A 72089-nucleotide genomic window follows, 5' to 3' on the forward strand; every position below is an offset into this window, starting at 1 on the left:
CACATTAAAATACATGGATAAAGTTGAACTTTTGCTAAAAATAGTTCCCATGACTAATCCTATTAAGTTTTTAAAAAATTGGGCCGTATCTCCCTTGAAGTCAAATTGTTTTTTAACTTCAGAATGACATTAGAAAAAGACTCTAAAGTGCCTTTGCTTAAGTCAAAGTCCCTGGAAGATTACTTTTTCTGTTCTCTTTTTCTTTCATTTTTTAAGCGAGATATGAAAAATGAGGACAGGAGCACGGATCGTTCTTCTAAAGGAGCAATTTACCTATTGAAGAGGTGGGGAGCATCAGTCTCTCCGAGATCATCGCTTGTGATTTACTTTTAAAAAGAGAGGCTCCCTAAGGAGAGAGGAGGTTAAAGAGAGCAGATTAAAACTAACCCTTAGCTCTGCCAGCTCAGTGTCTACAGAAGCTGAGCACAGCCCCAGGGGAAGAGGTGTATAAAGCCCTGCAATATTTTGGGGCCAGAATCACCTACTTTCTTCATTCAGAGGGCTACTTCTGTGAAAACCACCTTGACTACTTGTTGTGATGAGGAAATGGGCAATGGCCAGATGGATTTTGAGAACACAACCGGCACCCCAGCAGGAAAAACGCTCCACTAGCAAAGCTAGCAGCTCCCACTGCACCTTGGCCACACTGGCAGTAAATGTAACTAAGGACTCCTGACAACCACCAGGTCCACGTACAATTTATGAATCCTACTTGAGGCTCATCTGGGTGGTTTTCTATCAGGCTGAAAGCTCCAGTTTTGTGCTGAGGCTTACGCTATCCTTGTTGGTTTGCACTTGCGTACTAGACAGAAATCCCAAGCTATGATAATACCACGGTTGTTTCAGAGCTGGCTGCAAAGGGGGGTGAGATTCCACTTCTAAAGGAAAACCCATCTGCAGCAGGGCACTGAGAGAAAAAGGATGTTTAGCTCCTTCGAAGAATTTGACCTAAATCCAAACAACACTCATACATGGCTGGGAAAGGCAGGTAGGTTTATCTGTTGCACTTTCCCTAGAATTAGGTTAAATACCAAGCGATGGGATTTTAGGAGGCTTTGAAATGTCTTAGCCCTGTTTGCTTTGGTTGCAATGTGTGCTTAAATCTGTGTGTTACAAACCCCGGTGGGGCACGCGTTGCCGTGTGGACGGGTGTGCAAGGCAGTCAGTCGGTGAGCCCGAGCTGGGAGAACATCCCAGCACCATGGTCCACAGGACCCAAACCCAGGAGCCCCAGAAAAATGCATCCAACTGGCAAAAGCTGAGTGGAGTGTTACATGTCTTCAAGGAAAAGATGAAATCCTAAAGGGAAAAAACATGACCCATGCACGTGCTATGAAAGGCATGTATCCTTCTAGCTCAGGCACGAGAAAGGTCAGGATTCAGCTTTAATGAAACCTTTCTCCATCTGAAACACTGGAGAAGGAGGTTGGAGAAGGGAAAGTAGAATGAAAATAAATTAAGAACCCACTTAGCAATAAATCTGCACTTTCTACAGTTTGCTAGTGGATTTTTCTATGAACAGATGAGTGCAGAGCACCAGGGGATGAAGAATGAAGGGGTCACAGGAATTGTCTACTTCCATAAACCTTCAGAGCTCCCAGTTTCAATGCATCCTCCTCCTACCTTCTGCTCAGCGCCAAACAGGGAGCTAATACGAACAGCATAAGCACGCGTTCAAGTTTGCACAGGTAGATGCACACAGGTGTGCCCTTAGGGAAGGGAAAGAACAGAGCAGGTTACGGTAGGAAAACGAGCCCCCAACACATGCTTTTTCTCTCTGTCTCTCGGGCAGCGAGGGTCAGGTACGATCGGGTGGTCCCAGCATGTTACGCACACACCAGGGGACTGTAAAAACTCTCAGCGTCGGTCTACATCTGCTTGCACTGAAGCCATCCCCCCACCCACACTTCAATAGCAGCAGAGTTAGGTCAATACCGAAACACTTGTGAACACGTCGCTCAGCGCATCGCTCCTTCCCACCCCCCCGCATCCTCTCTGGCAGCATTATTTTCCTTTCTGCCCCCAGCTGAGCTTTCATGGCACACTCTGATATTCCTGCAAGGAATAACTCATTCCCCCAGCCCAAACCTGTGCAAGGGGTACCTTCAGTCTTCCCACCACACCGCTGCCAGTCATCCCGACAGTATCTTCTGCCTGGGACCAGCTTCACTGCTGAAACTCTGATTCAAAACTAGCATGTGGCATTTGTTTGTTTTTAAAAGTACAACTTTTGTGTTTGCGCTTATAGTAACGTCTTGTAGCAAGTTACTCACCGAGGAACATTTCCAGTCATTTATTTTCCAGCACAGACTACAGGTTTCCATGGCTATATTCCACAGGAGGGGAAAAAAAAAAAAAAAAAAATTCCAATTTCATGTGTAGTTGAAATACTTCAAAGTCTCAAACACTCAAGCCATCACTAACACATGCAATAATATAAACTGGAATGAATTTTCAGGATGTAGTAGGCTAAAACTCAGCTTTCGGAGCGGCAGGGATGAAGCGCCCTTTGACATCAGCCCTCCCCACCCTCCTCTCCCCACAGCCACTAACTCTTCCTTACTTCGCCTTCTGCTCGTGCCTGGCCCCATTTGATGGCAGCTGGCAATCACGAGTGACACCAGAGCCCACAAAGTCATCCAAGCTAGAGCTCAGTCTGCATTTCCAACCGGTGCACTCCAAGCACCGCAGTGCCGGCTTATATTATAAACCCATGAAGTCAACTCATTAAATGTCCCTCCAAAAGTCTCTCCATTCCTCAGCACCCAGTCTTCAGTCATTCATAAAGCCCATCTTTAACTTCATGGTGCCGTATATACTTCCCTGCCCATTAAGGCAAGCACTGGCACTCAGTTTATCCCAGCACCATCCAAATCCCTCACCTTTAAGAACCACTCTGCAAAGCCGCTGCTCACACACCATGACAATACACTGAGGATCTACACACTACAACAGAATCTATGAAATGCTGTTTGATAAATCATTGTGGAAAGTTTTGTTTGCACTATGGAAGGAGTCTTCTTTTGTACTGAGGGGAAGGAATTCGGAGAGTGAAATCTAAATCTGGAGCTATACTCCTATTTTTCTGCACAGTTTGATACAAGTAAGGAACTTACTGAACTTAGTGAGTTTAACAAAAAAAAAAGAAAAAAAAAGAAAAAAAAGAAAAAAAAGAAAAAATCCACAACAAACCATACTGTTAATAATATGTTAAGCAACAGTCACCGTGCCCACTCTTCTTGACACGCTGCATTACTTAAATCCCAGCCTTTTCACATTCCCAATGCTATAGGTGCCTCTGAAACAGTAGTTCACACATTACCCCTTGCCCTCCTCCCTTCTGTCCCAGCCCTGTACCTCCTTTGAGGGTGTTGCACACAGCCATCAATTCCTCCTCCCTTTTTATCAGCTCACAGAGCCCCTCAAAGATGGGTCAGAACCCCTCACATCCTCCCCCTTCCTCCCACCTTCCCAAATTTCCATTTATATCTAGATCTTTGCAAGCCCAACACGATCTAATGGCCAGGAGAAGGCCTGAGCCCAGATTGTTTAACAATGCCTTGAGGGGCTTATTCACCAAAGTTCGATGCTCTGACGAACAGCTTGCTGCAGCTCTAATGGTAAGGCATATAAAATGCATTGTACATTAAATTTAATGTTGCCTCATTAGTCTTAATTAGATTCCTACATTACACCAGGATTATAGTTTCTTCGTGTTTATGTTTGCTCCTAAAATAAAGTCTACACTAGACAACAGTTTGGTGTACTTTCTAACCTCTGGATAAGTGTGCCCTGAATTGATACCTACCGATATTCTTAACCTTGAAGAAACAAAAATTAGGCAATGCTACAATTGCCCTTCGGACAAAGAGGCTATGTAGAGTCAGACACACAGGAATAAATTTAAAGAGAAAAATATAGTACACAAACATTAGAAATTACTTATCTTGTGTTTTAAAGGGGTGAGCAGTAAAGGGAAAGGAAAGGACTCTCTGTTTCAAAGAATTGGATGACTTTTCTATTTCTAGGGATGCTTTGATAGCTTGTTCTCGTACTTATTAATACCGTCTTCTGGACTAGGGCTTTCACAATTTATTTACTTTCAGCTGTATTTCAAGATGTATTTCAAGATGATGCCACTAATTCAGCTTTGGAGCTTGGCTAGAAGGGGATCTAAGAGTAGCGCGCATCCCGTGATTAGACATAATGACCTACGCCAGGACCGCGGCATGCCAGGGGCTGGCAGTGAATAGAAAGAAGATGACCCGAATCATGCTCTTCACTATTGACAAAAATACCACTCTGACAGGTCCTGGAATGGAGCTGCTGTAGCAAAAACCTTCCTGTCACCCAAGGAAAGAAGCCACATGTCGTGGCATTCCCCCCATCACCCGCACGGTACCTGCTCAGCCTCCTCGTGGTGGTGAGCTGTCCCCCAGTGCCGGCACTGTCCCGCCACGCCTGCTCCGGCTCCCAGCGTTCAGCATCGCCTCCGGTACGGCTCTACCAGCTGCATTTAAAATAACTGGTCTTTTATGACAGGCCTGCCTGAAATGGCATTTATATTTAAAATAAATAACTATGAATCCGTGCAGTCTATTTTATAATAAAAGTGTATTTTAAAAGATAAAACTAAATGGATATTTTTTTTTTCCATAAAACTTATTTTTTTTTAGTAGGAAAAATTCTGGTTACACCAGAACTTTGAGGAATTAGATTTCATTTCAAGACTTTTTTCTCCAAGCTTTTAATAAACTGTTGGAGTACCCCCGCTTTCTTCTTGCAGTTAATTTAACAAGCAATTTTAAAACTGCAAAAAGGTTGAAAAAAAAAAACAGCAAAAATTTTTTTAATGTCAAATTGAAGCTCGATTGCTTTAAATATTGAAAGGATGATAGCTGGTTTATAAAACTTTGTAATTCTTAACATTTTGGCCCAGATCTTACTACGAAATAGCTCAGCCTCTTGAAATTATTTCTCACCCAGCACAGAGTGCGATTCATACATGTTTATCTATTTCTTTCCAACTGACTTATCCGAGCATCCACAGTAATATGGGAGCAAAGAGAAGCCAATTAGTATTATTGCCAGTTAGTGTTCTGCTGATATTCTAAGATCACTTCCTTTCATGTCCCATACCATTAATTTGATAAAATTTAATAAAATTTCATTTGAATTTGCATGTGGCCAGTCTTACTTGTTAATTAGAATTTGAGGATTATTATTAGAAAGACAGTGCAACTCTATGTATTTCATTTGCTTAAGGGCTTAAAAGAAACTCTTTTGTCCCGTTTTGATTTGCCCTTTTCAGAAATGTTTGCAAAAAGCTGAGCGTTCGAGGCGTTCTCACATTGAAATGCATATATTCCAGCGGTCTCACCAGGTACAGTAAAATAACATTATTTCCTCTGAGAGAAAAAAAGCTGACTTAGGCTTTGAAAAATCCTTTCCTTGGCTCAGGAAATGGGGAAATACTAATGAAAATTTTCAAGAACTATCTGGCTTTATAAGTAGATCAAAGTCTAAATATTTGTACCACAGACAATACTGAAACAGTCATTTAAATGACTAAGACAGAGATTTGACAGCGTCCATCCCTAAGCACATTAGAGTGCACATGTACTGACTTTATACAAACTTGAATTTCAACTTTACATCCATCTACACTACAGTAGCACATTTTCCTTAGGACTGACATCTTGGGAAAGGCCTATGAAACCCAAAAAGGAAAAAGGTTTACATTTTCTAAAATCCCCTAATCCTGCCTTTTTGCAGTCTCTCCATAAATTGCTACCTTTTCCTGAGGGGATAAAAAGCTCAGTGGTTTCTTCAGTTCTTTGAGGGCTTTGTCGTATTATATTCACCAGTGAGGAGAGAAGAAAAAAAGGACCAGGTGACTCCTGTGGCAAACTGCAGCTATGGAACAGCTTAGGTCCCAAAGGAACAAACAAAAACCCCAGAAAAGCACAAAAATCCTACAATTCTTCATCATGAATTCAGAGAATACCAAAATCTTTCAGTAAATACGGATGAGGGACATATTAACGGGCTACTAATGGATTCACAGGAGGAAGGAGGACTGGATTCACCAAGCACGTATCTTTAGCAGATAATATAACGCATAATTGCAGAACAGTGCAGAGCACCTGAAGCAAATCTGGGAGGTGGGGCGGGAGGGCAAGTGATAACTGGGTGATGAGTTAGCATTTATGAAAAATAAGATACGGATGTCTAAGAGCAAATCCTCAATTCCTATCTTAAAATTAAGTGTTTCAGAGTCGGTAAAACTTAGCAGAATTGTTAAAGAATTTGGCAAAAGAATTGCTTCTTTTGCCAAAAGGCCCAAGAAAAGTCAGCTTTGTCCCTCATAGGGACTTGCTGCAAGGCAGGACGCAGCCAGGCTGGGTGCACCTACGTCCCCCGACTGTGGCTAATGTGACCTCAAGCTAAAAATAACAGACCTTGTAGGAAGGCTGGGACTTCTTGTTGTCTTTTTGTTGCCTTGCAGCGAGGACAACCAGCCATGCTGGCTTTCAGTGGGAAAGGCTCCCAGCGTGGCTGGAGCTGGATCCATGGGAGAAGGGGAGCACGTGAACCCCAGGCACCTCGTGCTGCAGACCAGACCTCCAGATGTTGGAAGGAGAGCGGCTCCCACTCTGTGAGCGAGGGAGGAGGTGACGAGGGTGGCGATCGTGCCGCTAGGAGCTGCTCTGCGGGGCTGGCAGGAGGTGAGAGGTACGCTGTACTCTGCAAAGAGCTGCAGCGAGTTCCTCTGGAGCAACAGGGAACTTAGCAAAGAGCAGCTACGTGCTAAATCACAGCTTCAAGGCTTCTGCAGGTGAGGAACAGCTGAGCAGTGCTTTGCGCCCTAGAACAGCAAGGGACCTGTGTACTGCACCGTCTTCACTCTGCACCTCTGAACTGGATCACAGCCTTTTTGTTTCACTGGCCACAGGAGGGGGTGATCTATTGCCTTCCTGTTGGGTTTCATCGGAGACATAAGGAAAGCTCTGGGACATCACCCAGAAGTGAACTCATTAATTTATTCTGCCTTTCTAAAGAAGGTTTGAATATTTCCAGGACCAGCCGTCTGCCATGCGTGCACATTAACTGTTCTGGCAAGAGTGCCTCAGCCCAATTTGGTTTGAGTGACAAAAGTTAATTTTATTGATGCGCAGCCTTCTGTGATGCTAGGTAGGAGGTCCGGCGATGCAAATCAAATGGCTTCTCCAAAAATATCACAGTGATTGATAATGAGACAGTGATGCAGATTTTTGACACTTTTGATCCTACCACAAGCAAACGTTAAATTTAGAGAGGAGAATTTTAAAAACTAATGCCACGTCACTTTAAAATTGATCAGCGAAAGATATATATAGTTTAAGGAAGGCTAATGTTATTCAATTGATATTTTTTTTTTTTTTAAACCCATAACAAAACTATAACAAGCAGGATATAATTAAAAAAAGAATGGAGGGGAAAATTGACTTGAAACAAATCCAGGTATAGAAACATATCAAATATGCTAGTAAGGCTTAATTTCACTTTTCATGGAGAGGTCATACACTGCAATTTTATTTCACTTCTGCGTATTACTATATACATATGGATACACATAAACTATTATGTTAGGTGTATAAGGGATGTATCTGGAAGCACTTGAACGAGGAAGATGACTGACACTTACAAGAAAAGCCTTTATTATATGTCTATGTTTTGTTTCATTAATCATGTACGTTCATTAACCAATCATGGTAATTTATTATGTGCGGTTTCAAGACATCTTGCGTTACAATGGTGTCATTTTCACTTTGATCATCTAAAGACCTCGCAAGATGACATTTGCAACCAAAGGACCTGGCTCCTCTGTACGTGCTGCACGAATGTGTCCTAGAGATTCAGAAGTGCTAAAAAAAGGAAAAACCCTGCAGTGCAACATAGTTTGCAGGACACAAGAATTAATTATGTAGCTCAAAGATAACACCACACAAATGAGGTAGAAATATTCAGGTGAAGTGATTTGCACATGATTTTAATGGTGGATAAACACCAAAAGGAGATGCTATTCATTTTGTCATGTAATATTTGATCATTAAGTGTTTTGCTAGGTTGTATCATACTCGATCTACACAACAGCCTGAAAAACACACTCTTTACAAAACAACCGAGAAATGTGCTCAAAAGTCTTGGCTTTCGTCACTACCTGCTATTGCTTTTATATAGTAAGAAGCTAAATATACGTTTTTCAAATGATAGTTGTGGTACCATTACCATAATGCAGTACGTACTTCCCCTTAGTCTAATGGCCACTGCAAGAAATGTTGTGAACCTAAGCATTAGATAGAGTCTGATTTTATGGAACCCAGGTTTACAACTTCTTCACCGTTCATTTCTGCCTTCCGTTGCACCTTTCATAAACCTACTGATTAATATCAAACAGTGAACAACTCTGACAAGCAGGATTACTAATCCAACGTAACTGTTTATAGTGTGAATGAAAAAAGTGCTCCATTTCTAGCCGCTGCACTTAATAATAAATTCCTGTTGTACTTAAATGTTGAAGGGATTACATAACTGTCAAAGTTCCTTTAAATGTTAAGGGTAGTAATCATATTAAAGACATACTATACAGAAGCAAAAGCAAATGTCAGATTAGTTATTATTACCATATTTGCATGGAGTTTTAAAATATAAGGCCAGATTCCTGAACATGTCAAATTTGTGCTCATTGCGGCTGAAGAGTGTAGTGAGGAAAGGGAGCTGCAAACCCCGCCAGTCACGCTGCAGTCATGGGCCATATAAGGGTCAGAAAAAGGAGCTTCACGTGCTGTAGCACAGCCACAGAGCTGTTCTTGATTACACCAGCTGAAACAGTACCACCAGGACAATTGTGCCAGAAAGAGAAGGGGAATACCACGCATTCCTCCTCCCTCTCTCCCTCTTCCGCTGTGCATACTTCGCGCAAGAAAGCCTTTAGATTGGCTCAATACCATCCTAGGACAATTCTGAAGCACCCACTTAAGACATGCTTATGACAACTGCGACCCTCTTAGGTATCCCTAAGACAGTGATAGCCAGGAATCTGGCACAAACAAAATCAAATCCGCAGATGCTTATACACGTGGTCTGTTGATATTTCTCCTCTGACCTATGCTATTGGCTTTAACACTCTATATTAAACACCCAGGAATCAATTAGTGCCTTATTAACAAGCAACATTATGAATCGTCAAACTATCCAGAGAAAATTCTGATCAATTAATTAAACTGTTTATTTAAAAAAAAAAAAACCAAACCACCAACAAAAAACCCCAAGCAACAAAGAAACCCCCAAAAAGCAACAAAGACCTAGATCTCAAATTGCACTCTATATTTACCTCCTTCACTGCAATGGAGTCATTTGCAGGATTAAAACCTGAGCCTGGTGCCTCCCCACACTATGATTATTGGCAAAGAAACAATTCTTTTACTGTCTTCCAGTACTCTTTTAAAGGACCGGGGTTATTCACGCAGAACCACACCCTGCGTCCAGCAAGACAAGAGGAATGCTCGCCCGTGGAAGTTATGTGCACGCAATGAAACTCTTGTTCCCAAGTTAGAAATGGGACCCCATTATTAGCATTCCTGATATTCATAGCACTGCTTACACGTTCCACAGCACCCAGCCAGTAGCCTCGATTAAAAAATGTCCAACCGTGACTTCTATATTATCATTAAATCAGTTATTTTCAGAATTGCTCACCTGCAGAGCCCTGCTGCAGAGCTTGCTTTGGGAGGTAGGGCTCCAGCCACAGTCTCACCTGAGGAATGAATGCCACTGCTGACGGTTGGTGCTCATGTCCTGGAGAAGCATCAGCTCCACAGCTGCACCCAAGTCCCATCCTCCAGCACCCACTGAATGGTGCTTCTTGGAAGTCACCCCCTTACATACTGCCACAGTTGCCAGCTTTGGCTTATAATAAATAGAAGGCAAAGGGGAACAACGTAATTAATTCACTGCACGTTAAGGTCCAGGGATAGTTACAACATATCTGACACCTAAAAATTAAGTATTGTCTAGTAACCTACTGAGCGCTGGGTGGAAAGCAATCTCCCATGGCTCGAGAATCCCCGAGATGTTCAACATTTTCCTCCACAAACTCAAAAATTCAAAACATTTGCCAATAATATACATGTAAGAATAGAGATGTCTCTGGATAGGGTCTGCAGAAGGTCAAATTGCTTTGAAACGTCATCTCTTTTTTTAGGTTAGTTATCGCTATGGCAGTGATAAATATTTTGTAAAAAGTATAAATAAAGCAGCCTGGATGTTGCATACTCAGAATGGGTGTCACTGGAGGACTTTTTTCCTTTCCCCTAAGTGAAATTTCCAGGAAGGATTTTGGCAAAAACGTTAGTGTGGAAAGCACCATGGGAAGCACATTGGCCCTAATGCATCCGACAACCTATGATGGATCAGCCCTGTCACCATGGCTATCATGTCTGGCCCCTCTTCATGTCAAGTTCTTCCTTTCGGGGAATTTTGGGGGAGGCAGAAAACTGGTTGTGCTCTTATTTCTCAACATTCTTTGATCAACTATCAAAACAAACTGCTTTTTCCAAATTGAGTTTTTAGTTAGGGACCCTGTTTTTTAATCTCTGGTTTAGTGTTTCTCCATTAACAGAGAGGGGACCTCGTGGCTTGGCAGATGGTAGCCTTAGACGGTTTTCTGAGGGTTGGGAAGGTTCAAAGAGGGAACCCCACACTCCTTCACTGGATCCTGAGGTCTCTGCGGCCCATTGACATCTACCGTCTAATGCCTGATGACAGGGCAATGAAGACTGCGTGTTTCAGCTGCGTTTCTAACGCTATCAAAGCCCTTTCCCTTGTAACTGAACTGTTCTAATTATGCACATTTCCCTTTGCTGTATTCCTCAAGGTCTTGTCTCACCAAATGATGTAACTCTTGATTACAGCTCTTGTATTCAGCTTGTACAACGAGGCTGAAATACTCCTGAACACCTTGATGACAAGTACATGGGTTTGCCTGGCGAAACAATAACCACGCTAAAGCTCTTTTAACATCCCAGTCTTTGCTGAAAGCACCTGCCTATACTGTCAATTCATCCTCTGCCTCTTGGGTGTCTGACTTAAGCATAAGTATGCAAGTCCTATAAATGAATACATGCCGCTGGGGGTAGCACTTACAGTAGAAGAGTATCGTCTCATGAGTGATAAGGGTGACAGAAGTGCAAAGCAGAGCTGAGTGGATCTGGCACTCACATTGCGAACAACACAGCATTCATACGGGAAGATTTTCCCACAGAATGACATGCAATAATTTATTCTAAGCCCTTCCAACCCGTGTGTGGTTGTTTTTTTGGTTTGGGTTTTCTTTTTCTTTTTTTCTCCTCCCCTGTGAAGTTGCTATCTTCTGCAGCTTTTCTCTAAATAATCATTTAGGAGAAGATGCCACTGCTAAAATGAAGTACCTCGTTTGAAGGAAAACTAACCAGTCCAACCAAGTAAATAATTACTAGTCAACACTGTTCCCACATGACTGCATTCTACAGAAGTCTACCACTGAGGAAAAGAGGGTGGGTTTTTAATACTAAAATGCTGATTGTCTAAGGTAAAAAGTTTTTAAAAGGCCCTATTTTTAATCACAAGTTATAAAACACACAAGCAAAATAAAAATATGCCTCCCAAAGTTTGAAGCAGGAAATGCTGTTTACTCAATGACAACCCTGCTCTGAGCATATCAGCCTCCTAAACGTCAGAGCATGAAAGGCTTCCAGATCCCCCAATGCTCTGTGGCACAGAGGAGCATGAAAAACTCTTATCCTGAGCCAGACTGGTTCCCCAACACGTCTACTGTCATGTCTCCAACACTAGCCACCACCAGATGTTTCAGCAGATGCAAGAGCGGGTGAAATAAAGGTGGCTGTGGGACACTCCTTGTCTTCTGAAGGAGATCAAACATTTTCCAGCCACATATGACCTAAGACCAGATAGATGTGGGCACTGTCCTGTCACCATTTAGAGCCATAAATCACAATGGGACATGCTCCCAGATACTGCTGCCCCGCCCAGCACTCCTGCTGAAAAGGGCAGAATCCAGTGATCCCAGGGTCTGAAGCCATAGCGGAAAAGTCTGGTCACCTATAAACAACTCACTCTCTTCCCCCACCTTTCCCTATCCCCCCATCTAGGTCCTCTCCCTCTTGCTTCAGCTGCATTGTTCAGCTTTTTGGTAAAAATAGCCATAAAGTGAAAAATACGTTACTGAGCTTATCCAATACATAAACTCAATAGACTAAAATTCATATACTTTACAAAGATTTCTACTAGCATTTAAAAATTTCCATTCCATGTAATTACAGAAATTCAAGTAAAAGCAACAAAAACCTGTACCTTTCCCCTGGAAACTCTGCTCAGCCTCAAGCTTATGCATACGCAGCCATGAGACCCGATCCTCTTGCCTCTCCGCTGCCTGTTCTCCAGCTGTTGGCGGTTAGTGCAAAAGAGACAGGGAGACCAATACAGCTCTTCAAAACATTTCTGCTTCTCTCAGTAACTTTCTGCCTTCAGCAATCTGGTCAGAGAGCAACTCTTAAGCATGCACCTTCCTTCAGACTAAAACTCCCAACAACAGAAAACAGCATTAGAAGGCGGGAAGCATTCAGAATTACAATCAGTTCAGTTAAATCTTGGTTTTCCTAGCTAGCAACCTCAAAATATAAGCACAGCCTTCAAAATGCAAGCTTATAATGTCAACTAAAGGTCACAACTTTATTATTTCCAAACTAGCTAAATAAGAGTCTTAAAATGTCCAAATAGAAAAGAAAGAGCAATGATGTCCCACTTTGAACTATCTAACAAGGCTGAAAAGTAGGAAATCCATGTAGTGAATGACCAGCTCTCACCTCGCTGTACCGCAGTGGGAAAGGAGGGAACGACCTGTGTAACTTCTCAGAAAAATACAACGCTACCTACAGTAATCAGTGCATCTGGATTTGGAAGGCGAGATTATCAGAGAGGCAAGAGTCCACCACAGAGATGTGGTGTGGATTTAGCTCACTGCTTCTCCAGGCAACAAACCTCACTGTTCACGACTGTAGTGTTATGAAAATCACATATAAATATAACAAATCAGGACACAAAGATTAAAAAAAAAAACCAACAGATTTAACAAAGAGGAGGAAATACAACAGAAATGGTTTGAGAAACAGCCTGTGAGGAGCTGAACAGGTCTGCTCCATCAAATATCTACAGTGCTCCCAGGGCACCACTGCAGGAGCATGTGAATTATTGCTCTAAGCATATGCAGATCTTTGTGAGACTAGTCTTAATAGATTTCTGTAATACATACATGATTTAAAAACATACTTTCATTTAAAAGTTCCGTTTTGTAAGCACATCAAAAGCTTTGAAAATGTAGATTTATGTCTTTTAATAGTGCATATTAATAATATTGATATAATTATCGCTATTCATATTTGAAGACCCCGGAATACAAATTTTTCAAAGATTACTTGAAATTCAGAATGGGGAGTATAGAGATCCATAATTTAGTAGGTAGAAGTGGGAGTCAAGTTTTCTGGAGCCTAATTTTCCCACTGTTTAAATATTGCAGAGAATCAATGCAAAGCTCTGAAATGAACTTTGGAAAAACTGTTCATTCTCATTACTACACTTATCCGATACACGAACTCAATAGGCTAAAATTCATATACTTTACAAAGATTTGGTGCAGTTTAATAGAACGCTTTGGGATCTTATGATGAAAGGGTGAGCACAAGTAAAAAATAATATAATAAAGATAACACCATTAATTAGAATTATTAAAATTCATACACTAAAACCTATAATCTAAGCAGTAGGGACCAAGTTATTCACGGGTGTTTAAAATACGGATGAACGTTAAGGATATTAATTTGGACAATTGAACCTGGCACACCAAAACTGGCCTTTCTGTTTTGTTCAGTCTTTGGACAACTGATAAGTCCCATAAAATAAGAACAATGAGCTTCTGTGTCTATATACCTTGATTTGTTTTTTAAGATGGTCAGTTAGTACTCAACAGCAAGCGCTCAGTAAAATAAGCCATTTGCTGAGCAACCAGTGATGTGATGGGGAGAGGTTCGGGGTGGTTCTGGTTGTTTATTTTTTGGTATGTAAAAGGTGGGCACCAGCAATCCTGCTCTCACAGGTGGTGGGCTGGGGCACTGCGCAAGCAGATGGATGCCAGTGAGGGCCACAGTCCATGCACATGCCAACCGCTTCATGGTTGATTCCTCAGCTTTCAGACTTTAACCCTTCTTGATAACGCCCTCAAGAGAGAAAAAGCAAGGAGCCTCCACATGCAAACTGTCTAAGCCCTACCTTGACAGCAGAGGTGAACAACTGCTGGGACTGTGCCCTTCTCTATCCCATCCTGCAGTTTCCTTCCAGCTAAACCTCACTCTAACAGGCACAGAGCAAACATACGTATGCAAAGCTCTGCTTAAAGGCAGCAGGATCATCCAGCAACACAAGTGTCCAAACGAAGCTACAACAATGGCCACATCAGCTATCTGCTGCCAGCCTGGGGACTGTGACTAACTTGCACATACATTTGCATAAGTTATATAAAAATGAATGTATAAAGTTATATTTATCTGTACTTGTATCTTCTTTGATATGAGTGGATGTTGCTTGTCCACCCACAGTAAAAACTTACAATATTGTAGGCTTATAAATACAGAAAGGAGGAGAGCAAATTACAACACATTTCTCCTAGGCTACACTTCAAATATTGTTCAGAGGAATGGATTTGTGGACAAAAGCTAGGGCTTATAACACATCAGCAAGTTGGCCATTGATACAGCACCATTTCCATTGCTGTTGGGTTCCCATGAATAAGGAAATTGGTCTGATGAGGTGTGATAAATAACTTCACTTCTTCACCCTCATTTCCCACTGCATCCAAGGTCCTTGGACCAATCCCATCAGTTACAGTTCTCTGCAAGCCCTGTATCTAGCCATATCCCACCCCAAACTGGGCATGAATGTGAGCAATCAGGGTCTGAGCCAGCTCCCGCTGGAAGGTGGTGGGTGTTTTCCCACTGACTTCAAAGAGAGCTGAAGCAGGTCCTCACTGCATAGCAAGGAAGAAGATCATCGAGATTTATAAACATGATTTTCTGTTCATCTTTCTACTTCCTAACTTCATAATCTCGGTTTCCTGGACTAATGCCATGGGTTGCTGTTCTGTAGTTGATTTACAATAAACAGAAGAAAAACTCTGTAAACTTGTGTTTTACTGCCAGTGACACACATTTCAAATTCCTTCTGTATTCTCAGTGAAAAAAAAAAAAGTTACTACAAAGATCTGGAGGAAATACAGTATTTGGCTTAATCCCTAATTGAAGAAGAGTAGATTGTTATGGAGACACAAATTATATTGTACATAATGAATTTCATCAGAATACAAATATAACAATATTGCTTTTTGCCTTTCAACTAGGGAACATCGTATTTCAAACTTGGGAATCATTTAGCTTTCAGATTTCTCAAAGTAGTTGCAAGGAGACTTGGAATTTCAAAGTAATTGCAAGGGTATGTGAAGCTCAAATCCAGCTTAATGACAAAGGGGAAGAGAAAACTAAGAAATCTCAATTAGCGTAACCAGTGATAACTAGATTCCGTTTCTGGGTGAACAGCATCAGATTAGTACAAGGAAACAAAACACTCAATTAGGAAATATCAAGATTCAGTGGAACGAAGGAAAGCATAACCAGGAGATCTCAAGTTCAAGTTGCCATAACCCTTCTGAAACATCGCAGCTCAAAGAGGGCTAAATTGCCTGAGAACAAAACGACAACCTGAACTTTCCTCGTTGGGGCTAGTTTTATTTATCAAAAAACTTTTAGTTTTGCATCAAAATTTGCCCAGTGGGTAAATCTAATATATGTAATTTCAGGAAGAAAAGGAAAAAGTCCTACTGAAAATTCAACTCATCCCTACTTATATTGTGTATATATATAAATATATATATTTGAATGAACATAATTTAGTAAGTAATCTAGTAGGTAACTGTACCGGCACGTAGAGGTATATTTGTAGTAGTTTTTATTCTGTATCCATGCACCAATCTCTGTAAATACAGGATGAACAAGTTGTCTTGAAACTTTTATTGTGTATCCAGTTGAACGAGAACATCTTCTTTGGATAACACAATATAAATTACCTAATTAAGACACATGATATGTGTAATAAACCCACATATATAAAACATGTGCAGCAAACAGTTTTTCAGCCCAAATGTGTCATTGGATTTTTTTTATTTTCAATTTAGGAAAAAAAAAAAGAGTATACCACATGTAGACTAATAGTCTTCCAAATTTCCTTTGTCTTTTTTCTTTCAATTACAAGGGCATTGTCATTACACAAGTCTAAAACAGAGTTCCTCATGCTGGGAGATTTGAGATTTATTTTCAGATTTTAACCAAAAAAAAAAAAGGATGATATGTTCATCTTTAAAAGTTGATACGCATCTATGATGTCATAAACTTATGTATGGCAGCAATATAGATAATTCTGTATCACCATTACTGTTATCGCTGAATAAAAAGTTAGCATGAAACAGAGAAGCGTAGCACATATAATCCCAACAGCACGAAGTCCCAAAGGGTGAGTGTGATCCTTGAGTACATAAAATGGAGGCTCACGTATAGCAGCAGAAAGTTGTTGTGTCTTCTGTGTACAACACTGGGGAAGTCATTGAAAAAAAAAAAAACAAAACAAGAAAAAAAACCCAACCTTCAGTTCTAGCATTCACACAAGAAAAATTATGGCAAAACCCCTGGAACTGACTTAGAGAAAAAAAAAAGAATACTGACATTTTTCAGGACCCATCTTACGGATTTAAACTCCACTTGTTTCATTTACAAAAGGGAAGGGTTTTGATATACGCTTATTCAAGCGTAAAGAAGAAGAATCAAAAGCCAGAGGTTACAAGCTAAGGCTAAAGAAATTTAAATGAAAAATATTTTAAATACTGAAAAAAATAGCATCAGAACAACATATTAAAACTCATTCTTTCCTAAGGAGGAGCATTTCTTGAGCTGAGGCTTTAGGAACTATTTAAGCTGAAGCATAAATTAGAAATATCATGGTGGTTTTACTGAACAAAGCCCTATGGCCTATAGATCAAGAGGTCAGAGTAGTCCCTTCTGACCTTTAAATGTAAGAGCAGCATTTTATTTAGGACTACTATTATTTGTATTCTGTTAGTCCTGAGAGTTCCTAGTCACAATTAGACTCTGCATCATGGAAGATCCTGAGCAGACAGAGAGATTTCATAGCTTTCCCCAAGAGTTTGCAGTCTTAGAGCTCAATTTTGCAACTTGCAGTGAATGCAGTTCCACATAAGTGGGATCATTTTCCCAAATTCGATGATAACGCAATACCGACATTTATTATAATGGTATTTCTTTCATTTTGCCATCACAGTGTTTGGGAGTTTGACTGCATTCCTTGCTAAGTAGCCTATTCTGTTTTGTTCATACGAGACTCCAAATTGCCATTTAAAATTCCCGAGTTTATTAACTTTAAACTCCTGGTGCCAGCTCTTTTATATGGCAAGCCAGAAGGCAGGAAGAGGCCTGTGACTGACACGACACGTACGTGTTCCTGGAGAATACACTGGAGACTTCTCTCTTTGATCTGAACCTCCCTAGTACAGAAAAGCTCATCACGTTGGCCAGGCAGACTCTATTTTCACATTTTAAGGCCTTAAAGATCCCAGAGTTACCCACGGAAAGATTTATTAAACCTCATTTTGGCATACCCAAGCTAATGGGTTGTCCCAGTTTCAAAGTCATCGGTTGAAATAGCCGCATTTTCAAGGTGTCTCCTGTTTGTTTGAGGTCTAGCACTGATGTACATGCCTCTGGCTATCGGTGCCAAGAAATTACGTGTACCGTGTTCAAGCAGCGCAGTTCGTGTCCCCAGAATTGTTATATTTCTGATCGCCACAATAGTTACACTAAAAGCTTGTGCTCCAGACTGGTGGGATTCAGCTTCAATTTTTAGCACACTATTTTCACTGCATCCTACACCCAGCCACAGCTTATCTATCATTTGATTCTGACAGATACATATTTTATATTTTGACAAGCAACCCACTTGACTGCTTTCCTGTGACATCATCTTATCTCTGAATGTACCAACCTGTTAATAACTTCATTTTCTGGTTGAATTTTTCCAAATTAAATTAAGCAGGCGAAACATGTTAAGCTCACCAAGTCCTCTTAACACTTCTGCTGAAGGGCATCTTCTGATAGCTTGATTTTGAAAAGGGCAGCATACAACCTGTTCAGAGAGGGATTTGGTCCAAAATATCAGGTTTCTGGAAGGTGGAAGGTTTCTTCCTCAGCTAAGAAATACAAAAAGGATAAAACACAAAACCAAACAACAAAAATTAAATATTTATCATCTGTTAACTAATATTCTAGAGATTATATCATTATTTAATGGTACTTGAAGGAAACCCTTATGAGATAAAAAGGAGCAATACAATCTAACATAAACTAATTTTCAATTTTTCTTCTGTAGATAGAAAGACGGAAGCTAAATATAGTCCAGTGTTAGTATGAAATAATTTTCTCTCTATCTTGCGACAATAAAGAGTCAGTAGAAGCTTTTCTTTCATGTTAATTAAAACAATTTGGGGGGGGGGGAAATCTTGTTCCTGGATATACTATATAATATTCTTAATTAAATATGGGCACTTTTGTACTTATCTTATTCCATAATTAGCTCTTCCATAGAAGCAATACTGCACTGGACGTGAAATCACAGGACAGTGAGAAAATTTAATTGCGTAACATGGACACAAAATCAGAATATCAGGCTCTTTTCCCAGTTGTGTAGCTCAGAACATTTCTCCCCATTCTGTGCCTCAGTCTGCTGCCATTTAAATTGAAAATGTCGCACCAAGGAGAAGGAAAATCAATACGAAAAACATAGCACAACTTATTTTTTCCAGTTGTGTTACAAGCCAAAACACAGCACACTCAGTTCCTGGAGGTTTCCTGTGTGCTCAGGTTGTTTCAAGAAGAAAGTTGGCATGCACAGAGCCACAAGCATCAATCCTGACCTGCTCGGCTACCGGCGGTCAAGACGAGGTCCAAAGCAGCAGAGGCACGCTGTGCCTGAGGTGAATCAGCATGTCTGGCCATCACCCCATCCCAGGAACCTCCCCAGCGATAGACTTCTGCCCTCCAGACACATCCTGCCTTGGAGAAAACGGCCTTGGCACGTGCCCACCCAAAGCCACAAGGACCATGAGAAGGAGAAAGTCCAACAGCTCGGTGCCAAAAGGCTCCGACCACTTCATTTTCTCTTTGCATCTAAGATCTCTCCTGCTCCAAGAGCATGGATGAGGAGCTCAGAGAAAGGTTGGTGTAATTCCCCTGGAGTTACACCTTTGAAGGCCTGTAAAGAGGCCTGAACTGCATGAAATGCCATCGCATAAATTACCACTACGGTGGGACTTCATTATCATTTGTAGATTGCATTTCCTGATGTATCTGAAAATATCCACTCAGGGCCAAATCCTCACTCTGTTCAATTTGAGTATAACTTTCAGCTCTAACAGGGTGTCAGGCTCCCAACAGGGAGCTTTGAAAGCACAGTGTATCTCGTTGGGCTTTACAGCAGCGATCTTCAAAGATGCCTAGTGGGAGAAAGGCCACCCAGCACCAGAGAAAGCTGCAAGAATGTGCTAGGGGCTGCCAGAGCTCTCCGTGCTCGTGCCTTCCCCTACCCCACTTCTCTCCACTGTGGACATCTGAGCCAACCTTATATTTATTGGAAAACACATTAAGACCAATAACTCAAGAGCCTGAGTTATGATAAGTGCTTTCATTTTCCTTACCATTGGTAAAAAAAATAATAATTTCTGACGATGCTAACAGTGACCTGATCCCATCCATCGTGTTCCTGTAACAACCCTATTTCAAAACATTGCAAGGTTTGCCCAGGAAAGAAGCCCTGACCTGAGGTAGGAGTAGCTTGGGACCAGAGACCAGCTGCAGAAAAGACTGAGCCTTTTAAACAGATCGGTACTACTTGGGAGCTACATACAGCAGCTGAAACACATGCCATTGTATCGGGGAGTGAAAAAACCAATCTGTAACTTCAACTTGTTTAAAACAGATTTAATTAGAACTAATACAAATGCATCTTTCCTACATGGCTGATCTAATCAACACTGGCAGTTTTAATTACAAGCCTATTTAAGGTGAACATATTGCATTACTGTGAAAAAGATGCATTATTTTACGTTGTAGGTGTACCTCCTACTTCTCTATCTGTCACACAAGCAGCGTCTTTAATAGCTGTTAATGTTATGTCTCATTTTCCAAGTTCAATTTTTGAAGTTTCTAAGCACAATCCGCTGGAATCCAACCCAAATCTAATAATTGCAATCTATTTTATTTTTTCCTCACTATTTAGTTTTCACCACAAAGAGAATGACAGGTCTAATATGAGGCTCCTGAAATGTAGTTACATCTAAGCTTCAGCGCTCCAGAGCACATAAAATAAATATATGATCAATGAAATGAAACATGACAAAATGTTTCATATTGATGTTATTTTTCTTTTCAAAACGTCTTTTATGGTTAATGCCCTCAGTCACTTTTTCCATACATTTTCTTTTTTGTAATATATAGCTTTCCTAGTTCTGATTTCAAGTTCAGGGTGCCTGGGGAGAATTGGAAGATTTCTTCAAACCAAGACTGTTCCTTCAGCCTTTCACATGAGAAAATTGTTAGGCGCATTAAAGTATTCCTGACTATGTTGCATTCCTTTGTTCAGAGTGAGTTTTGGGAACACATCCTTTTCTCATTATATTTCCATAAAATATATTTGATCTATTCTATTCTTAGAATACCTCTGATGTGGTCTGTGAATGGAGCACAGTATAAAAATATTTCTTCTTTTTTTTTTTTTATACGAGACAAAATGTTTCCATTTCTTAGACACATAAAAAGTCACTATATAGCACTCCACGAAAGTAAAACTTTACAGAAAGTCTTGGTATAACTCGGCACAGATCACAAAAGGAATCCATCATTGCAGAGTCCAGTTGTAGCTCAGAGCCTCATCAAACGCACACAGATAGTGACAGAAGGAGAAAAAGAAGAGGAGGAGAAGAAAGAGGAGAGGCATAAAGGAGGAATGAGACCTGGATAATACTGCTGGGAAGCAAGTTTATATTTAGCAGCACAGAAAGATGTTAACCATGTGCCTCCTAGAAAAAAAATAAATCTGCCGTAATAGTAGTTGACAATAAAATCACCTTTGGAAAAAGTCTTAATACTTTCAGAGCACAACCCAGGATACCTCCAAATGCAGACAGATGCTTGAAATGTTTACACAGACAGATCACTGCAGCAATTTAGGCATTTTTGCCCCCTTCACTTCCCTATCTTCTGACTGTTGTCTTCTTTAGGACCTTGAGAAAGACCAAGTAGCAGCCGCTCTGAGCGGCTTTTTTCTGCAGCTTAGGCTTGGCTTGGCTGTTTATTGCTACACCCATAAAATTATGGTTTTGATCAATCTCTTCAGAACCCTTTTTCTCTCTGAAGTTTTCCATTCGTCCAAGGAGCACTGCTCCAACCTGACATGTTGGAAACATGAGGACCAAGAATACAGGGTTGCCTCCGGTCCGGATCCACCCCGATCCGGCGGGGAGTGAAACACCCCGACGCACACGGCCAGGGCAGAAATCACCCCTTCCAGCAGCCGAGTGTGCCCCCGATTTTTACTCCAGTAATGTCATCTGATGTGAACCAGGAGCCTGCAGCAGCCCAGCTGCATTGGTTGCTGACCACAAATGACTTAATCCCCAGTATAAACAAGGCCTAACGTTCAAATTCATCTGCCGATTCCCTCGCAGCTTCCTACTCACAGTTCACGGAAGATGACTTCTCCTTGTTCCCACAACTGGATAGTCGGGATCAAAGGCTCGAAGAGAAAGAATATAAAGCCTTTTTTTGGAAAAAAAAAATCCAAAAACAAAAAACCCACCCTCAGGTTGCAAGTGTCTTCGCTTCACCATGTTGTGGTGTTTAAAAAAAAAAATTAAATCACCATAGAAAATTTTTAAAACTTTAAAACAGTAACATGCTTGTGTAGGTACCGGCGGCAGCAGCAGCTGCATGGGATGCAGTTTGTGCCTCTCGCTATCCTCATAAATACATATATTTATTGTTGATTGTTTAACAGACAAACCGGCATTCGCTCCAGATGCTATTTCAACAGCCATGGGAAGGGCTTCAACCGGCTGAGCCAGAAAGCAGGTGAAGTGGGGGGGGAGGGGAGTGGTTTATTGTTTAGTTTTAATTCCCATCAGAACTGAAAAATATTTGAGAAAAAAATCATGTAAACAGAAATGTAAAATCTGTGAAGATCAATGCCTTTTTTTAAATTAATATTTTACTCTAGAGGAGTGAAATATAACTTACAGTCTCAAAATCAGACTGATGGTGTCTGTCTGAGAACCTTCGATGCATCAACAGCACAAAACTGCCTGATCCCCCACAAACTGCAGACTGGAAATGTGGAAATTATTCACGTAGGTGTGTTGGCAGGGTTGTGTCATCTATCCCATAATGCACCTGGTTGCCATCACTTTTACTTTAAAGAGCACTAAAATTCAGCTAATAAAATTTAAAAAGAAAATCATATAAAAAGTGACATATAAGCAGGTTTAACATATGAATAAAAAAGCTTTAGCATGTTCTTTGACACATGAAGCGTACATTCTTTTTTATCAGGCTTTTCCCAATTAAAATAATGAAAAACATGCACTACTTACAAATAAATAAATAAATAAATAAATAAATAAAACCACCACCCCCCAGCCTCACCCGCAGTAATAAATACTGCGTGTGTAACAGGATCATTCTGGCAAAGGAGATTTTTTTCTCCCCCTCTATGAAATTTTCTTGGGTAATATACAACAATGAATTTTCATCACACTGTCCACAGATTTGCACACATAAAGGGACTTACACGAAGGCAAGCTATTTTCCCCTAGGAACTCTCCATTTCCAGCAGTTATTTTAATGGCCATGCATCACTCCTCTGCCTTCGGTGCCCTTGGCTCTGCTACTGCCATCCCAAGCGCCCTTCAACCCAAAGACCTCAACTCTGCCCATCCCAGGAGGTCCCAGCCACGCAGTCAGATCCACGTCCCAGACAGGTGGGACACAGTATTTCTTGTCACTGTTTTAGGGAGTGGCTCTGCAAGCACTGGAGATGCTGATGGGAGCCAAGACCAACCCAGCACACACCTTCTGGTTGAACCACCGCAGGAAAAGTGTTAATTAAGCTCATCTTAAGTTTGCAGGGCAGAGAAAGTCATTCACATGAACTTCCTTTGCCACTGCATGCTTGAATTTCACGCACTCTTAGCAATGAAGCAGCTCATGAGCTTCAGCCCTCCCTACAAGGAGCTGAAGAGCCGGTGGCTGATAGACAACATCTCCTTGCTGCAGCTAGACTTCTTATCCGTGTTCCCTCTCACCTTGGCTTTCCATCAGCCCTCCCCAGTGGTCACAGTCGCCAGGGTGCCCCTGCGCAATGGCTGGCCACACACAAGCAGCTGTGCGCATCAAGTGCAAGATGGTGCAAAGCCAGCTCCTCACGGACACCGCAGGTGAAGGCGAGTTTTACTCCACCTCACGGAAAAACGCTCAACCAGTTGTCTAGAACAATAAAAAAAAAAACCCTAATCGTATGCTTGGCTTCCCATCTAGTATATGATAACTGAAATGGCTGGGATCAGAAAAGCTTTACCACCTCTGTTTCCCCCGTCACATGCTGTACTTCTACTTAAGTGCAAGGTAAAGGCCAGTGACAGAAGGAGCACTTTGTTTATCGACATTTCTTCATATCAGCTCAGCGATCTACAGGATCAATCCCTTAATTTTCAACATCTTTTAAGCATGTCAGAGATCAGAAATGAGCCATATCTTGCTTCTTAATAAGTTTCTATATAAATCACTGCCTTATTAAAAACAAAACATAGTATCCTCCACTAATGATCAAATTCTACAGTTTAGCAATGTTAATGACCCTTTACTCTGGAACACTGAAATATTTTTATTATAAAGGTTATGACTTGTATTGTATTTATTGTAAGCAGGGGTTTTATATTTTTTAAAAAAATCAATATTTTAATATGTAACACCTAAATATATAACCTTCCTATGGCTACATTTCAAAGGCAATGTGTGTGTTCCACTTTCTTTAAAATAAAATATTTAAAAAACCCAGCAACTCTTCAGAAAGTTGTAAATATTCTAGAAAGCTTGTTAATCATGAAATCTTATAAACTGAAATTTGTTCAGGGCAAGGGAATCTATATGATTTTCAGCAAACTGCCTTTGTTTCAGAAGCACTGGTTCACATGTCAGCACGCCAATGTGTCATGCCTGGTTACATTTGTCTTGTTGTGTTAAAATTACGTTCCTGACATACCCAGGCTCGATGCCCCATCTCCATTATGTGTCAGGCTGCCCGTTTTAAGAGCGTTAGCTTTTAATGTCTTTGTACTGCCTTGTTTTTTGCATTGCATGAATTTGCCGACTAGAGAGTAAGACCGATGCCCTCTTCTGTCTCTGGTCCCAGCAGAGACCGCCCGGCAAGGCACTTGCACCCACCAGGACTCCAAACACACTTAAATCATACGTGGCAATTGTCCAAGCTCAAAGGAGAGGCTGTACAATAAACAGCTGTGTCAGCCGAATATGGCAGTATGGCTCGATTCATATTGCTTTCCCAGAGCCCTCCCCGTAAGCCCCACTCCTCGCAGGAGAAATAACGAATGTTTACATTTGTCACCTGGGCAAAATATGCTTTCACATTAAATGTTCACAGTCGGCTTCCTGGCGAAAGGCAACGTGGGTGTAGGACAGTAGCTGGCTCTGAGGCGTACGTTCAGGTGGCTCTTCATGCCATGGGTGGTTCAGCTACAGGGCAGCATTTGCAGTGGGCATGGAGGAGGCTGGCAATGTGCAGAACTTCATGGTTAAGTAGAAATCCTAGATAAATTCAGCAAGTGTGGGCTTTGATCCCACTGCAAGCAATCTAGGTAGGATTATTGTTCTACAATACAATTCTCATCCAGCTGTTGGAAACTCAGACATGTGCCAGTCTCCAGTATCGACATTTGCTTCTGTTAAATTCAGTTAAATTCATCAAAATGTTTTGACTCTCTCTTCTTCTGAAATACTGCATTATAATTAGCCCAGTACACCGGACTGACTTTGGGATAGCTAGAAATCATCAGTAAACAGAAGTTTCCTTACAAGGACATTTTGAATTTCTTTTCCTTCTTATGTACTAGCACATGTATGTACATTTAAACTCTCATCACAGGGCTCAAGGCTTAAGTGTGTATTTTGGTAAAATAATAACATTTTCTCTTTATTATGGGTGTAAAATAGATCAGAACTCTAGTATCAATTTTTTATGGGGCTACAACGGTAACAAGACAGGTGTCAAACATCTTGCTCATTAGGGTTCGATTTTGTTAATTCCCTTTTAAACCAGGGCACAAGGTAGAGGCCCATGGTGGCAATGGGGATAACTCCTGTAGACACCCCACCATCACTGTCTCATACACATGTCCTCCCCATACACCCGACAGCCATAAATTGGAAGTCTTCTTGAGTAAGACAGTCTAGAGAGCAGTCACGTGAAAAATTCTATGGCTGTTTTTGTATAATATTCGTTGACATCATTGATCTCTCCAAGTAAAAAGCAAACATACTATCATTTAATATCATATCATATCAAGCTGCACAGCCATGGGCAGAAGCAGCAATGCATTAACTTTTTGAATTCCTGTACCAGGACTACTACTCCTCTGGGAAAGGGACTCTAGACTTCAGAAATTTACATTATAAATTATTTATACAAGCACAAAGTAAAGTAAACTTGTTCTTTAAGTGAAGGCTTTTGTACAGCTGATTTTGCAAGTTATCTTCCATGTTTGGGTCGTGAGGTATCATACTTCAATACCAATAGAAACCCATTTTATAAAAGCAAGAAGTAACAAATCAATAAATAAACTACCAAGCATAATTACGCCACAGGTCAACGTTTCTCCAACACCAGTAGCTGATGTACACTGAGTTACCACATACACTCATAAAAAGTAACAGATATAACCTGTTGGTGCAAAATTTTAAAAGCAAGTGCTGGCTTTGGAAGTTAGTATAAGTGCTGGTGAGCATATAACAGGTGATCGTAAAGGTACTTGAGCAGCTGAATGCAAATAAGTCTGAAAATTTCACCCAGTGACAAGAGTCATACTGGGCTAAAATTCACTTAATATTTCATAATTCAAACTATAACAACTTCTTATCACAAAGCTCCACACGTCTGCAAAGTAACCCTCCCTCTATCCCCATTTTCAGCTGTCTTTCAAATAGCTGAGCAGTTTATGACCCAGACATGGTAAGACCCTAAGTAACACTGGGTTCTAGTTTGGGACTTTTTGAACTGCAGTAGAAGTTTTCTGTTGAAAATTTGAAAAGCAAATTTGTTAGTCTGAAGCTTAACATGTTTTTTTAATAAAATTGACTGGTTTACATCTTGCAACATTCCAAAAAATTAAAAATAATAAACATCTCAGACTTGCTTCCTCTTTAGCTGGACAGGTTTCCCACAGCTGAATCCTTTGATGATACTCTTTGGACTTTCTATTTTAAGAAGCCATCCCTTTCTGCTTCTCTCTGGAGGCGAACTCTTTTGCTCTCCTGCCAATCTTCCTCTTGACCTTTCTGTCCTGTGTACTTGGCCCTTCCCTCTCTTTTCCAAAGTCCTCTCTCTCTCCTTCCACACCACTAGACCCTCTTCATTTCCAGTGCCAATAATTCCTCCTCAGTTGCCAGCAGACCTCCTCTTCTGCCCTGGTTGCCAAACTATTTAATCTTCTAGCCCTTCTTCTTCACTTTTGCCAGAAGATTTCTCCAACTTCCAGAGGAAGCGTATTGCCAAGACCACCCCATGTTTTTGCACCAGTGTAACAGCCAGTATTGATACAACTGGATATATTAACTGCAGGAACCACATGTAGCAGTAAAAAACTGTTATTATGACATTGAAGTTATACATAAACGTTGACCTTAATTGCACATCAAGAGGAAATTACTTTTCAAATGCTATAGGTAATAATTTTAACTCAATCTCTAATTTCCAAACCAAAATATTACATTAAAGAACACATAAAGGTATACCGGAGACCACCTTTTTTGTGTGAAGGGAGACCTGCTTAGTAAACACCTCTTTACCACGAACACTGTGAAAACAGCAATAGGTCAGCTGCGTTGCATGAGTTTCACGTGAACCGCCTATTTTTTGTTGCAGTAGCTGCAAGACAGTATCCAACACCCTCTTCAGCAAACTCACTGACATGGTTCTTAACAAAAACTCTAACTCTCACTAAAGAGTATTTATCAGACTCCTCCACATCATGTGTCAAACCAAGAACTGTCCATGCCTAGGGACTAAGGGAGGATGTTCTTTTTGGCCTTGGACACAGATCTTATCTATCTATGCATATTATTCTCTCCCAGCTACAACAATATATCTCTAGCCACTCCAGCCAGATTAATATTTAAACATGATGACATTGCCATTCAAAAGCTTCAGACTTGATTACTATAGTTCTCATAGTAGGAAACCACTAACTTTAAAAGAATTACAACTCTTTCAGAGTACAGCAGACCAGAAACAGAGGCGGCTTTCCAAGCCCATCATCCTTACACGTAGCCCTCCTCCCATTAAACATCAAGATAGATACTTCATTTCATTTTGATTTCCCAAAACCCTCCAAGGAACAGACCAGCTCTGTGGGCTCCATCACCCAGCATGAACACACTTGCACTTGAGAATTGCCTTCAAATAGGAACATAACCAAGAATCAAACTCATGGAGACAGATTAAGTGGTTCAGGCAACAAAGAGAGACTCGCTCCTAAAAATATAGCAATGATTAGAATACCAGCATTTCTAAAAGCCGCCAATAAATCTTGCTTTATTGACCTACAGCAGCCTCACAAAAATAACACCGTAAAATAGACAAGTCCACAACCCCCTCTTCATAGACTGAGGAAAAGAACAAATGCCTCCTTTGCAAAATCTTGAAGCCAAAGATGAATGTTGCATAAATACCTATACTCATACACAAGTAAATAAATAAATAGAGTTGTGAAGTTAACCAAAACATCTTAAAATACTTTGCTTGTCTGGTGTAAACTCTCCTCAATATAAGGACAGCGTATGCACAGCTCAGAACATTTCAGCCTACAAGCAGTTCTCAACCTCAGACCTGTAAAGCCTTAAAGGTTTGTTGTGATTTTGAGGGCCTTCAAGCTCTCCCCATGCCATCTTTTACCTGGCAAAGGTAGCCATCCTAGTGTTCACGTTCTACTTTACCGCATAAAATGTGAACAGCTTTCAATTTAGGGAACAAAACACCCTCCAGCTGAAGAAAATTCTCACATTACAGAATCTACTTCAATTGTGGTCAGTTGTCATGGAGAAAGAAGGGGGGGGGGAAGAAAAGTATATTCCTATGTGAAAACCTTTCTCATTCAAAAAAGAAAACGGGGAAAAAAAAAACAAACAAACAAACAAAACCCCAACTCCTCTCCTTCCTGCACTTGGCATTTTATGCAAAGTAGGTGAATCTGGAATGAGAGATCATTTAAAAAATACTCATTATGCTATTTATGTACAGAAATGTGGTTGTGTAAAAGTATAACAGGAATGCATTCACAATTGGTTTAAGTAATTTTCTCTTGGCAAACCACCATAAAAAACAGGGGCGTCATGGCGCCACCAGAATCCTAAATTGTGGTGGAGAATCATCAGTACACATGGCATTAATCTCTGTCTCCTTGCAGGAGACACCCTTGCCTGGATTACTGGCCTGCCTCTTAAATCTAAGACATTGTAACTTGAGTTTAAAAAGACACCATAAATAAGATATACTCTCCTCTCCCCCCATCCCCAAGCAAAATGTTACCCACTTTATTAAAAAGACAAAATTTCAGACAGTTTACTCCCGTTAGTACTCTTCATTGTCAAAGCACACCGAAAGCGCAGTACTAATGGGTTAATAATAGATCATGTAATCTTCAGTATTCATATTGGACATGATTCAGACTACTGAAAGGCTTTTGAAATATATACATATAATTAGTTAACCCATTGGTATTACATTCTTGTTACTTTGGATTGATCACAAGACTGTAGGGATCTCATTATACCATACCAGTTTATTTTCCCTAGTGACTGAGAACGCTTAGCTGGCTTTTAATATCTTATTATTAATCGCTTACTAAGTTTTCAAATCTTCTTTTTCCTTCTTCCAAATTTAGGCAGAGTTTTGTTAATAGTTCAATTTAAAATATCACCATTCTCTTTGCAAATTTCTCTGTGACTTGTAAACATTTTAAAAATGTTCTACCAGATGAAATTCATGTCTTTTAAAGGAAACTGTGCCTCTGTTTTGGTGGAAAAAAAATAAAAGACTGATAGTTTGGGAACACCCACTCAAGATAAAATAAGGATCCTGGAAGATTTCCTGTGGGGGTTAATGGAGGCCAGGCCAATGGTAACTGACCTTGAAGCTTCATCTGGGGACTTCGTGTTTGTCCGCAGATTATTTATGTAGGTTTTTTTTAAGGCATCTTCAGTATGCAAAGCTAAGTTTGTCAACCCTGATATGGTGAGGGTCCAAAAAATGTCACTGATAAGTGCCACCTTTATATGCACTTATAAAAAGGGAACTCAATATGGAAATATTTTTAGTTGATTTTCTTATATTCTACTTAGTGCAGCATTGCCAAAAACATGCTAACTTAATTCAGAGATAGTACAGCAGCAGAGCATTAACATATTAAATAATTAGCAGATATAGGTATTTTAAATGAAACTTACCCACAATGACACATGTTTAATTCAGACTGTGAGCCATGGTGTGCTTTCCCCAACAAGTTATATGACTGTAACACTGTCTTTAAAAGCTATTATTTTAGATACCTCGGAAAAAGAGGGAAAAAAAAAGTGTTAAGGATCCATACGCAGAGTTTCTGCAAATGAATATGATGTATTCCAGAAACAACATGCATTCACACAGACACTCAATAAGAAAGGGACTGTTTACTCAGTTTATAGCTTGAAAACCACTAGGGACTGTGTTCCAGTATGGGAAATTTTAGTACAGTGCATTGTTAATACAAAATAAAAAGCAAGCCTGGGAAGTTCGGATTATATTTTTTTGAAAATGCTTGTTTGGACCATTAAAAAAAATACTGCCTTCTAATGTCAAAGTACGAACAAATACTTTTTCAGATGAATAAAATCTGTAATCAGTTAGATAAGAGCAATATGCCTTTTTTTGGCATTTAATCAAACAATGAAATCACATACACATTTCCTGACACAAAAGACAAATGATGTAATAATCTGAAGGAGTTTCTCTATCTCCTTGGAACTTTGCATACTTGACTTGTTTTCCATATTTTGTGACTTTAAATGGTGGGAAAATTATATTAAAATGCTTGTAGCAGTTCCTCTAAACTAGCATCCTTTTTGTTTTATTGTATTTAATATAAAAGCAGCAATTATTTGATTTCAAAGTTATGAAAATATGTACCTTATGAGAAAACAAGCAATTTAAGCTTTAATTGGTGTCATTTTTCACAGAACTGGCAAGATTCTTGCATCCCTGGCATGTTGTTTTCTATAAAACTGCAGAGCTGCTTTCAATGAATGTTTTACGAATGTATAAGTTGTTACATGAAGGTATGTGAGTGGATGCCTGGAAATATAAGATTTCTGGGGGGATTTATCCACAAAAGATGCATTTCATTTCATAGTGTATATACTGTAATTTTTCCTTAATATTCCTAATGTGCTTTGCTTCCCATTAAGCATTTCTTCCATTCTTGTATGGGAAGAAAGGGGAGGTATGCAAGAGGGATATTTTGCACAGGAGAAATAGAAATAAAGATGGGGGAAACAATGGAAAAAACTGCTTTGAGAAAATTACTTCAAGTACCTTTTTTTGTGTAAAATTAGACACCCACACCAGTTGGTTTTATCCCATTCCCCCCTCCCCTTAATTTTTCTTTAGTAAGTGAAAGGCTCAATCCCTAGTTTAACTTTCCTCCATGAAGTACAAAATACCCATGACCTTACCTACTGGGGGGATGATTTTCTTTTTTAATTTATTGAAAACGATACCCACAAGATGTGAACTACAGGCCTCCAACACTGGTTCCTGTAAAGATGTACAAGAGATAATCCCAGATAAAAAGCCTGGTCTGTGTGTACAGCTATCCAGCCCTACACCAGTCATGGAAAGGGGTATATAACTGCAAATATCAAGATACCCAAAGCACTGAAATGGCCCAGCCACAAGAAGAAAACTTGTGTAAAATGAGAAATTACTGCAAACCTGAGACGTAGCCATAACTTTTGTGAGTGTCGGGGCCTTAGGAAGGAGTGGGAGCCTCGTGGATGCTGTGTCCTGCTGTGCGACTCATCTTCAATGCCCTCTCAGAGGCTTGGAGGATCAAGCCAGGAAGCGGCCTCACTGGTCAGCAGGGTGGTAAGCATCTGCAGCAAGAGAGCATTTCACTGGAGGGTTCATCCAGGACACGAGACGTCCTAGAGTAAGAGAAGGAGTGATGCTGTGTCAAGAAGGGCGTGGAGGAAGAATGTCGCTGTGGGTCCATCAGCCCCACAGCAACAGGGAGCAGCCCTACCTCTCTATGGGACCCTCTTTCCCTTAGCACAGAGGCAGCAGCCACCACTCAACGAACACATGTAACACAAGGACTTTGGTGCTTTGCTTTAGCCAGCAGATCCTTAGACATGACATCATCCAAAAGGATTTCAATGAGTAAACATTTCACCCTGCACATGGGCCAAACTGGTGAATTAATTCATTCATATACCCAGGAAATTATTTCTTCCAGCATAACTATGTTCCATTAAAAGCCCACCATTGCCACTGGATTTGGAGTCTGCCCTGTACTATCAGCCACGCGTGAGGTGGTCAGGGTCTCACAAGTGAGAACGCAGGAGACCAGAGAAAATTTTTTCCCCTCTTAAAAATCAGGAACACCGTGAGCTGAGGCATCACAAGCTGCCATGTGGGGAGCATCAGCACACCTCAGACTCAACCAGGAGTGCGCAATGGTGCTGAGCACTTAATTAAGGGTTCACAGCCATTTAGTCCGTAATTTCTCTGTTCTAGATTTTACGAGGCAGACACCAACCCCTTTGGCTCACAAATGTTTCTACCCAATCACGTGTTTACTGGAACCAGTAGTGGGTACCTGTGAAATACCCGAACGCAGTGACAGGCTCTGCAGCTTCTCCTTTCCCCATCTACCTTCTCATATATTCCCTTCTTACATCAAAACACCTAGTACTGTGACTTTCTATCTGCCTGTGTCCATTTCTCCTTTACACTTCAACGTTTTAATTAAAAAGCAATAAAACACTTTAATTTGAGGTTTGTACATAAAAATACAAGTAAAAATGGCCTGAAGACTGGGCAAATACTATTGAAATCTGAGCTGAAAGGCAGTTAGAGTAACTTTAACCACCTGAGAAATGCAATAATCACCCTGAAATGCACAGCCTGGAGTGTTTTATTGCCATTATAAACTGCAATTTATACATTAAAATAAGGAAAACAGTCAGACCCATCCATTTATGAGCTATAATAAATATGGTCATGACATCACTGACAACCAGTCACAAACTTCCAAACACATCCAGAGCTCTAAAGCAATTTCACGATTACCTTTTAAATCTGTTTTCTATAAGCACATGTGTATTTCTTGGGTGTGCACGCAGCCACAGGCCTGAATCAGCAGCAGCGTCTTCATGGGTGCGAAGGTCTCCTGCGATCTGCAAGCTCGCGGCCTAGCTTTGTCTTTCATGTCTCCTGCGCCCGTCCAGCCCCTCACTACACTCACCATCCTCTACCTTCACCGTGACACCCGTGCAATAAAAACCAAAGCAAAATATCTGATTATCGTTAGAGAATAATTCTCTTTTTATTATTTTTTTCTGCAACTCATCACCTTAACAGAATCTGGGAGAAATGCTGCTTTGGGGAAACTTCTAAAACAGCCATTATGACTCTCAAAATCCTCCTGTTTGAGGAACAAGCATTCCTCAACTATTTATGCTGAGTGGTTGCACTCCAGGAGAGTTAGCCATTGCATGCAGCCTTGAATACAGCTGCTCAATCGCTTTTGCTAGATTCCTCCTTCAAACGCAGTCCCAACATTTGTTGTTTCCACTGTTGCAAGTTTCCTGGGGGAGGAGAGTTTCTAAAATGAATAAATCGTACCTCAGGGAACGGCTCTTCTCCAAGAACAAACTAACAGGATAAGCCTATAATAGAAATATAAATCAACCACAGATATTTTTTTTTTTTTTGAGACTGTTTTTCTCTCAGAACTAGGCATGAAAAAATTTCCTTCTCTACTGCTCAACCCTTTTCTGATGAAACCTGTCCTGATCCCTCTGCCTCTCAGCTGCCAACACATTCGTCACATGCACTGTGGCTTCGTCAGGATCAAAGATCTTTGACTTCATCCTCAGACTCCGATAACCTGGAGCTAAGCTGGAGAAGACGAGCTGCAGTAGCAGTTGCATGGGCCTGATCCAGCAGTGGCTGCCAAACATGAGGGCCCCCTGCAAAGAGGACAACAGCTGAAGACGTTCAGATCAGAGGGAACTCATTGTGCTAAAGCCAAGAGGAGCTCGGAGTCTCAGGGCGAGGAGCAGCCATCAATTTGGTGTCCTGCTATGTGCAAGACAAGCTAGAGCAAAGCACTGCGGTGACCTGTCTGATTCACCATCGCAAGCAAAGGCTAAGTACCAAGTGAGGTAAGGAAGGAGCACATGTCGTGCTGGAGAAGACACAGCCTTTGATGTGCCTAGTTAAACACAAGGTCATGTGAGATTTAACAGTACTGACCCTGTTATTTTACATTTTATCCCTCCCACTCAATGCATCCTATTCCCCTTCTGTTCCTATTTCCGTAACGCAGTGGTGACTGCTTTTCATCTCCCCACATTTTCTCTTAAATCAGCCCAACTTCCCTGCAGAAGGTATTCCTGAATTTCATTCTGCTCAGAAGGACGTCATCTCACCAGGGACTGCTCTTTCAATCCTCCACCTTCCCTTGGCAGGCATCAATCTCAGCCCTTGGCGGAAACTTCTGGCACAAAAGCACCAGCAAACAGACACTGGTCAAGCAGACAAAGAGAGTTAATAAAACACTGCAAGTACCTTGTGGCCAGCAAGGTGGGATAGCACGGGCAGTGCGATAGGAGAACCGCAGTCAGATAAGATAAAACCCTTTCACAGGCCTTTACAGAGATTTCCTCTGAAGACACACCATGGTTATTTGCACACAGAAGGATCTTAGCAGTTGCCAAGACTCAAGATATTTGTCTTTACAACGCTCCTCTGAAGTAGATGAAAAGAGTACTATTTTTACCACTTTGAGGAAGTAAAAACTGAAAAACAAGTACATTGTGTGGTTTTTTTCCATGGTTGTAGAAACCATGGAAAACAATGGCAACTATGGCAAACAATTTTCAGGTGACTTACTCTATTCTATACTGCCTATGTTTATACTTCAGAGCAGTCCATTAACAGCAAGGTATACTTTTGGTCTTCTTTCTCTCTTCCTCTTTCAAAGCAATACGGATGCATTTTTTTTTTGTTCTTGAGCACAGAATGCTTGTTAATACCTGAAATGCAAGAACCAAGACCTTCACCTTGGAGGCTCGAAAGAAAAAAAGCACAGAGGTCCTAAACTTGAGTCAGTATTTTAAAGTAAGCCAGTAGAAAGAATGCAGTCCAGATCTAACACGTTTCTAGCTTTCAATATATCACATTATTCTCATTGTAGCAACTAGAAAGGAAATAAAAAGCTGTTATGCTTCATCCGTTACAATGAAGTCACACTTCAGACGAAGATGAAATCAACTACCTACATAAGAAGAAATCTCCTGGATCAACCAACAGATAGTAGGAAAGGTTATTTGTCTTCACCACTGGAATATCACCTCTTCCGTTCAGCCAGGTTCACCCAAGTAGCTGAGCCAAAGAATGGTATGACTTCTGCCTCTGTGACTTCACCTGCCCACCAGCACAGGACACGGGCTCTCTTGTTGATGTTTGCAACTTTATATTACCTAGAGCATCGTTGGCAGATGTGCCATTCCATTCCACTAACGTTTTGCTTTCAATCAAGGAAGTCACCAGCCAGTTCTTCTCCTGTGTTAGGAAGCTCCTGTTAGAAAAAAAAAACATGAGAGGAAGGGGATAAAATTGCTCCTTTTTTCAAAATGCAATTCTTGCTGCAGCACATACAGAGAGACACATTTCTCCGGTACCATCCTACAGTGCATCAGGTCAGTAATATCCCACGAAAGCCCTCATAGTTTGACAGCAAGGATGGTGGCAGGCCTAAAGTTTTGTTAGAAAAATTATTTTCTTGAACACAGAGGAGGCCTGGGACAGGTCCATCGGGAGGGTCACAGCAAAACAACGGTCAGCACAGGAAGATCGCTAGATGTTGACCTCTTCAAAACTCTTCATGGCACTGACTTCCACCAGTTGGGTAAAAGTAGGCCAGGCACTAAAGAAGCTTTTTCTTTCCTTTTGAATGTATGTTAATGTTCAAAAAAGGGTTTGTTCCGAATAACTTCAGTGGATTTGGGTGACACGCTGCTGTTGGGGGAAAGGAGAGAGAAGCAAGTAGCTAAAAATAATCAACATTGGTGGTTAGTAAAATGCTACTGGGAAGACACTGAGAAGAAAGAAAGATGGACACTATTTCTCACTCAAGATAAATATCTCTCCAACCTTCATCATGCAACAAAGACAGGAATGAAATGCATTTTTTAAATGTAAGCAAGTTAATATATCTTCTTATGTTCATAACTAAGCAAAGGCAGTTGGGAACCGGGCAGGGGAAGCGCTGCTCTTAATCTGGCATAACGCATGCATACATACACACGGACACACACCTACACCCAAAGCTTCTCAACTTTGTGTTCGTGATCTCAGTGCTCAGAGTGAAAAAAAGTTACTTTGATAGTCTGAATTTTAAGAAAATTTGTAATCCAAATTCAGAATTTTGAGAGTGGTTATAAGAATAGGTGTGTGCATGTGTCTATCAAGTATATATGTCCTTCCAGGAAAATAAATCTTGTTTTATAAACTGGAAACTTAAATTTATGGGCTTCTAAGCATCAGCACATACATATTTTTCCACTGATACAGAACAGTTTCTCACTTGCATCAGAAAATCATTTCTACATTAAAAATAAACCCTCTTTAGTGCTCTTTGTTAGTATTTTTAATAATTTAAAATGTTTATCAGTTTCATGTATCCTAGGTATCTAATTATTTGCAGACTTTCACTTACACATTGCTAATGGGACAAGCATCTTCTTGCCTCATTTGTTTTTATTTGGGAAAAGTGTTAAGTTACAACAAATGCAGTGTGTGATCTAAAATTCAGAATATTTGACCATTTCATGATAGCCAACCGATAAGCAGGTATTATTCTCTCTCAAAACATTGAGACACTGTTCCTCTCGATATTTGATATATGTTATTTGCTATTTGAACCCAATGTTCCATCACTGTAGTGCTCTTGTTCTTTGATTAGATGGCCTAACCTATATAAGCAGGTGGCTACTCTCATTAATTTGCTTTGGCTTTGCTTTTCTCTGAGGGATACTGGAAATACTTTAGTTGGTGCAAATGATAGGCTATGAGAGGGTGGAAATCAGGCCAGCAGAATGATAAGGAATTTAAAGCTTTTCTTCTGCACAGGAGCAAACACTGTGTATGCCTTAATCTATGGAGCAACAGGTTAATATATCTAGCCTTTTTCTTAATAACCGGGGAAATAAAACAATGAAAGCAAAATGTGTTTTTAACTCTGAATTCATGATCCTCTTTCTGAGATCTTTAGTGAAAATGAATCTGTACAATTGTAAACCAAGCCCTAATCTTCCAAGGACATATTTATATGCTTAGCTGTACCCTAGCTGAGCAGCACCGTTTTCATCGATAGGATTCATCATGGGACTACTTAGAGACGTTAACACTAATTAAACACAAGCATAAAACTCTTTGCAGGATTGAGACCTAAACGACTTCAATTTCCACTAAAACTTATTTTCATTTCATAATTAAAGCAAATTTTTGCTACTGGCACGGTATCTGATCTCCACTTAAAGGTATGGAGATAAAACTCTGTTAGGGCAAGTGCCTTTCAGAAAGCCAACGAGAACATTGAAAATATCTGCATTTGAATGTCTAGATAAGATTTGGTCTCCGAGTTGTTCTTATTTTTAATTCTTTGCCACACTTCATTATGACCATGACTCTACTACTAGCACTATACCTAGTCTGACTATCATTTGTATTGGTCTGCCAGCAACCTATTATATCCATTTCAGTGCTGTGAAGGTACCATTTGGACCTGCGTCCTTGCATAGCAATAGATTTTTTAGTGTACTGCATGTTTCCCCTATTCTTGTTCCCCCAGGACCCTGCCCAAAACATGATCTGTCACTCCACACTAAACCCTGGTGGGTTTGGGACATTCTGTCGTGCTTCAGAGAGCCCAACTCATCCACCTGATCCCCACAGCCGCGTGGGCTCACTGCCACCTTTACAGCACCCGATAAAGACACGTGCGTATTAAAGCCTACCAACCACCAAAAACCTGAACATTCCAGTCAATGTAAGTTCTCTTTTCCTAACCAAAAGTTACCTTGCGATACTGCTAACTTCTAATAATTAACATCTCTACAAAAGCAGACAATATTATTATCTGTTGAAGCAAAGTTGGGATCTGCTGTCCACCACATACATTTGATCACAGCAGACCCAGAGCCTGTTCTGGAAGGTTACCAGGTTTAGGCCATCACCTGAAACTGCTGAAACGCCACCCCCACCCCCCCCAGAAAAAAAAAAGATATAAAAGGAGTCAATATTAGAGGTACACCATGGAGCCTCCCTTAAAGAAAAAAATTCTATATGAGGATGTTAATGAGTCCAGGCATTGTGCCTTTTCTGAGGTCAAAATCATGTTCCTCCCAAGTTTGAAAAGTGAATATTGGACTCACGATCAGTCTTTTGTGGTTTAAAATCCAAGAATCACTTAGCCAGCTATTTCCCCAGCACTGTCAACCACAGCAGAGAAACACATCTTAAGACTGAGGCAATTATACTACTAACAACATTAATGTGGGTTTGGTTTAGGGTTGTTTTTCTTTTTTGGGGGGGTGGGGGTGGGGGACAGGGAGAACTAATAATCCCCTTACTAAAAACATACTGCAGGGTTCAACAGCAAAAGCCCTTCTGAGATTATAACATCTTTCAGGTCATTAGTGTAAACAACTTTATTTTTAATATATTTTTTTTTTTTCCTCAGAATGCATGCACTTTAAACTTCTCGTGGGCCTTTTCCAAGTACTTTTCTAAAATGACATCAGAAAGCCAAGGCCAAAAACTTAATACATCTGCTAGGACCCAACATAATCATATCACGATTTATATTGACAGAACGGCTACATAGTCTAACCATAGCCATGGCTGCGGGTGCCGTGGTGAGCTTGTGATCTGGAGCGAGACTGGGGAGCCCAGAGGGGCAGCACAGCTCTAAGGGTGGCCAACATGGGCTTGAACCTTGCTGCCATCACAGCCCCACCACCGCCGGGCTCGGCACGGGAACGGCGAGGAGCTGAGCGCAGGCTATTTCTGATTTGAATGCTATTTGTACTACTGGAGTCCTATTTTGAGTAGTTTGGAGTTCTATTTTGAGATTTTTGAATACTCTTTTGACTCTACTGTACATATAACCCGGGAATATCAGGAAATACAACATTAACCAAAATATCCCTTCAAAGAGGGGGGTTTTGGCCTCCTTTCTGAAGCTGGATTGAGACAATGGCAGGACTCCACCTGCCATACCCTTCCACAGCACACCCCGTTACCTCTGCGGCACTGCCAGCTTGGGGCTCTGAAGCCTTGAGGCAGCCCTCAAAATATGAGATTTGCTAAAAAATATTTTTTTTTTTAATCAAAAGTAATTGAGAGAGTGGGAATGTTTTGCTTGTTCTTCATTACAATTGTGCTTCATATATTTCTTTAAATCTCTCCACATGAGGAATCCACGAGGAGAAATAAATTTTTATATTTTAAAAATGAGGAGAGCTGAAAATTTCATGCCGCTGAGGTTTGAAGGAAAAGAGGAGCATCTCTGTATTTACTGAAATTGACAACTTCTTCTTCCTGGGAATGCCTGAAAAGAAGGGAAGTCCAGCAGGACCTTTCAACCTAGGTGCAGGAGAAGGGATGCAGACTGCCCATCGTGCCTGCATTTTAACTTTCCAAGGCATAATCACACATTAACTTTCTGCAGTAATAAAAGGTAGAGCACAGCACCCATTTCCTTTTCTTTGTGCTTAATATTTCCCTATCCTTGGAAGCCTACTCTGACTTCACAGCCCTCCAACGGCAAACTATAGTGCCTGCTTTGTGTTTCCAAAAAGGAAATTGTTTTCCCAAAAAATGTAAGCTGCAAGCAAGAGGCTCCAAACAACATTCTTATAGTAACACACGCAGTAGCACATTTCAAGCCAACTAAACTTACTGAGCCCTCCTCTATGTTTACAGCATGCTTCAAATAGTTTTCTAAGAGCCCAGAAAGTAAGCAGCAAGCATGGTTGATTTATTGAATATTTACCCTTTGAAATTTTAGAGTTAATGGCTATATTTTATGTCATTGATAGACCATCTATTAATAGATGAAATTACCAATATTAAGGCAAAAGGGGTGTAAAAATAAAATCTATTCACTGACAAAATAAAAGCAAATATGGAAGTCCTTCTGCTAATTCTAAGCTAATTCTTTTCTCTAAAAGATTTTAAAAATAAGTGTCCAAAACTTTCTTAAAGATGTCAATAGAGTAAGTCAAAACTCCTTGTTCCGCTCCTGGCCAGCACAGGATGTCTTTGAGTTGGTACCTCATAACACCTTGCTCATGTTCTCCCTCTTGAGCTATCAGAAAGCCAGCAAACAGGAATGCCAACCTGCACATCCCTGCGGGTGCCTGCCTTGGGCTGAACGCCTCGGAGACCAGCACTGTCATGCACAGCTCGCTCCTGCGTCCCCAGCTGCTCACGTATCACAGTACATGTGCTCCGGGGGCAGCACATTTGGTGGCAACGTACGACACCATAACGTGGAACATTCAGCCTTTGGTCTTGCTGGTGTCCAGGAGCCCTGCTCTCGGCCTGAACCTGGCAACCTAGATGCCTTCATGAAATGAAGGGAAGCTATTTTAAAATCTATTTGTATACTTACAAAATAAACATAAAAAGATGACAGAACTGAGGAATAACATGCTTTACCACATCAAGCTTCCAAGTAATGGCCATGTTTTCACCAAGCACCCACATATTGGCCGTAGCCTCGGCAGCAAGGTAGCACCTTAAGGAAGCTGTGCCTTGTCAATCGTGTAAGAGTTGGTCAAGTTTGATTGCTCAGGGTTGTTTTGGCAAACCAAGATAAAGCAAGAAACGGAAGATATGTGCATACCGCATGCTGCTGAAGTTTTCTAAAGTCTTAGGGGAGTCTTCCCACCTATGAGTCTCCACATTTTTTCAGCGCATTTTCGGTCCATCCAGAGTTAGATAAAATACTATATATAGCTACTCTAATTAGTGGACGTACAAAACTATCATGAAATAGCTTCAAAATAAAATATACTTTTAAAATTAAACAATCATATTTTCCATTTTTTATATCAAAATAACCATTCCATTTCCATGATGGCTGTCAAACAGAAAGATGAGGAGAGCAACAATAATACATTTGGAAAGGAAGTTATTTTTGGAAGATAATTTTTACTTAGGGAAGGAGAAAAAAGTCCAACTGAAGTAAACAATTTAGTTCATAATCATCAACACAGGGACACTTTGCACAGACATTTCCTTTCACAGGTCACTACATTCACTGGATTAGAATTGGTTAGAAGGCTTTGGACTGAAAACAGTAAATGACAAAAAACTACTGGCAAAAGTAGCCCATGAAGAAAAATACAGCCAGCTGAGACAAAAATTAGATTGCATTATGCTGAACCCACTCCTACCTGTCCCATAATTCAAGGCCCAGTTTGCATATGCACAGCTAGCTCTGATAAAGCATAAGGTTTATTAAAGATTTCAGCTGCTGGGAAATGATTTCGCTTGTGGAATTTATACAAGGGGAGGGGGGCAAAAAAACCTAGACAGTGTTTGTTAGGTCAAAGTTTTTTTGTTTTCTGGGGTTTTTTTTAATCATCATCTGCATAGCTTTGACACTAGATAATACAGTGTAATGCATCAATACGCTATAGCAAATGTTCTCTGCTTTAAATATCACTCTCATTCATACTGTGATTCAATTTAAAGAATCATTCAAAGATAAATCTAAATAAATAACAAGCTAGCTTTCAGGCAAACAAATGAATTTGCATTGTTTTATATTCATCATAAATATTTCACTTAATTACTGAGGTACTATGTTCAGAAATACAAAACAACATTATAAATTTATTAGCACTGTCCCTGCTGATTTTACAGAAGTTCTGTGGAATGTAAAAGCCAAAAGTAGAAACAGGCTCAAGAGCATAACCAAAAAAGCAGAGGCTGCATTCAACTGCTAAACTGGATTGACACTTTCTGGTTTGCTCTGTATATTTACCCCAACTAAAGCTTCCTGTCTTGAATCAGGTGTTATCCTATTTATTCTCAAAACCCAAGGTCAACTAAACCCTTTTCCTTCTGTTGACTTTCAAAACCTAAACATCTGAATCAGGCTAGTTCAAGTATTATCTTGAAAACTATCACAGGAGTTATTTTTCCCCTCATTGTAAAATTGTGAAAACGTAAAAGGATGTAACAGCATTTTTCAAAGGTTTAGCGAGGTCAGCTATGTGAAGAAAAAATAAAAAGTGCTACCAAAACATGAAAGCTACAGTACATAGCATTTATCATCAAAATTATTTAAGTTCTTTTAATGGCTCTAAAGGCTATGAAAAATATTTTTAAAATGTAAATAAGTGGGTCTTTTACAAGAAGCTATCCTTCTTTGTAAACCACAGTATCACTGGTGATTTATAATTTTCAGAAAATCTTAATCCCACAGGAAACATATAAGAGTTCCTCTTTATTTTTAACCTAATGCTGGATCTAACATGGAATGCAGTTTTTATTATTAGCGAAAACGCTATTATTTTTATTTGCTTATAATAAATTTAGACAAAATCTGAAACAGTGCGAGTATGAAACCATTTTAAAAACAGATTATTTTTTTTTCCTTTACATTTGAAACAACTTCAGATGTAAATAAAATTGTGGATATCACATTTCCCTAGGGATTAAGTACTCTTACTGTTCAAATGTCATTAATTACCCTTAATGCTGTTATGAACTATTTGGAGATTATCATTATTAAACTGTTAGAGTATTTCTTAATTCCTCACCAGAAAGCCACAGAGTAACTAGCTGAGCCTGTCCTCCCCCTCTTTTGTTGAAATAACAATAGCCTAGAGGAATTGTGTCTGAAAGAAAAAGTCAAGAAACAACAATAAAAAAATATTTGGTTTGACTAAATGAGCAGTAGAGAGAAGAGTTTGGGTTTTAAACCATATGCTGTTTCATAAGCGGAATATCTGGGTCTGACGCAGCCTGATTCAAAAGGCTGGGATTCTCCGAGTAACTGGGGAAGCAGCATAAATCCCTCTAACACAAGTATCTTATCTGCAGCACGCCTGTTGTGGCAATACTGGAAAATGTCTAATAAACCCCTCTCCCAAACGAGAGCGTCCCCTGATCATGGCGACAAAGGACAAGAAGGCAGAGAGACCCTGTTAGTGGCTGAATTTTAAAGCAGCTAATATAGACTCAAAAGAAAAAAAAAGAAACAACACACACCAAACCCAAAACATAACTCCTCCCCTAAAACAAACAAACCAACCAACCAACCTTAAAAAAAAAAAAAAGCTCTGTGGTCCAAGCCTGCAGCATGAGTGACTGGTAAGGTCCTCACTGACACCTGAAAAGTTTAATTTTGGGGTCCTAAGGACGTTTCACTGCTGTAAAAAATATTCCCTAAAACAGAGCACGGATACTGTATATACTGGCCTTGGTATCAATATATTTCATCCTCCTTTTGCAAAATGTTAAACCAATGAGGATTTTAGCACGGTTGTTATTTAAATTGTGACACTTGGCCCTTTGAATCACCGTCGGGCTGGGAGGATGAGTTCGCTCCACCGCAGGGGCCACGTGCTCCTACTACAATTCAGATACTCATCTCCTCTTCCAAGATAAACCACAGTGCTTGGATTCGTATTTTGAATCTGTATTTTACCTTGTTACCATTATTCAACTTGTTTTTTTCATTCAAACGCATGCCGACACTTTTACACGTGTATGTTGAAGAACTAAGGTGTTAAATTTGGCTACAGGTAAATTTGATGACTGTTCTCAAGCAGAAAAAAAGGCTGAACTGAAACTTTTTAATGACCACCTGGAAAGATGAGAGCAGATAAATTTTCAGCATTTACTCACTTCTGGTACTGAAAAACAAGCCACTTGTCAGCTTGAAGGCACATATTAAAACACACGCTCCCTTACCTTGTGCTTGCACGTTAGATTAGCTGCTCTGGGGTTTCCTGAGTGTTATTTTTTTAAGCAAAAGAATAAGGGGCTTCTCCAAAGGGACAAGGGGAGGACCTCAGGTGGTCCTGCTTTCTTGGTTTGCATTTCTAGCTCCCCTTTACCTCTGCTCTGGAGGAGTTCCCAACCTATGCCTGGAGCACAGCAGGGTAAATTTAGTATTTTAATAAGACAGGAGAGTTGCAAGGTGAAGCTGCCAGCCACCAGCTTCGTGACTTACCCCCAAATCAGCCAGAAGGCTTATACTCTGGGAGCATCTTTGCTAATGGAGAGGGAGGGGGGCACCAGAAAAGGGATCGCTGAAAAGCTGCACAGGGTTTAGAGGTGGAGAAAGAGCCTCAGAAGGGCCATTGCAAGGAGTAACAGTAACGAGATGGTGTGGTCTGGGAAGGGAGAGGGGAACCAGCTTTTTTCTGTCCCTTTTCCACATCAGATCTACACGTTGCAGAGGCCACGGCTCCCTCGCAGAGCTCTGCTGAAAGGTAAAACAGCGCTCGGGATCTGTTACGAGTTATTTCAGCGAGGAATGTCTGGGTTTTTTATGGTTATTTTAATTGGTGACAGTACTCACTGCTTAACATACTCAATCTGGCACCGATGTTCTCCCATGTCCTGCTCCATCCCGAACGCTCATCCTGTCTCACGGCTGCTTTCTCGCCCTCGTCAGAAGCTGCTGCCCCGTTGCTGTCCTTGCTCCGGCATTATCTGGTCTGGTCTGCGTAACGCCAACCCGGGGCGAGCACTGGCATACTTCACCAGAGATTAATACTTATGCTGCCTGTCCAGAGAGCATGGAAAGTTGATAAGTGCAACAAGCTTTAAAGCAAAACTGAATTCAAACCCCTTTTTATTATTTCGTTCAGACCAGTAGCTAACAGTTCAGCCTGTTCTTTCGTGCATAACATAGATTTTGTATCAGTGAAAAAGCATAGCTGCCAGGCACCTAGGTCTGACAAGGGAGACTATGCTATACACCTTGGCGCAGTATTTCTTCTAAGCATCTCAGAGAATTTTATTACCAATAGCGATCTTTAATTTGCAGTACTTCTAGGAGAAGGTAATTATCGTTATGCTTTTACAAGTGAGGCAAGGTGACTTAAGCGTCTTGCCAAAGGACAAACAGAATAAGGGCAGTAATAAAGTCAACGTTTCTTGCCCACTGACTTAAACACAACTCTTCCAGTCTGCTGGGCAGCGAAAGTCTTGGTGAGCTTCAGATCCAGGGCTGGCTCGCTTCACTGTGCATTGGACGTGTAAAACAGCCTACATGATTCACCTTCTTCCTCTCCCACTTTGCTAGTCAGGAGCTAAGATCACTGGTGCTCACCAGAGGACTTATCTTGCCCCTCTCCATACTGTGGGTAGAAGCTAGTTAAGATATCTTTTTAATTTAAACTTAGAGAAGAGGAAGGTCAGCCCAGCAGCTACCTCTTTCCAGCCTCCTTTATCACCCGCCCCTCACAGTAACCTCCTCCTCCTTACGTTGCTCCCACATTGGACCACCTCCTTGGCCCAGTCCCCATCCCTTTCCCACAAGCAGCACAGTTATTCAGCCATCCTAGCACACTGCATGGAAAAACCCTTATTTTTTTCTTTCCCAGATTAAACACACCAAAAGACAGGACAAGCCAAGAGACACTACCTGGGGGAGGCGATAACATGCTGCCAATCATCCGACCAGCGGTATCGTGGGGCAGCTGTTGCTGGAAAAATAGTGGGAGGCTGAAGCTGGGAGTCACCATCTCTCCCAGCTTGTGTCCTTCAAGATACCATGGCTCACAGCCCTCGTTCTCTGCTTTACACTGCTCAAAATCAGCCCACGTGTTATGTTTTGCTGGAGCTTGGTAGGCTGCTAACCCCCAGCGTAGGTCATGGAGAAAGGACTTTCCTTTCATCCCTGCAGGCAGCCTTTTGCTAAAAGGCCAGGGAACAATCACAGGACAGTAGTGACTCACTGTTTCTGTCAGTGGAAAGAATCTCTGCTGCCCAGTGCTCCCCTTCTCCCACCTGGCATCGCCACCAAAACCACCACACCGATGAACAAGGAGGTTAGGCAAGGCTGCGAGGCTGGAATATTAACTTACAAAAGTTAGGAACAGTGGGAAAGGGCTGCCAGCTAGACTGCATCAGCTTCCCTGGCCTGCTAGGAAAAATAGGTCAAGGTTTTCCAAGGTGACTGTCAATTTTGGATGTCCAGCTTCATGCGTGTTTAAAAAAAAAAAAAAAAAGAAAAAAATTCTTTTGGAAAACCACTAAATATCTATCATTGGGGGAAAAAAGCAAAAGGCAGCCAGACAGCTGTATCTTTCAAGGTCCTTTCAGTTGAGAACCCCTGAAAAAACCAAATTACCTTGAGCCATAAGCCCCTGAAAAAAAAAAAAAAAAACCAACAAAAAAAAACCACAAAACTAAACCACTCTGCAAAAAACAACGGAGGAAACCCCATGGGTAAATAACTAGTGGGAGCTCACAAGAGTACGGCTCTCAGGATGCATGTGTGTTTCTACTGCGGGAGAGAGAACAATTGAATTACGAGGAGCTCTTAAGCAAGTAAAGTAAACATCTTTTGGCAATTTAGTGCTGCACTTTGAAGCCTGGCTATGTCATACAAATGGTGAAATAGCACGGACACCCTTCTGCTAGCTAGTTTGTTTAATATGGTGAGTCGGGAGCTTTCGGAGCGCAGCACTCTTTTATGAGCTCACAAGCTGGAGGAGGGAAAGTGCGGAAGGAGCAGGAGAGGGATGTTTAAGCAAGGCTATAGCTGCCCGGAGCCTATGGGAAACGGCGCAAGCGGGAAGGGTCTGCGGCGGGAACCGTGCAGAAGCCGCAGGGCTGCCACCGCGGGAACCAGCCCCGAGCAGCCCCCGCCACGGGGAAAGAGGGGGGGAGACAGAGAGAGAGAGGTATGGGACGAGGGGATGAGGATAATCACACGAGCGAGGTTAATTGCTATAAATATCAAGAATCAAATCAATATGTCAAGATGTGTGTTCCACTTTTCACATATATGCGGCGCGTAAATGAGAAACGGAGAGAGAGGGAGGAAGAGCTAGAAAGAAAAAGGAGAGACTACTAAAGAAATAAGCCCCCCTGTACAGACAGCCTGACGCCAGATGGCTTCTTCTAATAAATATTCAACCTTAACTCAGTTCCCATGTAACTTTGTTGTAAAGCTGCCAGCACACCCACACAGATCTGGGCCAGCAAAATGATTACAGTAGTACAAACAAAATAGTGCAATAGAGGAAACAGGCAGACAGGGTCCTGTATACAGAAAGACAGAGCTGTAAAGATGTGAGTTGATGAACCTTTAGATTTAATACAGGGAACCTTGAAATAGTGGCTTGGGCAGAGGGTAGAAAAACCTGATGGGTGAGGGGGGAGAAAAAAAAAAAAAAAAGGAGTTATTGAGTTATTTTTTCCTTACTGTTGCTTTTATTGTCGGGAATACAGAGAACATCATTCTATTAAGACAGCAAATGAGGCACTATAAATCAGTTTCTATTCTGCATATTTTCTGTATTCAGCTGGAATTCAGATACCTTGCCTGAAATCATAGCCTAGCTTAAATTTCTGCCGTCTGTTGCCCTCATATGGGGCACAAGTTAAAAAGGAAGATTTTGTGCATGACATTTGTTATATTAATTGGGAAGAGAAAGAGGAGATTTGGTATATTTTTCTTAAGAAAACACTGGCTCGGTGCTCAAAAACATGCATTTCAGTTGTGCGAGTGTTTTTGCCCCAAGCTCTTTAATTTCAAAATTGGATTATGAGATCTGAATACCAGAACACACCATGTTGGCAACCCCAAAACTATTTAAATAGGACCCTGACCAAATCGTGATCTAGTGCTAAGATTAGGGGTGGGGGGGCGGAAAAAAGACAATGAAAAAGGACATGCTTTGCAGGCAGGCATCTATTGATAATGTGAAGTAAGAAAAAAGATCTAGAGCAGGAATTACATCTTTAAAATATTAAGGATTCATACTACTGATTTCTTGGATCTGTTTCATACAGAATATCTCAGTTTTAGAGGCAGGGAAAACACAGGCAGCCAACCCAAAACTTCTACCTGCAGTTAAGGTGCAGGTAACAACCACCCATGGGCCAGCAGTGGGTCAGGCAGTTAAAATACACATTTACTTTGGTTGAGAGAGTATCAACATGAGGCAAAGCTCTTCTTTCTCAAGAACGCAGCCTTTTGATGTTATAAGGTAAGTCGTGGTATGCTCCTGGAAGGACATGATTTTGAATGATACAGAAGAGTATAAATAGAATTAATGAGACAGAATTTAAAAAAAAAAATAAAATAAAAAGGAAAAGGGGGGGAGGGGGGGATGCTGAACGTCAGAAAATATTTCCTGGTTGTGAGAGTTTCCCTCTGCAAAGCAGAGCGACAAGGAGATGCAGTAGGCTGTAGAGTCAGGCTTTCACCACTTCCCCTGGGAGATTGTCACTGTGGAGGTTTTAAAAACAAAGCTGAACTCAGCACTAGTAAATGTGCTGCAGGGAATAACCTTGTGTTGGGCAAGAAATGGACAAGATCAATTAACAGATCTCTTCTATGCCTACTTTCTATTATTTTTGACTGTTGGGAAGAAAACTTTGCTAGAGAAAAGCCTAAACCTCCCTCCACCCCCCTTCCTTTTCTTTTAAAAAGAGAACAGACTATATCACATTGCAAGCTCCTGTCTGAAGCTCCGTTCATTACAACCGCTAAGTCTCTCCCACCAGTTTTGCTCTGCTCACCCTCTGTCTCCAATATTATTGAGAAGCATTGGAAAGAACTTCCTGGAGAGGAAAAAAAAAATAAAAAAGAAGAAAGAGCTGAACCTCTCTTATTTCTGATCTTTCCAGGCCTCTTTATAATATTCATCTATTCTGAGCAGTGTTTGACACTTCCTTCCCACCCACCCCCATTAGAAATCAGCTGTGGATCGCCTCCTTGTGCTCCTTCTCCAGCCTTAAGGTACACATTATGATTCTGTTCTTATCCAGAGCACGATAGCATCAAACGAGGGAAGCAGTCGGACGGCGGCAGGCAGGCATCTTGGTAAGCCCCACGCCTGAAGAAATGCCCACCTTTTGTTTATGGCTAGCAGGATGAAAGCCATGTGATGGAGCCGGACATAAATCTGTCATCTCTTGGGAAAACACCACTGCTGAAGCCGCTAACAACGCACCTCCTCGGTGCTGTGTACCGCAAGCACATCAAACGAGTCCTTCATTGACTATGCTGGCTTGAAGTTCAAGATATCTAATCTTACCTTAATAAACCAGACCTACGATGCTGAAAAATCACTGTATAAAGGCTTAGAGGTTCAGGGTCACCACTTAAACTCCTCCGGCACTAGGCTTCATTCTGCAGACAAAATTGGATCAAAATTAGGGCTAATTCAGAATCAATTTAAATCTTCCCCACACTCTTTTTGTTGAAATATATGCCATATATTTAAGGGATTAAAACCAAAATACCTAAATTTCTTCCTTGTGGAGAGGCAGAGAGATAAGCCCATGGCTAAGAAGAACATTTCCCTGCGGGCTTGGGTGCCACCGGGTGACCATACAGCACAGCCCCATCAGGTCAACACACAGACTTTGATTTTTATTGCTGCTTGATTTAATCCAGTGCCAAGTTTCTATTAGTATTGTTCAGTTCAGGGAAGGAAAGAGGCAATGGGAAACCAGGAGAGAAAGAGCATGGGGAAAATTAAATAGCAAAGAGACATTGGCAGAAAGAATAGGGTGGAGACAGTAGTCTCTATACATCTTCTCCATGTCCTCTCCCCCTCTCTCTCCTGAAGGAACATGGTAGAGATGCCTGGCCTCACTGGCAGGCAAGACTGAAAGCAAGACTCAGCACTCCCTGGCTTCTTGGCTAAGCACCAGAATAAATCAAAGCAAGGAAAGAGTGAGGAAGGAGGTGAACTGTGGGCTCAAGGAGCAAAACGAAATTAGAAGGGAGCTCTGCAATGCCGGGAGGCACCCAAGATGTAAATAGGAGTAAGAGGAGGTTCCAGTGAACCACTTTTCATTGCACATTCGTTGGGGGTGAATCACCCCCATGAAGACCTGCCCACGTCCCTTCTCCTCCTGCCATGGAGCAGGGAGGCCAGTTTTGCTCCCACTGAAGCCACAATGGCTGGGCCAGTAGGGAGACGCTGGTGGGACCAAAGTCCTCCAAGAGATCTAGTTGGAAGGAAAAGTGGCAGCATCACCATCCCAGCAAGGTACTGGCTAGGGTCAACTTCTCAGGTCTTTTAAACAACCTGGATGAACACTTATCTCTCACAGCAGCCTCAGTCCTACAGCTTCTGAGGGCATCCACCTGAGCGATCACCAAGTTGGCATGCTCAGCACCTTGCTGGAAGCCAACAGGATTCATTAGGAGGACATGAGGTTCGGTGCAAGGCCCATCATATTGGATTTCTTCAGAGCAGGGTTTTCTTTCATCTAGCTAGAAAAGAATTGAATCTTACTGTTACAACTAAAGAAGAAGAAAACAAAAAAGAGTCAAGGGCAGCAAATTGGTGTGATTTAACACATTTTCTTTATAAAATTCTATGTTGTCTTAGAATTGCAAGCAGTGGTTTTGGACATGAGACCGAGCAGAACGCAGTGTTGATGCTCTCAGCCATTAGTTTATAAATTGAATAAGATAGATGTGTTCATTCATATGAACTAATGTAGTTTTTCTTATGAAGGTTTCATATTATACAAATCCATTAGCATATTTACAAATTAATCTTCCCTTAGGAAAAAAAAAAAAGATCAAAGATTTACAGAAGGAAGTGCTTTATTACTTTTAAACTGCCTTTTTTTTTTTTTTAAGAAAGAGAAAAAGAAATGAAGGGAAATTATGTTGAACCATAAATGTTTCTTTATGACTACTGTACAGCAGCTTTGTGGGAGATTTAAATTTACTAAAGGGCAAGGGGGACTTTAAGCCATCTATATGAGTTCAGTATTAAAAATATATATACATGACAGGTGCCCATATAAGTTCATGCAGTACAAAATATTCCATAAATGAGCTCATTTATCTGAGTAATTTAAAAAGAGCTTCTGCACAAGGGGAGATATTTAGTATGAATTATAGTCCGTTTACCTTTCATGAGTTTTTTCATCACTTCCCATACCTCCTTTGGTGCTACTGAAAATATCTGTAGTTATCAAGCGTTATATTCAACCTTGCTATTCCCTATTCCCAGGAAAGCCCTATTGGTGAAGTGACTCCATATTCTCTTCAAGACACACAGCTTGTAAAGCCCTGCATACACAGTTATTCCTTCTTCATAGATGCCAGATAAAACAAGATCAGGCTAGGAAATCTTTTATCTAAGCAAATAGCTTGAATAATAAAGAGTATTACAGGTGAAGAAAAAATCTGTAGGTTTGCCCTCATCATGTAGATTTGACTCCATTGTAAAAAATTCCTCTTTATATTTTCAGAATGACTTTGTACTATGGTTGAAAATACAGAGTAGTAGAGCAGCAAGGAAATGAAATGAGATGCAAGCCTTTAATGATTTATTAATAACCACTTCCTGAGACATTTCTAACTACCAAAGAGAAATCAGAACACTAAATACATTAAGATCTTCAGAAGAGGGGAAAAAAAAAAAGAAAAAAATGAACTATTAGAAAGTTATAACAGAAAATTTTGGAGGGAAAAAAACCACCTGACAACCAAAGTGTATTTTAGGTAGAGCTGCTCCTGCCCTGGGACAGGAGTTGGAACTACGTGACCTCTGAAACCCCTCCCAGACCTAAGTTTTGTAATTCTATGTTGAAATATTTGAAGATCTTTTGCAACGCGTACCCTTTTTTAGTATTTTAGGATATATTCCAAAGGAAAACTTCAAGGATATTACAAGGACTGATGTTGAATCACCATTCAAGATGAGACTAATTCTCATTTTCTCATGACCATTGCATTCGCTGAAGTATAACTTGGTCCACTTCTTGGAGCTTCCTGAAAAATCAATGTTACATTGAAAAGGACCAGTACCTGAATAACATCCACCTCCCCTCCTCTTCACTACACACCTGACAACGAATAAAGCCTTTTCACAGCAGGACAGCTGTGGTTTTACTGTACTGGGGTCACAGACACAAAGAAGCCATATACAGGGAGGTCACTGCCAGGCGGTAAGTGGTTTCACAGGAACTCATATCAGGTGAGAAAGAGAACCCCAGCAAACACACTACTAAGACAGCAGAGGTTTTAATGCTCTTCAAAAAGCTCTACATTCACTCTTCACAGCTTTCATCAGCTGTGCCCAGCCTGAAGCCTACATGGGGAACCAAACTGGACCTGTTCTCCTCCCTAGCCCTCCTCTTCTGAAATCCTTTTTCCCCTCCACCTATGCTCCACTTATCTCCATGAAGGACACACACCTTGAGCAATAAAAAGATATTCTTCCCCTACTCTGGAGTTGAGTCTAATTGTAAAACACCTCCGCCTTCTCCTGTTTTCATTCAGGCGTGCTCTCCTTGAATAACCAGGCAACTTCATCTCTCTCTGTGCTCTTTCCCTCTGCTTTCCCAAAAGCGTCAGAGGGAAACTCTCCAGACGATTTCTCTGTAATAATTACAGGGGAAATTCAGTGTCAATTTTTGTTTTCCTGCAGACGTTGCGTTTGGGTATCAGAGTGTTCACAGTTAGCAATCCATAACCCTTCAGTGTCTCAGTTTACCCATTTGGGAAATCAGTGAAAGATAAGACTACCCAAGCTTCAGGGCTATGAGGTTGTTAAATGTTTCTAAAGTGCATGAAAACCTGGAAAGATAAAAGTTTTTATAATGGCCTTAATGATTTGCACTTCTACATAATATTTTATTCCTAATTCTTAAGCTATTACAAACAGCAAATCCTAACTGTGACACTCCTATGAGATATTTGTAAATAAGCAATTACATTCAGGTAATGCTTTGTCCATCATAACTTTGTCCATCAAAATACTGATGTCAGGCTGTAATTTGTCATTCATATTATCTGCTAGTCCTGCTGAAGTCTATGAAATCTTTCTGCTGAAAAATATTATTGGCAAACCTATTCAGTAGATTAACGCTAATTAGCTTAGGGTGAGAGAGTTAAGTATTACTTGAAATTTGGCTCACAAAAGGACAATGACAGAGCAAAGAGGCATGTTCTAGAACCAACAGGAGAGAAGCCAATGACTGAGGTTCAACTACCAAAAAAAAAAAAACCGACACATATCAACAAAAAACCCCTTGGGCTGATATTCTCCTCTCAAACCAAGATGCATTTAAGGTTAGCACCTTACACTTTCCAGGCATTCAGCTCTTCAGCCATCACCACCCTGTTAAGGACACTGACTACCTCAGAGATGTGAGAGGAAGTTTTGCACCACAAGTTTTTTGGGTGAAAAAGTATGTCATCAATGAAGAAGCATTACAAGTCATTGAAGTGGAGTGCATGCTGTGCGTGCCTCTTCAATTCAATATAGGGAATTAAGAAGTCAAATGCCTGTGGCATTAAACATGAATGATGAATGTGAGAAATAAAATAAGTAGAAGAGAAATCTATGTGTTTCATTACATGAGGTAGCTGTGCCACCGGCACCTTTCGCTTTTGTATGAAAAAAATGGTCTAAGATTAGAAAGCAATGAAAACTCAGCTTATTTTTGAGGAAATTCATAGCAAACCTTGGTGAGATTAAGAAATAAAGTATTTTCCAATTTAGATTCCATTCTGATAATCTAAAAACATAACAGTGTATGGTACCTTATGAACCAGGAATCGAGAGGAATAGCACACGTCTTTCTTCATAGCGGGCTTCTAAAAGAACAGCCAGTATTTAAAAGAAAGAACGCAAACTATAGAAAAAGAGAAATGTCAGAAGTGACACATTATCTCATTTTAAGGCATGTGTCTGACTCCTTACAATATGAAGGATAAACAACATGAGCCACAAAGGCTTCTGCGTGTATCATAAAGCACACAGCATGGGAAACCACTTCTCTAGCTCTCTGAAGGAAATGGTTTCTTTCATCTCTGATCAAGTTTCAGAGGTATTTTTATTTATTTATTTACACATGAAGGGCTGCGAACCAAATTCACCTCGTTTCGTACAATAGATTGAAGGTTACATCTACTCAGCAGCCTCACTAAGACATCTAACTTTTAGAGTTATGTCCCCCAGATAGTTAGATACTGTCTGCTTCTGGGACATCTCTCTAATGGGCATCTAATGTCAAGAAAAAGTCTATTAATTCTCTGAATGTGATAGAGCACGCAACTGTGCCTTAGAAAAATGAGAATTGAGAACAGCCAGGTAGCTTCTGCAGGCACTGAGAGGGACAACAAAACAGGGGGTTGGATTTTTTTTTCAAGGTACTGAAGACGGTGGGAGAAGAAAAACTATGAGCCGATCACCAATTTCACCAGAGAGATTGAGGTAAAAAGCAAAGGAGTGCCAGGGGTTATTGGGAAGAGAAGAAAAATATTAGTGAGAGGGGAAAATGCGTTTTCTTGCCTATTTGAAGGTTATAGGTTCCAAGGCAATGTGGTACCCAGACAGCTGAATATCAATAAATTCTGATCCATATTATATTACTTATGAATATTTTTGGACACATAATGAAAACAGCAACTGTCTGAAGACCTGCAAAAGCATCTGTTCCAGCTGAGACAATTTTGAAACTCGTACAGAAGCATAACTTCTTGTTGCTGATAAAACGAAATTTTGTTGATTTTTAAGGATAAAAACATGACTGATACATATGTGTACACACACAAGCTCACACATAAATAGCCTGTATGGTGTATTTTAGCACCCAGTATGACTTCTGTCCCACATACTCTCCTCTAGATTTTTCTTAACTTATTTTCAGGCACACAACATAAGATATTTACATCACGTGATTTCTTTTCCACTGCATTGTTATGTGATAGAACACAATGTGGATGGCATGGATCACATCCCAGTTAGCAGAACTGCTACGGAGGTGGAATCAACAATTTAAAAAAAGATACTCACCAGTTATAGAGCATCCAACAATGCACGTAAATGATATGGAGGCTCCTTCAAATCAATTGATAGGGTCTGGCTTTCTACAGGCACCTAGAAAGGGTAGAGTATTACAATTAATCCCCAATCCTTGGGCATTGCACCTCTATAGGGGCACTGTGTCCTTTTATGAATTCAGCATGGTTTTTGACATTTTGCATGTGGTTTGTTATGGGGACTAGGTCACTGGAAGTTTTCACAGGCTTCTTTCGCAAAACAGCCATTGTGGGAAAATCACAACTGTCAATCAGCACTGTCCACCCCATACATAATGTGGTTGTTGGAATAATTCAGGTGGCACAGGGATCCTTGAGATTTTCAATCTGAATTCATCTTTTTGAAATAAGATTTCTTTCCCCAAGCGCCACAAACTAAAATAATGTGAGTGTAAAATCTCTGTAGTAAATTAGCTATAAAAGAATAAAACAGTTAAACGAATATATTTTTCATGCTTGAGGGCTGTGTGTTTAACAGTTTTCTAACTGTTCATTCATTTATATAAAAATACTTTGGTTATTATCTACTTGAGTTGAAATTAGATATTTAATTGACTGGAGGGAATGAAATTCGCTCACTTTTAAATAAGGCAATGATTTAAAAATATTCCTGTAAAGTGATTTGTAAGACCACACCAGCACTAGTTCTTGGCACACGTCCTTGTCTGTGTATATATTTTAAAAGCATGGTTGTTTTTACAAATGTAGTACTGTGAGAGCTAACTTCTTCAGAAACATGTTTATCTTAATTAGGAAAGTCAACAGACTTCTAATGGGAAGAAATGCGTATTTTTCTCTGTGGTATCTAAAGCATCAAAGGCCTCGTTCTCATGCCAAACCAATCTTCCTTCCTGCCTGCCTTTCAAACCCAGGTGATTGCAGACAGCTGAGCAGACATTTTCCCAAAAGCTTCTATTGACCTGGCTCCAGTCCTTTCCCGTGCTCTGTCTCCTTTTCTATCCGCATGTCACTTCTCTTTCTCTTTCTGTGTATTTGTTGTATTTTTGCCTGAGGAAACCTAGGGATATTCATGGCACTGAGGCAAATAATGTGGAATTAAAAACTAAATTCTTCAGGCCTTATCCTAGCAACAGGACCATCACCATCTGTTCAGAGGACAGGACTGCCATTATCCGCTGCATTCTTTGTACGTACTCCATCACCTGTGAGGGGAAAAACATTGCCCCTTATCCTGCGGTCTTTGTTTAAAAACAAAGTCGTCTGCTTCTTTCTGGTACCAATACATTTCATAAATGTGATATACAGTACATTTACAGGGATTAGCCAGCAATAAAAGCCTTAAAGGCTTTAAAAAAAATATCTAAGGGAGGACATCTGCATGATAAACAACAAAAGCAAATATTGTTCAATTTAAATGAACAGTTAAGATTAACTGGTAAAAGTTCGTTCAAATTCCTCCATCTACTACCAATGTCAGTAATGCAAGCGCTACACCTTTGACTTTGGGGTAATTTTACAGCAGTAGAAATATTGTTATTAGGGGTTTTTTTAATTTAAACATCTAATTTAAAATCTGTGTTTCCCCCATGTGCTGCAAATGCCATTTTGGTTCCTCACAAACATGTCTCCAGCTTAAAGTTCCAAAATACAGCAATGGAAGCTAAAGGGTTACACACCTTTCACCTCAGGAAAATATAAAGTTGCTTAAAGACCTAAAATATCACATAAATTAATTTGAAGTCGTCGTCTTCTACTCTTTAAAGATCCTAATTTCCTTCTGCTCTGTACATTTGAACAAGGGGAAAAGTGAATAAGGGAGGAAGAGATTAAGATCACTAAATCAAAAAAAGTTCCTGGAAATCAGGGCAGTAGTCTTGACCTCATATTATGTTTTCAGTTAAAAATTATAATTTATAAAAGCTGGTTGACTGACTGGCTTTGTTGTTTTTATGCCACTTAAAAACAAAGCTGCAGTCATATTTATTTCTCAGGGCTTACAGACACATTTGTGGTATGTAGCTTGGCAATATAAATTGGTAAAATCTGCCTGCTCCTACCAAATCTTCAAAGTACTCATCCCTTCCCATGCAGCCACCAATCTGAAATTCAAGGGTGATGCATCCCCTCCTGCCAGGGGCAAGAGAAGAGCTGAGTGAAGCCCCCAAGCCCCCAGCCCCTCCACCCTCCTCTTCCCAGACACCAGCAGCAACTGCAGGGCCAGGAGGAGCAAACCCAGTGCAAACACGGCACCTTCATCCAAAGGGACGGGAAGTCATAGCCTTAGAACTGCAAGTGAGCTCATCCTTTCCGTACCCTTCTCCTCCCCGCCTACCACAGCCTTTTTCCCATTTCCAGTTTCACTGATTATTAGGTTTCTCCTGCTTTGTTGCAGGCTGGGGACCTGACAGGTAGAAGCTACCACCCTACTTGGTGGATCACAGGACAAGAGTTGTCCTAGATGAGCATTCAATGTCACCTGAACACAGAGGCTGGACCGAGCACATCCTCCTTTTCAAGTTAAAACTCAAGTCTGTTCAGTTTAGTTTTCTTGCAATTATTTACAAGGACTGAGAACACAAAAGAATCCAGGGGAAATTGAGGAGAAATGAACTATCACCAGTAAAAAAGGCTAAATGCTGCACTAGACTATTAATCTGTTCCACTAATGACTTTCACTCCTTGGTCAGATAATGGCTAATGCTTTGGCTCAGCCAACCAGGTACCTAAGTTTAGAGGAGTAAAGTGGTCAAAAGCAGAAATTCTTCCACCTCAGAGAATCTGGGATGAGTTGTACTATGAAATAAATAAATAATAAAGTCCTAAACTTCCATCAACTTCTCTGTAAGCATATGTGTGAATGGGAAGCCTCCTTGGAAGCCAGAGGGATCCCAGAGGTCCCTCGGCTCTGGGTAGATTCCGGTGGTTTAATTTAGCCCAAGAGGATTCGGCTTGCTCTGCATCTAGGTGGCCTCAGATAGGACAACATTTTGGCCAAATATGAATGTAATTGTATTTTTGAAATCATGTCTCAATGGAAAATCCATTTCAAATGGTACTACTTCAGCTGAATCGTCCACAGTTTTGTCAACACCAACATAAAGATTTATTCTAAAAGCCTTTGAAGCATTGTTTGGATTTTGGCTTTCTTACCACACTACTAAACTTCTCATCTTTGCATTTTTCCAATATTTCATAAAAGTAATAAACCGTTGTACATATTTACAGAACAAAAATTACGTTGCCTTCACTGTAGAGAATACAAAATACAGATATCAGTATTCACTTAGTTGTATCATGATTAAGGACCAGCCTTTAAAGAAAAAGAAAAGATAGAAGCATTGTATTTCACACGGGAAATTGGGAGATGGGGGGAGGCTAGAATGTAAATGTATGGTATTGAAAGTAAAACTTATGTTTTAGTAACAAACTAATATTTCTAGAAGTGCTAAAGTACCATATAGAGACAGAATTAATGAGGACCTCCATTCTTTTCTAGTTTCAAGGAGGAAATTGTTAGTAATTTAAGGCAGATAAAGAAATCCACTAATTAAAATATTCTGAGATGAATGGTAGCTTCCAATTATTTTTCTGATTTGACATAATCTAGTAACAGCATAACATAATATTTTACGCATTATCAAGGGATTTGGTAAAAAGAATGTACAAAGAATTGGAATTTTGAGGACAACAACAATAGAGCGCTCACAGACCAGTCCATCACTAGATTCATCACACTCAGTAGCTTAAATGAATACAGAAACGAACAGAGGGAAGCTTGATGTTGAGGAATAACTTACTTTTAATCAGACTAAAGGTTGCAAAGGAGAATGTTACCAGGTCACAAGGGTTTGGATGGCTGTACCACATCAACTGGACACTGCACACATTTTTATTCTGCAGTTTCTACTCAACGTTAGAGGTGCTACTCTCTTTTGTGCCTACATGTGTCTCATTTCCTATTTGTAAACATCTACAAATAGAATAACGCACAGAGCTCAAGTTTTCTCAGTCCAAAATCCATTGCAAGTCAGCAAGAGGTTGGCCATCCAACTTGATATCTGAATACGAATAGCTGTATAAACTTGCTCTCATCTCAAGTGTAAATTAACATAGCACCACAATAACTGCCAAGAGCACGCCCAAGGTCACCGATAAGTGAACTGAAGTGTCTGCAGGGCTAAAACTTCAGCTGCTCTAGCAGCACGGACCAGCGAGATAGGGACCTAGCGGGGCTGCTGCCCAGCTCAGAGAGCTCTCTCACAGCGTAACGCACTTAGGTTTAGCCACTTAAGACAAGCTGTATCTCAGTTTTACCATTAGTAACATGGATATTAAACATTGGTCTCGACCCTGATGCATTGCCAAGCATTTGTATTTTAGAGAAACATTCTGAAACCTAAAGAAGAACACAGATAATCACCGTGACTATCAAACCCATGCTTAGCTGCCGTTGTACTATGTAAGCATAACGGTAACGGTGAACGATAAAGACATTTTAAAAGCTACTCAACCCCTTCAGTGAGCTGGCAGCTTCAGGTTTTGATTCAGGTCTCCGAGCTGCCCAGCCAATCACTAAGAGAGGAGGTGGGAAAAATAAATAAAAGGCTCTTTTCATCATATAACGTTTCTTCAGATAGACCTAATAGTCCTGTAGATTAATAGAGCTCGTAAACAATAGTATAAGAAAGGGGCAAACAAAGCTAAAACTTTATTAATTAGGGAACTCATTTTGGTGAGGAGACCACAAGGATGAAATGGAAGAAGATACAAAAGCAGCTGATGGGGCAGAAATTTCAGACAACAGGCGGAGGCTGGGAGCATCCTGCCCATCGGAGCCGTGCCAGGGCATCGCCGCCAGCGGGAAGGTGGGGAGCCTGGCGAGGCAGGGGCTCATGCCTGGAGTGGTGTTATCCAGCCCCGGCCCGGCTGAAACTGCTTCTGTTGCTACTGCTAATGATGAATACCATATGCTTGGCTCTTACTATTATAAAATAAGTTACATTGCTACTGCCTATGAGTGAATCAACTCTTTTCTTTCATTGAAATTAGACATTCACGCCCATGCATATTTTCTCAAAGCTAGTGCACGGGCAACCATGCCTTAAAATTAAAATATCCTCCAACCGTGACTTTCTTCACCTTTCATCATCTTATCACCTTGTTCCATCCTGAGCTTTCTTTCAGATACAGCATCTACTCATTCCCTTCTCCCAGACAATAATCCTCACACAGAGAAGAGAAAGAATGAATATGATCACTCAGATATTTTACTTTTTCATTCTGTCACTTTGAACCAGTGACACTTTGAACCACTTTTAACTACAGTAAAAGTTAAAAACAAAATGTGTAATCAGCAGCCCGGATTTGGGGAAACCTTTCTTCAGACATAGGGGAAAAATATATATTTGCTGTACAGACCTAATTTTATTCAGCCCCCCACTATCTGAAGAATCAGATGTTTCATTAAAGGCATTTTGGCCGCTACTTATTAATTTATAAGGAACCTAATGGATCCACTTATTTCTGTTTAGAACTCCACATGCAAACAACTTATTTTGGGGTGCCACTGAGGGGATCAGTTAATTTCATTAGCATGCATCCTGCAGGTCTACCTGCTCAAATGCTGTAGGAATATTTTAAAGTTTCACCTTTTAAAACTGTTGCCTTCACAACTGTGTACTCTGTGCAGCTGTGAAACAAAAACAACATTGCTTTTATTTTTCAGACAACATCCCCCTTCATTTTGTAAGTACATTAGCATACATATAAATACTGTAACAGGCCCTTGCTGCCATACAGGATGCTCAAATACAAAAAGCAGAGCTGATTTAAGATTTTGCCATGTCTTCTACTGCTTCTGGGGTTTCACTAAGATCAGTTTTACTGGGCTACTGTCAAGTGAAGCGAAGCTCCCGGGGAGCAGCACAGTGTCAGTGCAGGTATACAGGGAGTGACACAACTGAATGCCACAAAAGACCCTTCTTTATTGTCCTTCTGACAAAAGAAACCCACATATTGTTTCAAAGCCTGCTATAAAAAGAAAAGAGAAGAGGAAAAAAAAAAAAAAAAAAAGACTGGCACCAAGCCCTTGACACAGAGACAACCCACTCCAGCACCTCTCCCTATTTATTTTATGCCAAATCGATTTCCTATCCACCTGTTCATAAAAAAAAAAAAAAGATAGAGCTGAAAGTATCCAGTTATTGTGAATCAGAGTCATAGGGAAAACTAATACCTTGGCACGCAGCCTGTAGGAAAAAAGAACACAATATATTACTTCCGTCATACATGTAAGAACTACAGGGGATCATTTTCATGCACTTGAATAGGCCAGTATTAACAATCAGCAGTTGTTCGGCCAAATTAACCCCAGGTCTACCTCCAAAATGATTACGATTGCATATTATAATTAACGATGACACTAAGGATATTAGGCTCTGAAGGGGTTTTGTTTGTTTGAATGAATGATAGATTCATTCCATTCAAGCGTAGGTGTTCATGGCACGCTTTTGGCTTATGCGTCTACACGAAACCCTTAAGATAATCTCATGGCTGATGGTAATTCTGGAGAAATGGGAAAGGAAGGCGAGTCCCTTCTGGATTTTAATCTTGTTTCTTCCCTTATGGAATGAAATTATCTCAACACTTCTTGGTTGAACTCTAGTCTATCATTTTAATTAAATGTATCTGAACAGTCATCATGTAGCCTAGACTGGAGTAATAGGTTGGCAAGCTTAATATTGGCGTCTAAAGGGCAGCAGGGAATGTCTGCAGCAGATATTTATGGTATGTGTATGGGCCTTAATAAAACATTCAGAAGTTTTATGCACTTATAACAAACAGAGAAAAGAAAGAAGAAAAAAAGAAAAAAGAGAGGCCTAAATCACCAGACCAAATCCAAGACCCGACTCCAAAATTTAGGATTCTGAGTGACTACAGATCTAAATCTTGCCTGTCACCAGCCGCTATCTCTAAAATAAACCAGCACCTGAAGTCACATCCCTTGAAGTTAAGGACTTTTGAAATTTGGCTCCAGTTTTAAAACTTGGCTACAATCACTTTCTTTTTGCCCACCCACTCCCCTCTCTCCACAAAAAGAGCCCCACTAAGAGCAGTTGAAAAATCTGGGGGTTTGGATCGCAGTCAGTAAACAGCCCTGAACACAGCGCTGGCCTCATGTCCAACCCAACATCGCCGCAGCAGAGAGGCGACACACGTTGCTGTAAGAGGTAAGAGCAGCAGGCTCTGAAATACAGCCAGGTTTTACTTCTCAGCCACCTTTCTTTTTGCATTCAAAAGCTCCAAAGTGAGAAACAACATAAAAGGCAGGGCTGTGGCTGACTCATTCCTGGACAGACCGTCCAAAGTAAACTTTCCCCCCCCCCCTCAAATTAAGTTGCTTCCCCTTGATCAAAAGCAGAGACAAGTGAACAAAAGACATGGCTCCTGAGGTAGTCTTTCTAATTCCAGAAGTCACCTTCCTTGAGACCCCCCCCACCGCCACTACAGATTTACAGAGTTACAGTTCACCCATGAAGAACCAAGCAAACAAGAATCTGCCATTATGACACAAAAATTCTTAAACTAATGCACTTTGTTAGAGTACGCAACGTACCTGTTCATGGACTGACAGGGTACGTTATCGCACGTGCGAAGCATGACCTTCAGCACTGGATCTATCAAGAGATTTGTGCACATTTTTGGAGGGAAACCAACCAGATTGTTATTTTTTCTTTTCCTTTTTTCTTGTTTTGTTCTTTTTTCTTTCCTTTTTTTTCAACACCACACCCCCCCAGTTAGTTATTCTCCATAAGTAACTTTAGAATTCCTTCTAATGCCACACAAGAGCAGATGAAAAGTGTTTCCTGCGAAGCTGTCAGTTACAAACTTGAAGACTCAAATCAACAGTTCAAGACTGATATTTGCCACTGAGAGAAATCTTGGCCTGTGAAGGAATTACACTTCACCTGTTACTGGAAAGCCAGTAATAATATCTCTACCTGTTATTCCATTACAGCTGCATGTCACATATGGGAAAACCTGCATTCAAGTGAAAACAGTTATTGTTAGACTGCAGTGAAAACTTCATTTTCTTGTCTTTCTTTTCGTATTTACTCTTACACTTTAGTATTCCTGTAGTAGTTAATAGGTAAAATAAAATAAACTAGAGTTTTATGAGGCAAAATACAAACTCTACTAGGAGATACTTGCTCTTTATTTTCTTTTTTGTTCTTATAAATACATTGTATTGTATAAATATGTTTTAGGTATGGTATTTATAGTCCTCTTGTCTAGCCTAAAAATAAACTTGATAATTAGTTTACTTAGCCAATTTTTCCACTGCTAAAGTCTATCCACCTGTAGTTTTAAATATGGCAGCTACTTGACGAAGTATATTGATGGGCTTTACTCACTGCTGAACATTTTCTGTCTGTTTGTAGGCACTCAGAGGAACCCAAGGGGCATAATTTACAAGAGTCCAAACTGAAGTCATTTGACAGGATGTCACAGGGAATAATCCTAGAATTATGAGTGTAAAAACAGGATATTCAAGAGCACAAACCGGTCAAGTCCTGGCAGTTTTGTAATCCCTGTATAACCAGAAGAATCGTAATGGTGATCCCTTACACACACGGCATAGCTATAACAAATTATTTAGGAAATCTTTGTGGAAAACGCAAACATTACTAAACTCCAACCAAAGTGTGCAGCAATGCCTGAGAGAAGGGGAGAGAAGAACCACACGTGTCCCAGTGTTTCCCCATTTCTCTCAAGAAGCATCAATCAAACCTTGAGTTTTTAAAACTAGCTAAAATCGTAGAAATAGATTTTCATTTTCTAATTAGGAACTATTAAAAAAAAAACTTAAAAGTCCAATTTTCTTCAGTGGTTTTATCTCACACAGGAGTAGAAGCAGCATGGTAGCAGTTGAAAGAGATGATATTTGGTACTCCAAGCCCAGGAACTGCAGATGAGCTGTTTGCATCAAGGCAACGCTGCATTGCTTTACCTGGGTGCTTTCTTCCCTGGGGGCTCAGAAGCAAGTGGGGGGGCCCAGATGACACAGACGGGCCAGTTTTGTCCTGCCTGACCCCAGGGCATGTTGTTTTACAAGCGTGGCAGCAGCAGTGGTGGCGATTTGGCAGAAAGGAACTCACAACACGACCGAGTATTATGGGAAAGAAACCAAGTCTTAGAGGCCACAAGGGAGCTATGGAGTTGGGGGTGATGGGGAGAAAGAAAACAGGAAAGAAAAAGTGGTTGACAGGAGGAATGCTAACTCTGAAAAAGAGTCAGAGGGAGAAAAAAAGGGGGTGGGGAGAGAAAACCAGGCCGAATTATATTGATTAGGGAATGTGAACACAACTTGCAAATCATATGAGCTGGGGACATTATTATTCTCTGTGGCCCCGAGAACGTTACCTTCCCGTTCACAGAAATGCGTGTTCCTCGACTGCAGACTGACAGAGAGCAGGTGAAAGGGAGAAGGTGTCGAAGGACAGGCAGGAGGAAAAGCGGCTGCAGAGATGCAATAGCAAAATTGGATTTTGACAGGGCATTGTGCTTATTTCAGCACGGAAACGCTCTTGACAATGTCTAAAAAGAACCCCCAAAATTCCTCCTTGCCTGCTTACAGCTAGATACTTAGTTCAGTAAGTTGCTAAGCCAGGGCCTTAGAGAAGGGAAGTAGAGTAATTTGGTAATGAAAAATGCCTGTGAGGAAGGAAAAGACATACATGCATTGTGAAGAAAGACCACAGCCCCTGGATTTATTATATACATAATAATTAATAATGACCCATTTTTTTCCCATTCCAGATTTCGAAATTCCTTACTCACTTTAATTAAGTTCACTCTAAAAATAGGATAATGTAGAACAAAGAACTTTTTTACTACTTTAAAAATGCAAGCTTACTCACTAGCTAGGATTTTCCCAGCTCTCTGTGCTTTGGTACAAAGAGCTATTATGACATGATATAAATGCACTATCAATGGAAGACATTTTCAGATAAAACTTGATAATGTAACATTTACCGATTCCATCTGTCAAGACAGATAAAGAGAATGAGACTTCATAGCAAAACACACAGGAAACATAACGGCAACAATAAAAACAAGTACAGGCGGCGTAGACACCACTTGTTGACCTACAGTCTGTATTCGTTAAACCCTTTCCCATAGACACAGGACTTGCTTTCTTCACCGGCGTGGCTCCAGGATCTCCAGTTTCAGCAGTACAATTATATTTATTTGACAGCATTCAGAACTTATTTACATTATGTATTTTTAACCCCCCTAATTCTGTCTTGGGTACACAATTTTAGTGATGAAGAGCAATATGGGGCCGTACAGTTGCCTAAACATACAGTCAGCCCAATGAGATCTCCTTCTGCTGAGGCACCATGAAGCCCATCAGCAGTGCTCGGCTCATAAAAGCAGCTCAGAAGCCTTACGTTTCCCTTCTGCATCATGAACTGATTTAAATTCAGAGCAAAGACTAGCATCCCCAGCGAAGAAGAGCAATTGCTCTTTAAACAACTTTTGTAAACGCTTCCTGTGCTAACAAGGGACCGTAGAGTTTGCTTAGGTGAAATAAAGCAGACGGACAGACCTCCCCATATCCTGCTTTGGTTCCAAGATTCAATAATGAACAAGGGTGTGCAAAGAAATTAGAGCGGTGGAAGTGCCAAAGGTATCCCTTGGAGATGCGTGTATCTCATTGTCATGTAAAAGAGCTCTTGAATGATAAAGAAGCGGAACCCAATTACAACTGGTTTCATGCTAATCTGAACCAAAGACTAACTGTAGATTTTGGATGGTATCATGGTGCCCACAGTGATTAATTCACCTCTTCCTTCCCAAAACATGCTAGGAAATTAATTTCCAATGCTAGCATTAATTTGGCACTCGAAGATACGAAAGCTTTTGGAGTTACCTGGCAATCACTTTGAAGGCTTATCTTGGATGCTGCACAGTAGTGCGCGCTACCTCGCGAAGGCAGAGACGCGGGCTCAGAAACACCATTACCGTGAAAACCTACGCTGTCCCATGCCTGTCGTTGGGGAACGGAGCTTATCCCAACCCATGGTCTTCCTTTGGGAATGGTGGAAAGAACCAGCTAAGGAGAACAGAGCAATAGGCCAAGTTGGGGTGTTTAAATGGATAAACTCCCAATATAGGTGTCCTAGGCCACATAAAGGAGGAGATAATATCCAAATTAAAAATTAATAAGCTCTTTTCAGTCCATTATACCACTAAATGAACACGAACATCTCATTGGCTTTGTGAATAGGTGGTGATAAGTACAAACTTAGAGGTGTCAAGTAATTATCCAGGCTGTGAGTCTAAAGCGAAGTCCACTCTGTAAAGCATCTTAAAGTCAGATTTTCAGTGATTTTAGATTAATTTTCCTAAGTTTGGGCGCTGAAGTATTCCTGAAACTTTTTTCACTGAAGCTTGAATTCCAGTTAATGAGAAGAATTTTACATGCAAGCAATCTCAGACTGTTCAGAAATATTCTTGCTAATTATCTTTTTTTATTTATGTGGCCAACATTTGTAAAATTACATACAGAAACATCACCAAGATGGGGAGAGTTGAGGTTTCTGGTAGAAGTTTTCCTTATTTTAAAAATGTTTCTGAAAATAAATAATCCTCCACAATTCCTTTGGAAATCAAATTTTTGAGGCTATGTACAAAAATAATGTTACGTGTACGTAAGGATGTCACTAAGTACCCACTGATAATTTACCAAAGTTCACACTAAAAAAAAATAAAAGGATGTTTTCATGCTTCCAGTTAGTTCCACTGTCGACCAGTCTGCTCTTTCTCAGCAAATCAATGGTTATCTGTGAGCCTTTAAGAGACATTAAGCAGCAAGGTGCTACATCACATCGCCAGGGCACCAGGAAGGTTTGCCTCCCAAAACCTGCAGCTGGTGATGCTGAACCACTGCAATGGGTCAAGATTTTAGATGTGGCACAGCACCCAGGCGGCATTTGCTTTACCTCTTTGTTATTTGTTTCTGAAAGAAATCCCCTTTTCCAATTAAAAAAGCTAACCCCTTCATAAAAGGTAGGGATGTGGCAGAGATGCTCCCTCCCACATCACATCTGACTCTTTAATTAAAGAAAAAGGTCTTAGCCATCACCTCAAAAGAAAAAAAAGTTATCCCAGTACTAACTAAACTTAATTTTCTGATTTGCAGCTTTTTTTCTCAGTAGGGAGGAAAAAAAAAAAAAAACACCTTGAGAAATGGAATTTTGCCCATAGACTGATGACTACAGATCACATTTCTAGTGGGCTTATAGCCTGCTCCAGTGAAAACATAATTTTTAATTTGCTTTTAGGGTTATTTATTTTTTTTATTATTACACTAAGGGTTTATAATTTAACGTCAAACATAATTTTGCACGAATTACGAGACTGCACTATGATGCTGAAGATAAGATGTATGTGACTGGTTGGCATGGCCTCAAACTAGGTTTCTGAGAAAATGGATCACTAATTGGCAGGCTGCCATCCCATACACTGCCTAGTGCAACTTAAAATAAAACAAGCTATCTTCTGCAAAGAGTTACGCACAACCACCTCCGGGATAGTGTAGAGAAAAATAGGCATCTTTTAACCACGTTGTATTTACCATTTCAGACCATACAGGCTACACTCAATGTTAGCAAAGGATGGTAATAATATTTTTGTGCTGCTGGTTTTAGGTTTTGGTTTTTTTTAAAAAAAAAGGCAATTTCTAAACGTTTATGCCTTAAAAAGAAAAGACTTTTCAGGTACCAATTAAAATCCTAAATTATTGGTCATACCACTTCATAAAAATCACACCAATTTTGATTAATTGTAGTTCAGCCATTTAAGAGCTGAAAAAACATGACATTTTACTATGATGTCATTTTCCCATTCATTCCAGTGGTAAAAGGCCTCTACCACTGCTACAGAAAGAATAATATAAAATTAAAGCATGGAAATGATCAGAGGAAATAATTTTGACAATGAAGTAATTTCCTAGATTGGTTTTAAGTATGACTTCTTTGTCAGCTTTAAATAAAAAATAAAAGATGCCATAATTTTATTGAACTTGCATGGTGAATGAGTAATGTGCATATGTAAGAAATGGTGTCAGTTAACTTAAAAATCAAACCATATGCTCAAGCCCAACTAGAACAGAACACCCCAAGAGTAAACCCAAATCAAACATATACACGGGAATCCCAAGTCAAAGTATGGTGTCTTCAGAACCAAGTATTAGTGAATATAAAACCCACAAAGAGTGAGATGATGAGATCAGAGGCAATTCCTTTGACAAATAGACAATATGGCCTTTATACAAGTTTTCATTCAAAGGCATTAAGCAATATCTCAAGTTTCCTATCAGAAATATCTGTAAATTTTGAAGGTTTTTCTTCTAAACAAGTAATTTCAAGATTTTGCTGTGAGATTTTTTTCAATATTATTTTTGAGTGCAGATGAAAGTGAAGCCCTTGCATATGTTTGTATTTTCATAGGTGCCAAACTGATGCTAGGATTTGATCCAACTTCTTTTGAAATCAATTGGAATTTTTCACTTGACTAGAATTCAAGCATCTGTTATTAACAATTTCAGAAAGAGAGGAAAAAAAAAAGTCAAAAATTATCCAGAATGTAGAATCAGGACACCAACAATTTCTTTGTACGCTTCATCCCTCTAGAAATGGAACTATTTGTAAACTGTATGGCTTCCCAAATGGATATCAAAGCTGAGCAAAAGCAGTAGTAACAACGTCCTTCTGAAAAATTTCTGTCCAAAAAGCGGCAGCGTTCCCCAGCAGCGCCTTGCTGGAGCACCAATCCTTCAAGTTCAGACACCGACACAAAGGCCTCACACAGTCCTGAGCTCCCAGTAGGATCCAAGAGCTGATCTGTGGCATGAATTTCCCATTGCAGAGGTTTATATCATCTCAAAATACCTTTCGAATGGAAACAAAACAAAACTTCTGATCATTAAAAGAAAAAAAAAAATCTGAGAAAGCCGTCAGACCTTTCTTTTTTTTTTTTTTTACTTTTCCAAGATTCAGTGTCCTCAGTTGTTCCATGTAGATGGTATAAGGGCCCTCAGGTAACACGCACCCAGCTCAAGAGCTATCTTTTAGATGCAGAGTGCATTTTTCATTACCAACCTCCAAGTTAAGGAAAATATAAATTTAAAATTGCATCTCCAACATACCAAGCCAGTAACTAAATATCATACTTTAGCATGTTAGAAAAAGAGGGATTCCCCACTGAAAACAATACAGCTCAGAAATATTTCTACTGTCAGGAAATGAAATTTCATGGGGGAAAAAAAAGAAAAAAAAAAAGAAAAAAAATCAGAAGAGACTCACTCTGCCTGGGCAGAGCTGCGTGGAATGAGTCATCAGCACCAAACTGGTTTTGCTTTACAAGCATGCAACAGTGTGTGTGTCTAGGACGACGTTCGTTTAGCAAACAGACATCAACAAAATTTGCTCAGGAAAAGCGCGCATATGTTCGGGGTAGGGACCTGACCTCTCGGGAGGGGGGAAGCCGGGCTCGTTGTGGTGCTGCGAGCGGGGCTTCGCCTTGGTCCTGGCTGAGGGCACGACTGCAGCTCCTCTTGCAGGGCTGGCCTGAGCAAAGGAGGATGTACGACGTCGCGCAGCTCATTGCGATTTACTAACAGGAAAATGCAGTTGTAGCAGCAGCTGAACTTCAATTTAGGTAGCTTAAACTGTCGTTATATCCCACACATAGAGGCAATTCCTTACGTGTTGGTGATATGTTTGCAGCAGAAAGTCATAGGCAGCTCTAACGGGTTTGTTGCACCTCCCTCTATGCAAGCCCTCATGCTTGCACTGATCAGAAACTGGTCAAGCACTGGCACAGGCTGCCCAGGGAGGTGGTGGAGTCCCCGTCCCTGGAGGTATTTAAAAGAAGGGCAGACGTGGTGCTTGAGGATATGGTTTAGTGGTGGCCTTGGCAGTGACAGGTTAGCGGTTGGACTCGATGATCTTAAGGGTCTTTTCCAACCTTAACGATTCTGTGATTCTATGAAAGCTGCATAAACCCCTATGGCTCCCATTAAATAACAGAGGAGCAGCGGAACAAGGAACATGTTTAAGGCTTCAGGCATGTGCCAAACCGCCAAGGGGCTTAAACCCACGAGCCCCACTCCTCTAGCGACCCCAGGCAGAAGCAAGGTAAGGTCAACCAGCACTTGCGTGTATGATAACATGATGCGTGTGATATATTTAAATCACTGAAGTCCTGATAATAAAATATCGCAGCCACCACAGGAGACAGGAGCCATTCCTACAGTGCAAACCAAGCACAAGAGGGGACAACACTGCAACCAGAAGACCTGGAAATGCAGGATCAGTTGAATGGGTTCTCTAGTCCTTTAAAATTCATGAATGGTTTCATTGCCAAAAGCCTCATTTCACGTCACAAACTGTAAAAAGCAATCAGAACCTACCCAGGTTTTCATTTATCCTTCAAGTACATGGGATATTTCACGAGATGATTTTCATGTCCAGTCCTGTACTACTGGGAGTCACCTGGATAGAACGTCTCTATCATCCGTGGGCTGTGGAAATTCCTGGCAAGTGAATTTTAGCTGGCTCTGAAAATAAACTACAATCAGGTGATCACTTTTTCCAAGTCTCCCAATTTTCCTGGTAAGGATCTAGATATTGAAAGTGAAGCTTTCAGAAAATGATTTCATGTAAATGTATAAACGCAGGTTCAGGTATTTCTCTTTTCATAGTGATTGACTAATACAAACCTTTCAGTTTTGATTGAAATATCCAAGCTTTTCTCTCTTCCCTGAATTATGTGCATAATCATCTTTTCTCTTTACCAGATTCTTCTAATGAGTGTACAGGAAAAAATGTTTAAAAGACTTCTATGGACTTGTAAGAGATCATTCCCAGTCTTGAATAATTTGATAAAAATATTTTTCAGTTCAAGGTAAGAGATGATTTTTTTCACAGTTTTATTTCGCCTCTTATTCATGCCTATACCCCACCACAGAGTGCTATAAGAGCCTCACAGATCCCTCAACCAGGCAGCCAGAAATACTCGAAGCCATCTCCTTTAGCAGCAAATTGGGTAATCCTTGTCAACAACAGATTCTGGTGTGGTGAGAAGTGGGTCCTGTGTTACCTACATCTTGCTAATCCAGCAACAAAAAGGTGTCCAGTTCTCCCTGGAAACTCTTCTCATTGTCCTGGAGTCTGACTCCACATCCCTCCCATCACAGAAGTCATGCTATAAAACTCTATTTCTGCTCATTCTCAGACACACAGAAAGAACATTTTTCTGCTGTGACTCATCCAATCAGCCTGTGACCCAGCTCATCTAAAACGTCTTTAAAAAAATGACACGAGAATTCTTTTATAATCTGCTATTTTGCCAGAATTTTTGCTTGAATGCAGCAACCCAGAACAGCGGCCTGACATAACCACGAGTCCACGGACCAGCATCCTCCCGCCACGGCCACGGGCGCAGGTACCAATGTGCCATTTCTCATTGAATCCCGTCTCTAGGCTCCGAGTTCTGAGCCCAAGTGCTGCACACGCTCTCATTCCCCCCTCCTTTTCACAACAATAAACAAGCACACCCCCTAACACGCAGCCCGACGCTGTTAGCTCAATAACATGGACCTCCAGATTCTTGGCAGCCTTAAAGGCTTGACACACAGGGCTGTTAAATCAGTACCATAATACTAAAAGAGGAAAAAAGAAAAAGCTATAAACTATGTGTCATCGTCTCCCACCTTTACACATGTCAAAAATATTTTATTTCAAAAGTAATTAATTGAAATAATTAGGCTCTCTGCACTGTTCTTGGAGTGGGTTTTATTTTTTTCCTTCAAGCTGCTGCTTCTGAAGCAGCAGGAATACAGGAGGCAAATTTTTAAATCCCTCAATTCTCACTTTTTTCTCCCCCCTCCTCTCTGCCCCATGAGTTTTAGGGCTTTTAGATGAGCACAGGCACTGGGGCTGGGTACCAGGAGCGCAGGGGCACTATCCTGCTCCCATCCCGTGGCTGCTCTGCTGCATGCTTGTAGGCAAGCCTGTCTCCTCCTCGCTCCTCTTTTCCCTCTAACTAATTTTTCTCTTCCACATCTGTTTAGATTGCATTTTATCAGGGCAGGGACTGCCTCTGCAGCCCTGCGGTTACCCTGTGCATAACACTACAGGGACCTGATCTCGCCAGGGCCCCAAGGCGTTATTTA

General features: G+C 40.6%; 2 long non-coding RNA genes across 3 annotated transcripts; both read right to left on the minus strand.

The window, feature by feature from the left end:
- Positions 1 to 16281: 16281 nt before the first annotated feature.
- On the minus strand, positions 16282 to 31341 carry LOC142057067 (uncharacterized). Its single transcript, XR_012660525.1, has 3 exons — positions 31257 to 31341; positions 29994 to 30095; positions 16282 to 18400 (listed from the first exon to the last, which is right to left on the minus strand). It is a non-coding gene; the product is annotated as an uncharacterized LOC142057067 (long non-coding RNA).
- A 1811-nt stretch (positions 31342 to 33152) lies between these two features.
- On the minus strand, positions 33153 to 45825 carry LOC142057207 (uncharacterized). Of its 2 annotated transcripts, XR_012660576.1 has the most exons (4): positions 45491 to 45825; positions 44420 to 44626; positions 35292 to 35389; positions 33153 to 34844 (listed from the first exon to the last, which is right to left on the minus strand). It is a non-coding gene; the product is annotated as an uncharacterized LOC142057207 (long non-coding RNA). The 2 variants fall into 2 exon arrangements; XR_012660577.1 differs by lacking the exons at positions 44420 to 44626; positions 45491 to 45825 and adding an exon at positions 35493 to 36860.
- Positions 45826 to 72089: the final 26264 nt, after the last annotated feature.

The sequence above is a fragment of the Phalacrocorax aristotelis genome, chromosome 5, assembly GCF_949628215.1.
Source record: "Phalacrocorax aristotelis chromosome 5, bGulAri2.1, whole genome shotgun sequence".
Lineage (NCBI taxonomy): Eukaryota > Metazoa > Chordata > Aves > Suliformes > Phalacrocoracidae > Phalacrocorax > Phalacrocorax aristotelis.